Source organism: Coptis chinensis, chromosome 2 (assembly GCF_015680905.1).
Source record: "Coptis chinensis isolate HL-2020 chromosome 2, ASM1568090v1, whole genome shotgun sequence".
Taxonomy (NCBI): Eukaryota; Viridiplantae; Streptophyta; class Magnoliopsida; order Ranunculales; family Ranunculaceae; genus Coptis; species Coptis chinensis.
Genome location: NC_141457.1, coordinates 87,811,848 through 87,882,862, shown reverse-complemented (window position 1 = coordinate 87,882,862; position 71,015 = coordinate 87,811,848). Strand labels below are relative to the sequence as shown.

Sequence of the window (71,015 nt, the reverse complement as noted above, 5' to 3'; positions counted from 1 at the left end):
GCCCAATCAAGATTCCGTTTTTGTTAGTAGATTCTAAAATTGTTAAGCTTGTTGCAGCTACTTCTGTACTTCATCAGTAACACCATTTAAAATTCAGAACTAGTTCTGCAAGTTTTACTGTCACTGTCGGTTGATAACTCCCCATGCCGCATGATTAGTACCAATAATCTTGTTTCCTTGGAGAAAAAACAAAATAATAAATAAATAAATAAAATCCACCCACACCAAATTATTATTAAATTCTACAAAACCATCAATGGCAGTCCCGACTTAGGTGGGAAGAGAACAGTTACAACTTCCATAAGATAGGATCAGCACTCAGCAAAGTAAGAAGATTGATACTTGAGCTTTGGAATAAAACATGAATGGTGCTTGTCATGGTAACCCAAGAAAGGCAGTTGTAGCGTTGTAGGCGTGCAAACGCAGCAGTGTGATTGTTGCTGCTTAGAATTTGTTACTTCAAATTTGAGGAAAATTGGGCTGATGTAATCATACACCATCATTTTTTACTTATAATTTCGGTTTAAGGACACATTTTCATTAATAATTTCGGCTCAAAGGCAAATATGGATGACGTCATCATATGTAAATTCAAATTTATACAGTTTTCTTTACCTATGTAACTTTAAATTTTCTTATTACATAGTATTTTACATATACAAATTTAAATTTAACCTTGAGGGGTAGCATAACTGGTCAGGCATTGGGTTTGCTCCTCAATGGTCACTAGTTCAATTCTCCTCAAGACCACTAGCGATGCAGTATCCGCCCATGTTTTTGGACTTACGACAAAATTAAAATTCAAGTGGACTTATGGCGAAATTTTTTGAAAAATTGGGCTCTCATCCCAATTACTTGTATAGCTTAAGGCAACACCTTCTTAATTATGCTTATGATTTTCTAAAATCTGATTTATCAAGACTACTACATCACCCCTTTCAAAGTTTGAAACCTAAACATGTTAGTGTTGGCTCTGATACCAAATATTAAACAAATAACCAATATTTCTTGAAAACATAAGTTGTCAAGGAACAGAAAGTCAATTACTTAACCAAATCTTAACAATTCCTAAATTTTTACTTTCTAGATAACTTGACAAGAATCTTGAACACCTTTTTATGCATTTAATATCATATAATTAGGGGGAAAAAATGCAGTTTTGACCCTTGAATTTGTATGAGATTATTAGCAGAGATCGTGAAGCTCACTTTAAGCAATTTAAACCCTGAACTTGAAGAACACAAGCAGGTCCATTTGGGACACAAAAGTCCGGCACCTAAAAACTGATGTGGTAACTCACCTGCTTATGTGGATTGGTCTACTACGTAAGCAACTAAGCCACTTTTTTTTTTTTTTTTTGGCTAAAGGGTAATTTTAATTAGAAATGGGAAAATTACATGGAAGTAAAAAAAAAACAAAAATAGAAAAAAGAAGATACATAAAGCCCAGGTCATTAGAGTGTAACTCCAAGAGCTCAATAAGAAGTAAATCCATAATATGTGGCAGCAGGATCCTCAAGCCATGTCAGAACTTCCGATCTACTGTTCCACCATTGTTTAGTTCCTGATAAGTACCCAAAACTGTAATATTAAACCCCAAGAGACATAACATTTTGGTCGATTATGTGTTTAATAATCATGTAATAATTATATTTTCGTACTTTTGCAGATTTCCGCATTTAAAATAAATATAATGATAAAACGTGCATCGAAGTACGGAAATACTGGAATATTTGAAGTTTCCCACTCAACCCTAGTGAAGCCCAACAGAGCCTGACTAGAGTCGAAGTTTCAAAAGAAGCCCGAACCGGTCGTAAGCGGGTCCACATATAAAGAAGCGACAAACTTCGAAACTCAAATCGGATAAATCGGGTGCCGACGGCGTTGGCTAGTGAACTCGCTAGAAGCGACAGGCGACAAACTCTACGCAAAGACAGAAAGTTGTAAAAACGCCAAAATCGGCGCCACCACTGGACATACTAAGTGGACCCAATCTGCGGGCCTAGAAGGCATGACGAGTCAGTATAGGCAGGTGGCAAGTGATGGTTTTAATTTGGTGCCACCTCGCAATATAGAAGACACGTACCAATTCAAACCAGGTGGTTTGAATTGAAATTAGCTAAAGGACGAAACCTTAATAAGGTAAAAGACAAAATTAAAACGGATAAAAACAAAACTTTGATTCTCAAAGTTTTGAATGTTTCAATTAGCATAAGGCCAAAACTCAATTAAATCATTCACGGGTAGCCTTCATATATCAGCCTATATATATGAGGGGTGGCCTTCATATATTTTCCTTCAGCATTTTATGCTCTAGCTTCCGCTTAGCAGTAGTTAGTTTTAATTCAGCACTTACATTCCGTCATTTACTTTCCAGCAGCTTAAATATTGTAAGTCATTTTACCCTTAATAACAGTCATTTCTTTTCTAGTGTAATTCCTGTCCTGCATTTATTTACTTAATGTATATAACAAGTTTTATTATTCCTTCAATGACCATGAGCTAATCCCCCCCTCAGGGGAGGGTTATCTTTGCTTCGTGTGAGAATCGGATTGACTTCGTTAATATTCTAGAATCACTACTTAGGAAGTAGGCATAGATTAGACATCCGGTCCCAAAATGATCGAGACTATACAAATTTGGAGTCCGATGCTCGAAGCAGTTTGGTAGCGACCAAAATTTCTCGCACGCAACTCTATGGTGTCAGACAGCTCTCCAATTTGTCCAGCTGATGTGGAATCGAGCCAGGAGCTGAAATGATATTCCAGAGATGAAATATAAGTTCAACTCCTTATGCTAATGTGATGCGGCTCAGAGATGTGGGCATGCGCTAGGGATCAATACTCGACGTCGTCTCTGAACACGAGACAAATTAGAGATGTAGTGATGTGGTAATATAAACTGTTAAAAATGATTCTTGCATGAGTATGATTAACTCTCTCCCTGTTTCTCTATTTTTGCTTACCTACATATAATCGCTGTAGTAATTTACATTATTTGCATTACCGTTAATTTAATTAAAACCAACTAAAAAACCTAAAATCCTACTCACCAAAAGTTGTAATTCCAGTTGTGAACCTTTTCCGAGTCCTAAGGTTTGGACGATCCCTTACTCGACCTATCCTACCAAACCCACGTGAGTAAGGTAACTTGACTAAAACGTACGACTATACGGACGTTGGACTTTGGACTTTGGACTTGGGTCTTTGGACTTCGGACTTCGGACTGTGGACCTCGGACTTAAGAAAATAAGTAACTGAAAACAATAAACGTGTATTATAGACGTTTTATCAAATGGCGCCGCTGCACGCCGAAGGACTCTGGATTTAACGTAATAACTGGAATACATCAAACATAAACCCCATCCCCTACCTCTCCATTTTTTAAATTTCCATTTCTTTTACGATACTAATGTGTTACTGTTTGCCTTAACTTTTTCTACTAACAAATATCTGTGAACCAAGTTTTGTTTATTTTTATTAGCACAGTTTAAGTATTCCGTAGGAACTTGAAAATCTTGAAGCCCGACAAAAGAGTCTCGGACGAGACTAAATTAGTAGCTTGAGACTAACTGGAGTATCAACACTCCGGTTTTCAGGTACATGCCACTTTCCTTTTCAGTACTCTTTTGGATTCTCTTGTCCAGTTTAGCAAGTAAGTTCACAAGCTCGTGAGTTAGTTTGATCGTGTACGAGGAATCGCGGGACACCAGGTTTCAAATCCTTAAACTCCTCAAACTTTGTCGAGGATATTATTTGGTTGTTACTATAACCTGTTTTACCTTGCATATTTGTGTGTGGCATAAGAACTTTTTGCATATAAATGTGGTTCGTCATTACATATTCACGTTAACACGATCAATATGATTCGAATATATTTGGATGTATGTGTAGTTTCAAACCACCTGCTTAGAATATTTTTGTATGTGTATGTTACATCAATTCACGTACGCGGTATTCATTTGTATGAGTTCGTTCTCGACATTCTCCTAGCTCACATATAACTTACATATAGTTGCACGTATAAGTAATATAGATTTGCATGTGTAGACTTTCTGCGTAAACTAGTATATGTTAATTAGTTTCTATTTTGGCATCTATTGTTTTTAATTGCATATTTCGTAATCACGTCTCCATAATACATTAATTACGTAAACAAAAATAAATAAATAAATAAATATAAATAAATAAATAAATCATATTAATTAAAAATTTCATCTAAATCATTTTAATAACACCCCGCATAATACACCATCATAAATCATCATCCTATTCCATCAGTGCCTAGGAAACTTGAAAAAAATTGAGGTTGCCTAATTAAGGAACGTGCTAGCACGAACAACCTCCCTCAATTCTCTCAGGTGACCTGGCTGCTGGAATATTCATACGTTATCCTAGCTTACCTGCTCAAGTTAGCAACAGCTCAAGAAGACGTGCTTCACCTCCCTCTTTCCTTAATTCTAAAACCTCCAGTCATAACTCGTTCCTTATGAACCTTAAATTAAAATTTATATTTGTATGAGACTACGGTCTGGTAAATATAAGGAATTAGAACTTACATATCGGCGTCGGAAATACAATAAACAACTGCTTATGCTATCTCCTAGACATAGTTCTTCCTCCGTAAACCAACCTCGTCAAACATCTCCATTGCCGTCATCTCCTATAATTATGGCCCAGGAAAATCCCACAGTCGAGAAACCCCTTTTGGATTTCTATACTGCCTTACAAGAAGGACCTGCTTCTTGCATTAAACTCGATGCTATTGTAGGTGATTTTCGAATTCCGCCAAACATTTTCGGTTTGTTACACATTTTACCATGGTCTAGACCATGAAAAACCGTATAATCACCTTCGTCGGATGCAACAAGTAGTCACCACTTTCCGCCATCCGACTGTTACCAACGAACAAGTCTTGCTTAGGTTGTTTCCCTTCACCTTAGCTGATAAAGCTTCAGTTTGGCTCATAAGCGAAGCGCCGCAATCCATTGAAATGTGGGCCAAACTCGTACAAGCATTCATGATAAAGTTCTATACTCAGAAGAAAACTTCAGAAATGCTTCAAAAGATTCAATTATTTTGCCAGCACCCCTAAGAATCCTTTTCGGAAGCATGGAGTAGATTTACTGATCTGCTTCTCGAATGTCCCAATCATCAACTCGACACCACTGTATTAGTCCGTTCATTCTTTAATGGTCTCTCTGACCATCAAAAGGAAACCTTAGATATCATGAACGGCGGTTGTTTCATGGACAAGGGTGCTACTGAAGCATACATGTTTCTTGAGAAATAGGTTCCACGAAGCACCCATTGGGGAAACACTGATTCCTCTAGATCTTCTAAAGACACTCCTACCAAAGTTACGTCTATGTTCGAGGTCAAACCCGATCCGGAATTAAAAACTCTGATCGAGTCCCTAAACAAAAAGGTCGATGCTCTTTCGGTACAAGTAAAAGATCAAAAACGCAAACAGGTCATGGCTGCCAACGCTTCCCCATGTCCTCTTTGCTTAAGTCCGGAGCATGCCGATTCTTATTATCCTTTGGTATACGAGTGCCCTCCCCAACCTTCTGAAGAGGCTTGTGCTTTCAACATCCCTAATGCACCTTGGCGACAACATCCGAATTTAGGTTGGGCACCCCTTGCCCAACCACAAGCTCCTTCGGGTCTCAACAACGTTCCTGTACGACCACCCGCGAACTACAATTCCTATCGTCAAGGAAATTCTCCGCATTTCTAGCAAGGGCAAAGTAATTTTCCGAACAATGCAAATATAGGGTACCAAAACAACCGCAACCTTGTTCCCGCTAATCAAGGATATGGCTACCAAAATCAACCCGTAAATAATAACCATGAACTAGTTCCTGCTGTTCCGCTGGTACAATCCACAGCCGATAAAACAGCTAAAACTTTTCTGACCTACATGAATCAACAAAATCAAATCCTAGCTTCCATCCAGCAGTCTCTTCAGCTGTTAGCTCAGGATAAAAGTCAAAAAGGCGTGTTCCCTGGCCAAGCAGTTCCAAACCCTAAGCCTACAAACACTGCCTTTGAACTCAACAATGTACCAGGACCTAGTAATCCAAGCCAGGGTGAGGTAAATGCCATTACCACTCTTCATTCTGGCCGAACCATCGACAATAAAATACGTATGCCAGACGAGGAATCGACGAAAACCACGGCTGACGTCCTTCCAACTCCTACTTCGCAACCTATAACGGACGAAGTTGTACCTTCCAATTCTACACCCACATCCCTAGGGAAAGACGCCACTGATCCTTATGCGTGATTCCGCCCAAAAGCTCCGTTCCCTGCCCGTTTGGTAAAGAACAAACGTGACAAACATTTCGATGAGATTCGTGAAACCTTCAAAAATTTGACCATAAACTTACCTTTCCTAGATGCGCTTAAGAATTTACCCAAGCATGCCAAGTTTTTGAAGGACATGTGCACCACCAAACGACGTACGAATGTTCCTCAACAAGCGTTCCTCACTGAGCAGTTTCCCTCGATTACCACTACCAATGGTGTGGTAAAGTACAAGGACCAGTCGATTAACCTGTATGTACCATGCGTTGGGCGACAAGTATACCGCTACCGCACTTTTAGACCTAGGTGCCAGTGTTAACCTACTTCCCTACTACTTATTTAAGCATTTAGGTCTTCATGAATTAAAACCTACCAATATGACTCTGCAACTTGCGGATCGTTCCATCAAGTACCCAAAGGGCATAGTAGAAAACGTCATAGTCAAGGTCCAAAATTTTTACTACCCAGTTGATTTTGTCATTTTAGATACTGAAGTGGCTTGTGACTCCATTCCTATTATCTTGGGACGTCCTTTTCTTACAACTGCTAACGCTCTCATAAATTGTCGGGACGGTTCAATGACATTGTCTTTCGGGAACCTTTCTGTCGAACTCAACGTATTCAAATTAATGAAATAATTTCCCGATCCTATAATGGAGGGCGAGATTAGTTTGGTTGATAGACTGGAACATGATTATTTCACAAACTCTTTTTCCCCAGACGAGATACACCAATTTCTTTCTTTTGATAATCCTGAGTTTGACGATGACTCGTACATAAGGGATGTCCACGCATTATTAGAGTCGGTACCACTATTTGATCCTACTACTACGTTACAAATTGATTCAGAAGAACCGGATTCGCTCTGTTCTATTGAAGAGATGATCCCTCACGAATCCTTGATCCCCAATCCTCTAACTCCGGATTTAAAATCTCTACCCTCTAATTTGAAGTACGTGCATCTCGATCTCGATGGTAGTCACCCTATAATAATTTCTGCTCACTTGACTACCGACGAAGAGGCACATTTGATTCATGTCATTCGTGAACACCGCTCCGCTATCAGATGGTCTTTAGATGATATCAAGGGAATAGACCTTAGCATATGCACGCATTACATACATCTCGATGACGGCACAAAGACATCGCGAGAACCACAACGCCGCCTTAATCCCGCCATGAAGGAAGTGGTGAGAGAGGAAGTTTTACGTTTACTTGATGCGGGAATCATATACCCTATTTCTGATAGTGATTGGGTTAGTCCTGTTCACGTTGTTCCCAAAAAATCCGGCATTCAAGTTGTACAAAATGAAAATGGTGAGTGTATCTCCACTCGCATTCCATTAAAATGGAGAATTTGCATTGACTATCGCAAACTTAATGCCAGAACACGTAAAGATCACTTCCTTCTCCCATTCATTGACCAGATGCTAAAACGTTTAGCCGGTCATGCTTACTACTATTTTCTTAATGGCTATTCCGGATACTTCCAAATTGTCATCGATCCCGCCGATCAAGAAAAGACAACTTTCACGTGTCCCTTTGGAACCTTTGCATACTGAGACGAATGCCTTTTGGTCTTTGTAATGCCCGGGCACCTTCCAACGCTGCATGCTTCACATTTTTTGATGATATGGTGGAACGCGTTATATGGAAGTCTTCATGGACGATTTTTCCATGTACGGAAATTCTTTTGACGACTGCCTATCCAACCTTTCTAAAGTATTAACGCGTTGCGAAGAGAAAAATCTGGTACTCAATTGGGAGAAGTGTCATTTCATGGTTACCAAAGGACTTGTTCTAGGTTATATTGTTTCGAAAGATGGGATAGAGGTTGATAAAGCTAAAATTGTTAAAATTTCTTCGCTACCTTTCCCACGCATTAAGTGATATTCGTGCCTTTTTAGGCCATGGGTTTTGGGGAGATTCATTCAGATTTTTCTAAAGTTGCTCGACCTTTAACCAATCTCCTACTTAAGGATGCAGTATTCGACTTCAATTTCAATTGCAAACAAGCTTTTGATACTCCAAAAACCGCTCTGACTACCGCTCCTATCATTCAACCTCCTGATTGGTCTCAACCATTCGAACTAATGTGTGACGCTAGCGACTTTGCTATTGGCACCATACTAGTCCAACGACGTGATGACAAACCTGTTGTCATTTACTATGCTAGTAAAACTCTTAATGACGCTCAACGTAATTACACAACAACTGAGAAAAAGTTCCTAGCTGTTGTCTATGCTTTGGATAAGTTTCGCCCTTACCTAGTTGGAACATCCACCATCGTATATACTGACCATGCCGCACTTTGGTACTTACTCGCGAAAAAGGACGCAAAACAACGATTGTTACGCTGGATCCTTCTCTTGCAAGAATTCACCTTGGAAATCAAGGACAAGAAAGGAACCGAAAATGTCGTGGCCGACCATTTATCAAGGCTGGTTTGTGACATTGATAGTGATTCTGAAACCATCTGTGATTCCTTCCCAGACGAATATTTGTACTCTATTTTCTCATCTCCATGGTATGCGGATATCGTTAACTACCTTGTTACTGAGGAAGTTCCTTCCTCTTGGTCACGTCCTGATCATAAAAAGTTCTTATCCATTTGTAAAATATTATTTTGGGATGACCCTACCTCTTTAAGTATTGTTCGACCAACTCATTCGTCATTTGCATTCCTTTGGGAGCACACCGACGTATTATCTTTTGCCATGAATAATCTTGGAGGTCATTTCAAAGTGGAAAGAAAAACTGCGGTCAAGGTATTACAATGTGGTTTTCTTGGCCTACCCTTTTCGCGATGCACACGAACATTGCATAGCTTGCATTCGTTGTCAGCACCTAGGTCGAATTACCAAACGAAATATGATTCCCCTAAATCCTATCTTGATTATGGAAATTTTTAATGTTTGGGGCATGGATTTTATGGGACCTTTCCCTATTTCTCAAGGTTTTCTATACATTTTAGTCGCTGTAGACTATGTGTCCAAATGGATTGAGGCACTCGCATGTCGCTCAAATGACCATAAGACTGTCATGAAATTTGTTAAAGAAAACATTTTCTCTCATTTTGGTGTCCCCAAAGCTATCATCAGTGATGGGGGTACACATTTTTGTAATAAATTTTTTAGGTTTTTAATGAAAAAATATAGAGTTACTCACAAGGTTGCTACTCCATATCACCCACAAACGAGTGGCCAAGTGGAAGTCTCCAACAGAGAGATAAAGTCTATTATGGAGAAAACTGTCAACCCATCAAGAAAGGACTGGTCTCTCCGCTTATCGGATGCCTTGTGGGCATACCGAACAACATTTAAGACACCTATAGGGATGTCTTCTTACCGCATTATTTTTGGAAAACCTTGTCATCTGGCAGTTGAACTTGAGCATCGTGCCGCTTTGGCCCATCAAAAGCCTCAATTACAATATCATCAGGCAAGGCAGAGAAGTTTAAAACTGCAATTAAATGAGCTTGAGGAGATTCGAGTGATGCATATGATCTCGAAATCCTACAAAGCTAATATGAAAAGAGTGCCGCGACAAGCACATTTTGCATAAGGATTTTAAAATTGGCCAAAAAGTTCTCTTGCATAACTCCAGATTACACATTTTTCCGGTAAATTGAAAACACGATGGTCCGGTCCTTTCATTGTGTCGGGTTGTGAAACATTATGGGGCAATCTCTTTGCTTAATCCACAAGATAACAAATAATTTCAAGTCAATGGACAACGCCCTAAAATATTACCATTTAATTACGTTCACGGATGTTGAACAGACTCTTCTTCAGGATCCGGTCTACACAGACTAGATGTTTCGTTTGGCGTACTCAATCTTGTTACTATAGAGGGTACGCCATTTTGGTAGCCGGGCCATCTTCTATCTCATGATCTCCATAGTTCTTTGAAGTGTGTGGTTGCAAGCGTCGGAACCTTAGTCCACAAAAACTCTATTTCAGAACTGAGTATAAATGTCTTCTGCAACACGAGCAAACGTGCCTTTCGGTAAACGATGGGTACCTAAAATTTCACCTCCTTCCTTCTCTTCCCTTTTCTACTCTCTACCTCGCGAACTTCAGCTAATCATTTGGTGTAAGTCTCACTCATCACGAATAGGGAATGGTCGTAGTACTTTTGCTCGTAAACGACGTGCGCGAAGGATGGGCTGGTGTATGCATTGTCAAACACCCTTCTGTCTAGGCCCTGACTTCCTATCCGATACTAGCTAGTTTAAGGTATACTTTTGTCTGACACCAGCTGCGCAGGATAATCTTCGTCGCCGCACCGTTTCTCCCATAGGTTGGGATTCGTCTTGAGAATCTGACGTTAAAAGACCAGACTTGTCTTGAGGATCTGACGTTAAAAGACTCACCTTGTAGATATGTTTATATTGTTGCCTTTTCCCTTTACATTAAGTTTTGCACATGAGATTCGTGTCCAACCTCAGATGTTGCATACTTGGAACACAAACGGGCAATGGATTCCACCAGACCAACCCTAGAATTGGTTATTTTGAGTTCCCTTGGGGCGGTTTGAGGATAGCCGTATGTAATAAGGGCAATTTTATTAGACCAGAAGTAGCGGCGCCGCGGTCCGGGGATGGTATCGTCCTGCCCCTAACCCCATAATACATAGAGGTAAAACCACAGCCTGGCTGGATTGGGTTCGCTCCAGAGCTGACATGACAGTTGTCTATGATTTAAGATGGTGACTCTTCTAGACATCCAGTGTTTTTCACGTATATCTCCCTTGTATATAAATAAAACCCTTGTTTATAAATAAAAGACTCTCCTTCTTTTCAAAAACTCTTGTGACTTTCAAGAATGATTCATACAATTGGATAGCATTTTTCGTGTCGATCGTTTCGATATCTCATTCGTCCAATTCGGAGTCCGAACGAGTCGTGGGTAAGCATTTGAATTTTTTTAGGCTTAAATCGGGCTTTAGGCTTGATTTGGGCTTGGGAAAATTTTTTGGCCCAACCAAAATATCAAATTCTCGGTCCATTTAAACATGAAAAACCCGAAAACACGCGTCACCCTTACATTCTTCTTCTTCCCAAAAAACCGGATCTTGCCCCCTCTCACTTTAGTCTCGCAGGAGACAGGCCCACACTATATCCAGGTCTCGCGCGCGACTCTTACAGCTCCGACCACAATTCCCTTCCGTCAGCAAGTCCCATTTCTTCCCCTCATCATTAACCCATATCCAACCTCTCCCTAAGACCAGTAATGGCCGGTAACAGGCGTATTTGTGTGGAGAAAAATTTTGGAAATTTATTTGAAAACGGGATGTTTGCTCCATTCTTTGATAATGAAATTCACTCTAGAGCATGGGAGTACTTATTATATGCTAATGGAGGGCTTTATTCCAAGGATTTGGTGATGAAATTCTACGATAATGGGAGCTTTAATGGCGACCATTTTTGGGTAAACGTCGAGGGTGTGCGCCACGAAGTCACACCTGTTTTGCTCTCCGGGATCACGGGCATTCCTCTGGTCGACCACGTGCTGACTCAGCAGCAGTCCGTGTACCCATGGACTTACGACCTAATGCTTGACACGCTAATCGAGGGAGAGTACAACATAGACGGAAAATGGCGTATCGGCTTCGGTCGCGAACGGAACCGGGGCGTGGACTCAATGGTTTGGGACTGAAACGGCATCGGCACCTCGAAGCCCCTCGGACATCAACAAGACCTTCCTCCACCTTCTCACGGATCTCAGGGCGAAAGGGTAACTTCTGCATCGTTACCTTTCTTTTTGATATTATTACACATGTCACTCTTAGATCTGCCCCTATTGCTGTTCTGGTAACACAAGTTATGATTACCTTGGGTTTTCTATCCTCCACCCCGCTACTCCCTATACCACAATATGAGAATGTGCTTGACTTCAAGAAATGGATACAGGACCCTTGGGAACCCACAGCACCTAGGGCTGCCAAGCACGCTAGCGTAGGCTCCTCTCACCCACCCTACTTTGATGAGACTGCCACGAGTAAGATCACCCACCCCATAGAGGCCTTACGTGCTGTGAACAGTGGTCTGAGAGACATGTACACTCGCTAGGTATTGATGAGACGTACCTTGGGCGAGTTAAGGACAGATATGACCACTCGCCACGAGTCGATGACAGACAGCATGTGCGAATTCCACCAGGAAATGAGAGCTTCCATGACTGCATTTTAGGACAATATGCTTACTCGCCAGAACCAGTTCCAGCGAATGTTCATGGCGAGCCAGCATCAGTTTCAGGCTTAGGTGATGGATACTCTTGGTGATATCCAGGAGCAGTTAGCATCCACGGGAGCTCGTACTGCACGACGTCGCAGGACTCCTGGTTCTTCTTCTGCAGCCCCCAAGGATTCTGCTACAGCCCCTGAGGATCATCAGTAGCTAGTTTATTTTTCCAGTCTTGTATAATATTTATGTCAGATATTTGATTTACATGTTTGTATTTCCAGCTTAATAGTAGGTTATTTCCTAAAAAATTTTACCTGGATATATTAGTTATGTCTAATATTATATTATATAGGTAGGAACATATATAATAATATTAGTAATAATAATTATATATACATATATATTTTAGATGTCACACTTAACAGCAAAATTTACCGTAATCTAACGTTTTATTAAACGGTCATGAAAACGCACAAAAAACGGTCATGAAAAAGCACAAAAAAAACGGTCATGAAAACGCACAAAAAACGGTGAGAAAACGGCAAAGTTCTTTCTATAAATAAGTTCAACACTTCCTCCACATTCACTCATTTCATATTCTTCCCTCTACACTTCTTATTCTAAAAAATCGTTTTTAGTCCTCTCCAAATTTCAAGCTTCATAGATGCACTAGAAAAGTTTGAGCAGCGGCAAATTGAATATGCTAATCAAGTCTTCATGCTTGTTTGTTTCATTATAGTAATGTTGTTAATGTGGCATATAGTTCTATCTAATATTTAGGTTTGTATTTCAATTCCCGTATCATTATGTTGTGTTTCCATACCGTTGTATGTTCTTACATCTTATTGTGATAGTATATCTACATTTTCGTTGTCTTTATTCTTACGCTATATTAAAAAAAAAAAAAAATGCACTCCTTGTCACATGCCCCATTCTTCTCATCCACACTAAATCCACTTTTGCACATATCTTAGAAGATACACGTGGTCTAACTACCCTGTGACACCTCGATCCGTATCTTTTACAATTTCGGATTGGTGCCTATTTATAACAATGATAGCCACCTCAAAAATCTAACTTCCCTTTTTCCAAAAATATTTTTCTTCACCACTCCATCTTTAATGGTCCTCACTCGAAGTTTCGTGCCCGAGCAAAATTTTATGGAAAATTTCCAAAATGGTCTTTTTCATCCCTTTTTTGACATAGAAATATCACGTCGAGGATTTCCCTCTTTTACATCATAAGCAAGCATTTTATTCCAGAGAATTGGTCTTGTTGTTCTATAAAAGCGGTTATTTCCAAAACGGGCAATTCTTTGTCCGTGCTAACGGATGCGAGCGTGAATTGACTATGGAAATCATCTCTGAGGTACTTCAAATTCCTATTACAAACCAAGGAGTACACCTTCAGGATTCACCTTTCGACAATATCAGGCATCTGATGTTTGCAACTATCATTCACGGCGAATACAACCGGAAAAACCGTATTGTTTATCAGCGATCTTTGCAAAAGAACTAATTATATGTGATCCAATGGGTAGCTCATAATGTGCTCGGCACGTCTAAGACTTCCGAAATAACCAAACCCCTACTCCATCTACTCTGGGTCTTACAGAGTAACTGCAATGATTTTTGCATTATTAAATTTCTCTGGAACGCGATCGCACGTGCCAGGAAAAAGGCAGCTCCTTTACCAACCATTGTGACACTTATCATGATACGTTGGGGTTTTTCTAGTACTTCTCCTCATACACCTCTTCGAACAGCTAACATTCTTATCATTCACTCAGTATGTAGGAACGGATTATGGAATCCCGACGTTGCAAAGAACCATGTCGGTGTAGAAACCAATGAAGATTGTTCCGCTGACAACATCTTCACTGAAAATGCATTATGCAACGTATTTAATCCCATGGAAGGGCTTCGTTTAATGCAACAAGGACTGATGACATTATTCAAACGTCAGAACATTATCATCAATAGTCTTCTTGAATTTCAGGACCTGCGGACAATAAACGGAGAGGAACAAGCACAATTCTTGCACAGCCACAACTAGTTCTTGGCAAATCACACTCTCATAATGGAGAACCATGCCGAGATTTACCAGACAGAGAGGGAAATGTTGCAACGGGCAGTTGCATGGATTGACGACATAGAAAATTTTATAAATGGATCCCTCCCACAAAAGGATCCTCGCCGTTACTTGGGCCAATGAAACCATTTAAATTTAGCAATTTTATATTATTTGTCATTTTCTTTTTAGTTTTTAATGCTAATTTGTTTTTACTTAATTATTCTCGTCATACTCTAATATTTGTTTATCCTTGTCTAAACAGGTCACATTTTTTTCAAATCTTCTACAATAAAAGCTCCAAAGATGATTCCAGAACAATCTTTCCATTCGTTGCTGAATTCTCCGCCATATGGACATCTTTCCAGAGACTACATCACTCAAGTTGGTTGGAACTCTCTTATTCTACACCCGGAGCAGACATACTCCCCAGGTTTGGCAACTTATTTTTATGATCACATGGAAGATCTACCAGCTGTCCAGGGTTTCCCTTTGAATGGTTTTACACTACGTATTGGTAACACCAGACACTCTTTTTACGAGCCAACTGTTGCTATGGCCCTAGATCTTCCTCCTCTTCAGCCAAACCTCCTAATTCAATACATGATAGAGAATGACTTTAATGACTATTCTAGGGAATATTTTGCTGCCCAATATGGTGATGGCATTGCCCACGTCAGAGAACGTGTCGAAGCTGGCCGATGGCCAGACTTCACTATTCCACTAGCCAGTATGACCATGAATGTTAGAACTGCCATGTTATTTATTCTTCTGAACATCATGGGGGATTGGCATTTTCCCACTACATCAAAGTCAGCGTGTAAGACATTCCATGCATTGGCCCAGCAACATACCGCCTTTGACATTACAGACCTAGTAATTGAGAATCTTAAGAAGGCTCAGTCTTTTCGGCAGCACTATATCACCCTGCCAGTTACAGCATGCAGGATAGTGAGGACGTACTTCCCACCGTTTGCGGCCACCTTTCAGGACTGGGTAAAGGTTGACTCTATGTGTCCAACAAATAAGATAATTCGTTTTTTGCGATTTAGGACATGGCGACGCCCTGCAAGGTATCTAAAGAAAGTTCGTTCTTTCCCTGATGATGATAAAATGATAGCTCATGTAGACAATGCAAAAAAAAGAGGAAGTGGAGTGAAGTCGTGAAATAAATAAATAACCTAACAGTGTGCTACTCTAACAGTGTGCTTCTACTTTTATGATGTATAATATATAGTGTGTTACAATAAATTTCTATGGAAGATATCAGCTAGATTTTTGCTCAAAGCTTCTCAGGTATACTCTTTCTTCCTCTTAACACTTTGAGGACACAGTGTCCGACTGTTTGGGGGTGGTGAGAACCTTTTGCAAACAAATTCTCATTTCCCTTCTATGATGAAAAATATTTAGAAATCTCACCCTAGCATCATAATTAGGACTTGTTCTTAGAAACTTAATTTAATACGTATGCAATAGTTTTTACATCTTTTCATGAGCATTCATGCACTGACTATCATTAAATGTACACAGCAGTAAGTTTCTGGGACCTACGGTTAGACAACTTAGTTTCCATATCCTGTAAGAATCTAACCAAAAGCCTCAAAATGTGTGATATATGAGTAATGACACAGAGGAGTAGTTCTTCCGAATAGAGAAGTTCACACGTCTACTTACTTGATCACTACCCAAATCCTAGGCGAGAATTTAGGCCTTCTTTGGATCGATATAGCCAAAAATTCACACCTGTAAAAAAAACTTACCGCTAATCGCTCCACTGAACCTTTCATTAATCCTTTCTACTTCACCAAAAAAATCATTACCCATCTATTAACCACAAATAAATAAGCCTACCTAGATGATGAGTATGAGAAATAGGATAAAGTGCAGAAAAATAAGAGAAAAACCTTGTCACAAATCAAAATCGGTTACTGTTTTAAGAAAAAAAAAAAAAAAATAAAAATATGTTTCCAAAAATTAAAAGAAATATCAAGGTTAGAATTCCCCCCAAAAAATCAAATCAAAAGGGAATACAAAAGCTTGAAAAATCCAAGTATGGAAACCCATGTTAGAAGCAGAAAAGAAAATAAGGATTCTCTAGTATAAATATCTCGAAGACCTTATTCTCTCATACTTATCATTTTTGAATTTTCCATTCCATTTTTTTTCTACACTACCACTTAAGCCCCATAACACCTAATAAAGATCTCTAACTCAATTAGGAATAGAATAGTGTGATAATAAGTAGTAGTTGTGACTTCTCGACCTCGGCTCCTCTGACTGTCATTGAGTATGTGAGGAAACATGTGCCCATTGCACACTGGAGATAACAAAGCTTGAGTGGAAAAATAAGAGAGAAATTGTGTTTCGACACATACCTGTGAAAACCTACTTAAGGATGCTATCCAAAGGATCCAGAAACGGCCCTACTCGTACATTTCAATATTAGATCACTGCATGCATGCTCATACGTAGATGTTTCGATTATTGTATGTATATTAACTTGAATTTCGAAAGAATAAAATCCTTGTTTCCCCTGCTAGTGAGATGTCTAGATACTTGAGATTAATTAAGGAAACAAGCATTTGTTACTGAGTCGTTGTAGTATAAATGAAGTTTGTGAGTATCTTCTCTGGAAAACTCTCACGAGGCTATAACTCGTCCACTAGGGAATTCCTAGTGGTTCAAGGCCTTGTTGCATCTGGTCAATGCAACCGCACTCTGCGAAATGAGATTTAGCTTAGGACAACACATTTTTGACCACTTATCATTTTGATGTCTCTTCTTTGCTTGAGGACAAGCAAAATGTTGTTTGGGGGTGGTATGATAAGCACCCAAAACTGTAATATTAAACCCCGAGAGACATATCATTTTGGTCATTGTGTGTTTAATAATCATGTAATAATTATATTTTCGTACTTTTGGAGGTTTCCGCATTTAAAATAAATATAATGATAAAATGTGCATCGAAGTACGGGAATACTGGAATATTTGAAGTTTCTCACTCAACCCTAGTGAAGCCCAACAGAGCCTGACTAGAGCCGAAGTTTCCAAAAGAACTGAACCAGTGCAGAACGGGTCCATATATAAAGAAGCAGCAAACTTCCGAAGCTCAAATCGGATAAATCGGGGTGCCGACGTTGGCTAGTGAACTGCCAGAGCGACCAGGGCGACAAACTCTACGCAAAGACAGAAAGTTGTAAAAATGCCAAAATCGGCACCACCACTGGACATACTAAGTGGACCCACTCTGCGGTCATTTTACCCTTAATAACAGTCATTTCTTTTCTAGTATAATTCCTGTCCTTCATTTATTTACTTAATGTATACAGCAAGTTTTATTATTCCTTCAATGACCATGAGCTAATCCCCCGAGGGGAGGGTTATCTTTGCTTGTGTGAGAATCCGGATTGACTCGTTAATATTCTAGAATCACTACTTAGGAATTAGGCATAGATTAGACATCCGGTCCCAAAATGACTGAGACTGTACAAATTTGGAGTGTTGATGCTCCAGAACAGTCTCGGGCGCGACCAAAAAATGTTCGCCGCGCGACTTTATGGTGTCGAACCGACTTTCCAATTTGTCCAGCTGATGTGGAATCAAGCCAGGAGTTGGAATGATATTCCAGAGATGAAATATTAGTTCAACTCCTTATGCTAGTGTGATGCGGCTCAAAGATGTGGGCATGCGCTAGGGATCAATACTCGACGTCGTCTCCGAACACGAGACGAATTAGAGATGTAGTGATGTGGTAATATAAACTGTTAAAAATGATTCTTACATGAGTATGATTAACTCTCTCCCTGTTTCTCTATTTTTGTTTACCTACATATAATCGCCATAGTAATTTACATTATTTACATTACCGTTAATTTAATTAAAACCAACTAAAAAACCTAAAATCCTACTCACCAAAAGTTGTAATTCCAGTTGTGAACCTTTTCCGAGTCCTAAGGTTTGGACGATCCCTTACTCGACCTATCCTACCAAACCCACGCGAGTAAGGCAATTTGACTAAAACGTACGACTATACGGACGTTGGACTTTGGACTTTGGACTTGGGTCTTTGGACTTCGGACTTTGGACTGTGGACCTCGGACTTAAGAAAATAAGTAACTGAAAACAATAAACGTTTGGATAAAAAGCGTGTTTATCAGTTCCTAAAGCTAGTGCACAACCTTGTCGAGCACATGTGTCTGCGGAGAAGTTTACCTCTCTCCATGATGAGGTGATATTCAGCCATGAGACTTTACTCTTCAGCTTGTTCCAGTGGCTTCTAAATCTCCAATGAACATTGCCTGATTGAAATGCATGAACTGTGGCTTGAGAGTCAAACTCCACCCATATGTTCTTCTAACCCATTTGAATTGCTGTAGCGCCCCAATTTTCTAGACAATTGAATATTCGGGTAAAAGAGCCCAATCTGAATATTCAACAATCTAATAAACCAAGACGTGAGCAGGTTTGACTCACACGAGTCCAAGCTAAAACTAAAATATAAAACCCCCCATGAACATCGCGTTCTAACAAAAATTCGACAGAGTTTCCTCTGTATTTCTAACATTCCATAAATTTACAACCTGTTCTAACCTGAAAATCAAATAATATTTAATATATTAAAACCTCAACCATAAACCCAACTACTAAAAGATATTGATTCGTGGCACTGGCTACTTAACCATCTCGACAAATGCCAGTTAAATCAAGTAGCTGCAGCGCCCCGAAACCAATCTCTTACTCTAGCTCGGTCTTCCGCACTTGGAACGCTCATCAACGTCATAATTCCTACCTAATGGATGCATTCTAATATGGATTCATTATTAAGACAATAAAGAAATACTAAATTATTACAAAACAACTTAAATGAATAAATTTAGGAATAAGAACAGCTACAAGAACCGTCTTAGCCGATCAGAGTATGCTTCACATTAAAGGTGTCTTAACAAGCACGTATGCCTTCTCTGTCTTATAAAGAGCCTGTTTGTTCCTGTCATTTAACACTTTCTAACACGCAACGTTAGATGGTTAGCCAGTATATAATAATCAACGTGAATTAAATTTATTAACAGCTGACAAGATTTACTTAATGGCTTACCTTTTAGCTACATCGCAATGCTTGGCTTACCGTTTTCTTATAAAAGTCTCCGCGTGCTTAATTAATAAACAAATATTTAAGAAAATACTTAAACGATCAACGTCAATAACTATTGTTCGATACTACATATTATGAGAGTAAGTTCATGTTTAACACGTAGAATCATATGTTAAAACCAACTTAAACATTAATAACCTATACAGAATAACCGATTAAGGGGTTGGGGTTTTCCTATGGAAGCGGCTGAGCCGGGTGGCTGCCTATGTACCCATTTAGGGATCGAGCCAATCGTAGTTCTCCTATTGGGGTAAGGATCTATGGGAATGGATTAAGTCATTCCGATGAGGAAGGCGACATGGGCTCCTCACTCCTGTTCTAATCCTGTAACGTCTACTGACCGATTCTCAACCTTGAATCAGTATTCTACATGTACGTCATTTCACTTTATTCTTTCGAGGTTTCCCCGAATACTCAATCAAACAACCAACTCTCGACACCAATAAAAGAATATTAACTTCTTTGTATTTGAACTAGCCAACTTATAATTATGCGAGAAAATTAAACAATAAATTACGTGTGGCCTAGCATTGTCCCTAGCAAATGGCATATGAGTGACTTGATGTGGCCTGGAAGAGGACTAGTGCGGCCTGGCAGAGGCCAAATGGTGGCCTATAGCTACCTGGCTAGCATGTGCTTAACTACTAGGTTCGGTTAACACATATGAACTGTTTTTCCAGCCAACCCACTCCTCCATACAATTTCTCTCAGTAACAATAATCCATAATCTCCTAAGTAACCACTAAAACAAAACTTGCTGTATAATAGGAACCCATGAATAATACACAAACAAGTCTACTAAAACAATTAGAAAAGAACAAGAGAAAATTATAAGCAAAGCATAACAAACATGGTATTTGAAAGTGGAGGGAAACACATAATACAATAGCTATCCACTGAATCTTTGATGGCTGCTTCTCGCTGATCTAACCCCTTTGTATATACCTTGCCCATGTGTTCAGCAAGCCAATCAACAACTAAGTAAGACCGAACTAATCTATGGGTGATTAGTCAACCAGCTTATATAAACCCACTCCCTAGCTTCATCAGATAAAGTGGTACGGTGTCCATCTCATTTCCAATTTCGAACCCCCTTTCCGATTCGGCTTTTTGGTATGGTTAGAGACGAAGAGTCTGTTCCTCACCTCTTTTCTTCCTTTTTCATCCTTATCCTCTCTCCCTCATAAGCCATGCGTAGCTCTCATAAAAAGGGCCCAAAACATATATAGCCCACTCCATAGGTCCACTATAATAGCAAGTCTAATACTTAACAGGCCTACTAACATAAAAGGTTGCCCAATAATATAGAGCAAGCCCAATAATTATATAACGGCCCAACAGAATAACAAGCCCAATACAATAACTAGGCCCAATATAAAAATAACCATCAATGAAAAGCCCATAATCATCAAAGTCCGCCAATAATATACGTTACCACCCCGCCAATGATAAACGTTAAACCCCGCTATATATCTAGTAACTATATATCTAGTAATTGACCGGTTCCATTTTAATAGAATATGCACAGATATTTCTACCCAAGCCCACACAAAAGCCCAATACAAACAACTATCCAAATCCATATCAAAACTTATATCCAAATATATAAATGTTAAACCTCGACCTATATTACGTAATTACCTAGAGTGGCACTGAACTAACACGAAAAATGATCGGTTTACCCGTAGGTAAAATTCCGGGTCATTACAATTGCTCTCTCCACTCCTTCAAGAATGGCTTGGCATTCCACTACATAACATATTTCAATGCCCATTCTACCAATCCTAGCACCATACACAAGTCCATTATGATCCCTAAGTACTACCCCCCAACCGGCAAGTCCTAGGTTACCTCTTGAGGACCTATCTATGTTTGCCTATATAACACCAGACAGAGGCAACAACCAATAGCATTCTAGGGCTTTAGGCGCATGTCTGATTTTGGGCTATGATAAGCACCCAAAACTGTAATACTAAACCCCGTAGAGATATAGTGTTTTGATTAATTATGTGTTTAATAATCACGAAATAATAATATTTTCGTACTTTTGTAGGTTTCCGCAGTTAACGTGAATATGATATTAAAATATGCATCAAAGTACGGGAATACTGTGCATATTTGAAGTCTTCACACTCAGCCCAGTGAAGCCCAACAAAGCCTGACTAGAGCCGAAGTTTCTAAAGGGACAAAACCAGTGCAGAACGGGTCCACATGTAAAAAGTAGCAAACTTCCGAAGCTCACATCTTTCAAACCTGGACGCCAAATTCGGCTAGTGAACTGCCAAAGCAACAAGGGTGACGAACTCTACGCAAAGACAGAAAGTTGTAAAACGCCAAAATCGGTGCCGCCACTGGACACACCAAGTGGACCCACTCTGCAGGCCAAAAAGCCATGACGAGTCAGCATAGGCAGGTGGCAAGTGATGGTCACAATTTTGTGCCACCTTGCAAAAAGAAAAGACGGATCAATGCAATATTTGAATTGATTTGGCAAAAGGACAAAACAAAATTAAAACATATCAAGACAAACTTTTACAAAGTTTAGAACTTATTAAGTAAGTAAAAAACAAAACTACTAAAGGAGTTTAGGGTTTCACGTGAAGGGGCTGGAGGCTATATATATGAGAAGGGGTCTTTAGCTTATTAGTTTTAGTTTTAGCCTATAGTTTTAGCCTTTCATTTTTTCTATTTCATTCCAGTAGCTTTCCCTTCCAGTAGCTTCCATACCAGCATCAGTACTGTAAGTCCTTTTACTTAATAAAAGTAATTTTTTTTCAAGTTTAATTTATGTTCTTCATTTACTTATTTATTGTATACAGCAACTTCAATTAATCATCCAATGACCATGAGCTAAACCCCCCTCTAGGGGGAGGGTTAATGACGCTCATGTTTCGATCCGGATTGACACTTTAATGTTCCAGAATCACTACTTAGGAATTAGGTGTAGATTATACATCCGGTCCCAAAATGATTGAGATTGTCCAAGTTTGGAATGCTGATGCTCCAGAACAGTCTCGCGAGAGACCCAAAATGTCTCGTGCGCGCGATTCTATGGTGTCAGACAGCTCTCTGATTTTCCAACTGATGTAGAATCGAACCAGGAGATGAAATGATATTCCAGAGATGGAATATTAGTTCAACTCCTTATGCTAGTAAGAGATGAGCTCAGAGATGCGTGCATCTCACTAGGGATCGATACTCGACGTCGTCTCGGGTTTGTCTATGAACTCGACACATATTAGAGTTGTAGTGATATGGTACTCAAACTGTTGAAACTAATTTTAGCATGAGTACGGTTAACCCTTTTACCTATTTCTCTATCTCATCTGTTTATTTACGTAGAAATCAATCGTTATTATTTTACGTTACTTGCATTACCAATAATTTACGTAAACCAACTAAATAACCTAAAATCCTACTCACCAAAAGTTGTAAATCCAGTTGTAAACCTTGCTGAGCCCTAAGGTATGGACGATCCCTTACTCGACCTATCCTGTAAACCCACGTGAGTAAGGTAACTTGACTAAACGGACGACTAACGGACTTTGAACTTCGGACTTCGGACGTAAGTAAACCAAAACAAAAATTAACGCTTATTAAATGGCGTCGCTGCACGTGTAAGGACTCTAGATATTAAACGTAATAACTGGAATACATCAAACAAAACCCCCCTCTATTACCCCCTCATCTTTTCAATTTTCATTTGTTTTGCGATACTAACGTGTTACGTACCTATTTGCTCCAACTTTTTCTACTAACATATATCTATGAACCAGATCTTGTTTATCATTATTAGCATACTCTAAGTATTCTGTAGGAAGTTGAAGTACTGAACTGATATTACAGTCTCGGACGAGACTATAATAGTAGCGCTCGAGACTAGCCTGGAGTATCAACACTCTGGTTTTTAGTTACAAGCCACTTCCTTTCTCAGTACTATTTTGGACTATCTAGACCTGTTTACCCAACTTCTAGTAAGTTGATGAGCTCAGGATTAATTCGATCGTTAAGTTATATGATGAATCGCGGGACGCCAGGTTTTGAATTCTTAAACTCCTCAAACTTTGTCGATGATATTATTTGGTTGATTGCTATAACCTGTTTTACCTCGCATATTTGTGTGTTGGTATGAGAACTCTTTGCATGTATAGAATTTTTTCATAGTAAATGTGGTTCGTCATTACATATTCACGTTAATACGATTAAAATGATTCGAATATATCTGGATGTCTGCGTAATTTCAAACCAACTGCTTAGATTATTTTTGTATGTGTATGTTACATCAATTCACGTACGCGGTATTCATTTGCATGAGTTCGTTCCTCTAGCTCGCATATAGTTGCACGTATCGGTAGCTATAGATTATTGCATGCGTAGGACGTATTTCTATTCACATATAAGTCATATAGAGTTGCATGTGTAGACTTCCTGTGTCAAACTAGCATGTGTTAATTGTATGCTTAATCATCTATTTTGGCATCTATCGCCTTTAATTGCATGTTTCGTAATCACGTCTAAATAATACATTAATTACGTAAACTTAAAATAATAATAATAATAATAATAATAATAATAATAATAATCAATAAATAATAATAATAATAATAATAATAATAATACTAATAAAAATTTCATTATAATCATCTTAATAATACCACGCATAATACACCATCATAAATCATCATCCAATTCCATCAGTGTCTAACAAACGTGAAAGATTAAGGTTACCTGATTAAGGAACGTGCTAGCACAGACAACCTCCCTCAATTCTCTCAGGTGACCTGGATGCTGGAATATTCACACGTTATCCTAGCTTACCTGCTCAAGTTAGCAACAGCTCAGGAAGACGTACTTCACCTCCCTTCTTCCTTAATAACTAATCATTTTATCATAATTCGTTCCTTATGAGCCTTGAATTAAAATTTGTGTTTGTATGAGACTACGGTCTGGTAAACATAAGGAATTAGAACTAATTACATGTCATCGTCAGAAATACAATAAACAACTGCATAAATTATCCCCTAGACATAGTTCTTCCTCCGTAAACCAACCTCGTCAAGTATCTCCGTTGCCATTATCTCCCATAGTTATGTCCCAGGAAAATCCCACAGTCGAGAAACCCCTTTTGGACTTCTATATTGCCTTACAGGAAGGATATGCTTCCTGCATTAAACTCAATGAGATTGCAGGTGATTTTTGCATTCTGCCAAATGTTTTCAATTTGTTACCTGTTTACCATGGTCTAGACCATGAAAAACCGTACAATCACCTTCGTCGGATACAACAACTAGCCACCACTTTCCACCATCTGACCGTTACAAACAAACAAGTCTTGCTTAGGTTGTTTCCCTTCACCTTAGCTGATAAAGCTTCAGTTATCCCTTGACAAATGGGCCAAGCTCGTACAAGCATTCATGATAAAGTTTTATACTCAGAAGAAAACTACATAAATGCTTCAGAAGATTCAATTCTTTCGCCAGCATCCCCAGAAATCCTTTACGGAAGCATAGAGTAGATTTACTGATCTGCTTCTTCGAATGTCCGCATCATCAACTCGACACCGCTATCTTAGTCCGGTCATTCTTTAATGGCCTCTCTGACCATCAAAAGGAAACATTAGATATTATGAACGGCGGTTGTTTCATGGACAAAGGCGCTACTAAAGCATACACTTTTCTCGAGAAACAGGCTTCACGAAACACCCATTAGGGTAACATTGATTCTTCCAGATCTTTTAAAGGCACTCCTACCAAAGTTACATCTATGTTTGAGGTCAAACCCGATCTGGAATTAAAAACTCTGATCGAGTCCCTAACCAAAAAGGTTGATGCTCTTTCGGTTCAAGTAAATTATCAAAAACCCAAAGAAATCATGGCTGCTAACGCTTCCCCATGTCTTCTTTGCTTAAGTCCTGAGCACTCCAATTTTTATTGTCCTTTGGCATACGAGTGTCCTCCCCAACCATCTGAAAAGGCTTGTGCTTTCAACATCCCTAATGCACCTTGGTGACAACATCCGAATTTGGCTTGGCGTCCCCTTGCCCAACAACAAGCTCCTCCGGGTTTTAACAACCCTCCTGTACGACCACCCACGAACTATAATTCCTACCGTCAAGGAAATCCTCCACAATTCCAGCAAGGGCAAAGTCAGTTTCCCAACAACGCAAATATAGGGTACCAAAATAATCGCAGCCATGTTCCCGCTAATCAAGGTAATGGCTACCAAAATCAACCCGTAAACAATAACCGTGAACTTGCTCCTAATGCTCCACTGGGATAATCCACTGCCAATAGAACAGTTGAAACTTTTCTGACTTACATGAATCACCAATCTCAAATCATAGCATCTATCCAACAGTCTTTTCAGCTGTTAGCACAAGATAAAAGTTAAAAGAGCGTGTTTCCTGGCCAAGCAGTTCCGAACCCTAAGTCCACAAACACTGCCTCTAAACTCAATAATGCACCAGGATCTAGTAATCCCAGCCAAGGTGAGGTAAATGCCGTCACCACTCTTCGTTCTAGCCAAACTGTCAACAATCACATACGTATGTCAGACATCAAATCGACGAAAGCCACGGCTGACGTCCTTCCAACTCTTACCTCGCAACTTATAGCGAATGAAGTTGTTCCTTCCAGATCTACATCCACGTCCCTAGGGAAAGACGTCTCTGATCCATATGCGAAATTCAGCCCAAAAGCTCCATTCCCTGCCCGTTTGGCAAAGAACAAACCTGACGAACATTTCGATGAGATCCGCAAAACCTTCAAAAATTTGACCATAAACCTACCTTTTCTAGATGCAATTAAGCATTTGCCCAAGCATGCCAAGTTTTTAAATGACATGTGCACCAACAAACGAAGAACGAATGTTCCTCAACAAGCATTCCTCACTGAGTAGTTTCCCTCTATTACTACTACCAATACTGTGGTTAAATACAAAGACCCAGGTCAACCAACTGTACCATGCACGTTGGGTGACAAGTATACCGCTACAGCACTTTTAGACCTAGGTGCCAGTGTTAACCTACTTCCCTACTATTTATTTAAGCAGTTAGATCTTCATGAATTAAAACCTACTAATATGACCCTACAACTCGCGGATCGCTCCATCAAGTACCCAAAGGGCATAGTAGAAAATGTCTTAGTAAAGGTCCAAGACTTCTACTACCCGTTGATTTTGTCATTCTAGATACCGAAGTTGCCTGTAACTCAATTCTTATCATTTTAGGACGTCCATTTCTTGCAACTGCTAACACTCTCATCAATTGTCGAGATGGTTAAATGACAATGTCTTTCGAGAACCTTTTTGTAGAAGTCAATGTATTCAACTTAATGAAACAACTTCCGGATCCTGATATTGAAGGTGAGATTAGCCTGGTTGATAGTCTGGCATAGGAATATTTCGCAAACTCTTTTCCCCAGACGAGGTACACCAATTTCTTTCTTTTGATAATCCTGAGTTTGACGATGACTCATACATTAAGGATGTCCACGCATTATTAGAGTCAGTACCACTATTTAACCATACTGCTGCATTGCCAACTGATTCAGTAGAACCAGACTCGCTCTTTTCCATTGAAGAGACGACCCCTCACGAATCCTTGATCCCCACTCCTCCAGCTCCGGATTTAAAACCTCTGCCCTTTGATTTAAAGTACATGCATCTTGATCCCGATTGTAGTCACCCTATAATCATTTCTTCTCACTTGACTACTGACGAAGAAGCACATTTGATTCGTGTCATTCGTGAACACCGCTCCGCTATCGGATGGTTCTTAGATGATATCAAAGGAATAGACCCTAGTGTATGCATGCTTCATATACATCTGGATGATGGCACAAAGACATCGCAAGAACTGCAATGTCGCCTTAACCTTTCCATGAAATAGGTGGTGAGAGAGGAAGTTTTACGTTTACTTGATGCGGGTATAATATACCCTATCTCTGATACTGACTGGGTTAGTCCTGTCCACGTTGTTCCCAAAAAGTTCGGCATTCAAGTTGTACAAAATAAAAATGGTGAATGCATCTCCACTCGCATTCTATTGAAATGGAGAATTTGCATTGACTATCGTAAACTTAATGCCAGAACACGTAAAAATCACTTTCCTCTTCCATTCATTGACCAGATGCTAGAACATTTAGCCGGTCATACTTATTACTGTTTTCTCGATGGCTATTCCGACTATTTCCAAATTGTAATCGATCCCGCCGATCAAGAAAACACAACTTTCACATGTCCCTTTGGAACCTTCGCATACAAACGAATGTCTTTTGGTCTTTGCAATGCCCCAGACACTTTTCAACGCTGCATGCTTCACATTTTCAGTGATATGGTGGAACATTATATGGAAGTCTTCATGGACGACTTTTCCTTTTATGGAAACTCCTTTGACGACTACCTATCCAACTTTTCTAAAGTGTTAACGCGTTGTGAAGAGAAAAACCTGGTACTTACTTGGGAGAAGTGTCATTTCATGGTAACCAAAGGAATTATTCTAGGTCATATTGTTTCGAAAGACGGGATAGAGGTTGATAAAGTTAAAATTGTTAAAATTGCTTCGCTACCTATCCCCCGAATAGTTCGCGATATCCTTGCCTTTTTAGGCCACGTTGGGTTTTACAGGCGATTCATTCTGGATTTTTCTAAAGTTGCTCGACCCTTAACCAATCTCCTGCTTAAGGATGCGGTCTTCAACTTCAATTTCAATTGCAAAAAAGCTTTTGAAACTCTAAAAACCCCGCTGATTACCGCTCCTATCATTCAACCCCCTGATTGGTCTCAACCATTCGAACTGATGTGTGACGCTAGCGACTTTGTTATTGGCGCCGTACTAGGCTAACGAGGTGATGACAAACCAATTGTCATTTACTCTGGTAGTAAAACTCTTAATGACGCTCAATGTAATTACACGACAACTGAGAAAGAGTTCCTAGCTATTGTCTATGCTTTGGAAAAATTTCGCCCTTACCTGGTTGGATCATCCACCATCGTATATACTGACCATGCCGCACTTCGATATCTACTCGCGAAAAAGGATGCGAAACAGCGATTGTTTCGCTGGGTCCTTCTCTTGCAAGAATTCACCATGAAAATCAAAGACAAGAAAGGATCCGAAAATATGGTGGCTGACCATTTATCAAGGCTAGTTGGTGACGTTGATAGTGATTCTGAAGCCATCTATAATTCCTTCCCAGACGAATATTTGTACTCTATTTCTCCTCTTCATGATACGCGGATATCGTTAACTACCTAGTTACTAAGGAAGTTCTTTCCTCATAGTCACGTCCTGATCGTAAAAAGTTATTATCCACTGTAAAATATTATTTATGAGATGACCCCTACCTCTTTAAGTATTATTTCGACCAACTCATTCGCCGGTGTATTCCCGACTGGGAACACACTGACGTGTGATCTTTTTGCCACGAACAATCTTGCGGTGGTAATTTCAGTGGGAAGAAAACTGCGGCCAAGGTTTTACATTGTGGTTTTTACTGGCCTACCCTTTTTTGCGATGCACACGAACATTGCAAAGCTTGCATTTGTTGTCAGCACCTAGGTCGAATTACCCAACACAATATGATGCCCCTAAGTCCTATTTTAATTGTGGAAATTTTTTATGTTTGGGGCATTGATTTTATGGGACCCTTCCCTATTTCTCAAGGTTTTCTCTACATTCTAGTCGTTGTAGACTGTGTCTAAATGGATTGAGGCACTCGCATGTCGCTCAAATGACCATAAGACTTTCGTGAAATTTGTAAAAAAAAACATTTTCACTCGTTTTGGTGTCCCCAAAGCTATCATCAGTGATGGGGGTACACATTTTAGTAATAAATTTTTTGGGTTTTTAATGAAGAAATATGGAGTTACTCACAAAATTGCTACTCCATATCACCCACAAACGAGTGGCCAAGTGGAAGTCTCCAACAGAGAGATAAAGTCCATTCTGGAGAAAACTGTCAATCCATCAAGAAAAGATTAGTCTCTCCGCTTATCGGATGCCTTGTGGGCATACCGAACGGCATTTAAGACACCTATGGGGATGTCTCCTTACCGGATTGTTTTTGGAAAACCTTGTCATCTGCCAATTGAACTTGAGCATTGTGCCCTATGGACCATCAAAAGCCTTAATTACAATATCAACACGGCAGGCGAGAAGCGAAAACTACAATTAAATGAGCTTGAGGAGATTCGGAGTGATGCTTATGATCTCTTGAAATCATACAAAACTAATATAGAAAGAGTGCATGACAAGCACATTTTGCGTAAAGATTTCAAAATTGGCCAAAAAGTTTTACTTTATAACTTTAGATTACACATTTTACCTAGTAAATTGAAAACACGATGGTTTGGTCATTTCATTGTGTCAACTGTGACCCATTATAGGGCGATCTCCTTGCTTAATCCACAAGATAACAGCGAATTTGAAGTAAATGGTCAACGCCTCAAACATTACCACGAGTTACGCTCTCCAACTGTTGAACAGACTCTTCTCCAAGATCCAGTCTACATAGACTAGATGTTTCGTTTGGCGTACTCAATCTTGTTTCTGTAAAGGTTATACCATTTTGGTAGCCAGGCCACCTTCTATTTTATGATCTCAAAAGTTCTTTGAAGTATGTGGTTGCAAGCACCGGAACCGTAGTCCACAAAAACTCTATTTCAGAATTGAGTTTAAATGTTTTCTGCAACACGAGCAAACGTTCATGCTGGTAAACGATGGGTACCAAAAATTTTACCTCCTTCCTTCTCTTCCTTTTTCTACTTTCTGCCTCACAAACTTCAGCTAATCATTTGGTGTAAGTCTCACCCATCACGAATAGGTAATGGTTGTAGTACTTTTTCTCGTAAACGACGTGCGCAAAGGATGGGGTGGCGTATGCATTGTCAAACACCTTTCTATCCAGGTCTTGACTTCCTATCTGATACTAGATACTTTTGGCTGACACCAAGCTGCGTAGGATAAACTTCATCGCCGCGCCGTTTCTCCCACAGGTTGGGAATCATCTTGAGGATCTGACGTTAAACGACTCGCAAACGTCTTGAGGATCTAACGTTAAAAGACTCACCTTGTAGATATGTATATATTGTTGTATTTTAAAATTCCCCTTGCATTAAGTTGTGCACACAGAGATTCGTGTTCAACCTCGAATGTTGCATACTTGGAACACGTACGGGCATTGGATTCCACCAGACTAACCCCTAGAATTGGTTATTTTGATTTCTCTTTGGGGCGGTTTGAGGATAGTCGTATGTAATAAGATCAATATTATTAGACCGTAACGCGCACAGTCTAGGATGGTACCGTCCTGCCCCTAGACCCATAATACATAAAGGTAAAGCCACAGTCTGGCTGGATTGGGTTCGCTCTAGAGCCGACATGACAGTTGCCTTTGAATTTAGATGGTGACTCTTCTAGACATCTAGTGTTGTTCACATTAATCTCCTTTGTATAAAAATAAAAACTTTGTTTATAAATAAAACATCCCTCTTTCTTTTCAAAAACTCTTGTGACCTTTGAAAATGACTCATATAATTGGATAAAAATTTTTGTGCCGATCATTTCGGTAGCTCATTTATCCAATTCGGAGTCCGAACGAGTCGTGTGTGAGAGTTTACATTTTTAGGCTTAAAATTGGGCTTTCGACTTGATTTGGGCTTTGGAAAAAATTTGGGCCTGATCAAATCTCGTTATTCTCGGCCCATACTGGGTGTCTATATTAATCTAGGCATGGATTTATGAGTACTTCCCGGTGTTCAGGCCATTCCCAAACGAGGACTATCAGTTGAGCATGTCGCGTGCTCATAGGTACTTAGTTACCCAGTCTTTTTATGCTGGCATAACAGCTGCATTGAAGCATACCCGAGCTACCATTGATAATATGACTTGTACCGATATAAGCATTTTTGTATGTAAATAGTTTTATTTATTAATTGATATTATTAGTATGTGGTTAATGATTAATTTCCTCGATCATATGTTATTTGACAGGTTGAATGATATCCCTATGTTGAAGTCCGAGCTACACGGCCGGTGGATGAAATAGCATTTTTTGAGGGATTTATATGCTTTCTTGATAATGTCGAGCAGTACAATGTTTCGAGGGTTGTGTGTCAGTTGGGTTATATGCAGTTTGTACCCTCAGATCCCCCAAGACCAAAGACCTTGACGCGAACTACTTCCGAACACGGGTACGATGTGAAATTTAATATTGTGTTTTCTTACTGGAGTAAATGGCAGAATCACTTGATATAACTTGAACATCGAGGACCCATTCCGTCTTATCCATGGGAGTGTGTTAGTAGATACATGAGTTGGTACGAAAACAATAGTCATATTCGAATAATAAACCTTGATCATCTTAATCACTACTCCCTACAGAGTCTTCCATATCATAATCTGGTGAGTTAATACCATACAACGTTAGTTTTTGTTTTTTTTTTGTTTTTTTTGTTTTGGTATTTTATAAATGTAAATGTATATACTAATGTAGTTTTTCGTTTTAATTTTGACAGCACCCCGTCGTCGATGAAATTTCTCGCTTGCTCAATCAAGGCCTACAATTGGGTGGGACTGCAATTCCAGACGATGCATGGAACGAGTTCATGGAGGCATACAATTTGACCCGGTGCAAGTTCATTGGCGGACGATATCGTTAAGGAGCATTGGATTTAGCAATGTTGAGTTTGGTTAGTTTAGGGTTTAGTGTGTTGAGCATTGGCAGTCTTGTTGGAAGTGTGTTATAGAGGTAGTCTTTTGATGAATGTTTATTTACATCCTTGGTCTGTCTTGTATTAGTGTTTATGTAGAACCTTCCGGGATATTGTAATGAATTAAATTCTAATTTGGTTGGCAAGTCTTTCTGGGGCAGTGTCTTGAAATTTAGTGTGTTTTCTGCTTGGTTTTTTTCCCTTTGAAACAAAATTTCATTTGCTAGGTTTATTTGTATTGCAACAGATGTGAAATTTGTGCCATGGTGCTCTTTCAGATTCTCTTTTAGTGCTCAAGTGATTAGTCTGGAAGGTTTAATGGAAAGACAGTATGGTTCGATAGAGTTATTAGCTACAACTGGAGAAATTGTCGCGGAAAAAGCGAGAGAAGAAGAGGAAGTGTTGAAAGAAGGTGGAGAAGTTGAAGAGAGATTGATAACTGAGCTGTTTAGAGTATTGAGATTAATGGAAATGGATTTAGCTATGGTTAAAGCTGCTGTTAAAGAAGAAACTTTGAGAGAAAGGCTTGAACAAGCCAAAGCTAAGTGCAGGCAGGCTATACATGTTGCTAATTCATTTTGATGTGCTTAAATTTTGTAATACAGAACAATAATATTTGGGATTGCATAAAGCATTTTGATGTGCTTATTATAAATGTTATTGTTGTTACACAAGCGCGCCCACTTGCAATTTTGTTCCGTAATGCCAACGTTTGTCAACAACAAATTTAGCTCAACTCATATGATCATCAATCAAATAAAAAATTATTCTGGCCTCATTCACACTAAGAGGTGTCGGTTGAGAAGGCAGGAATCGAAGCCAAGGAATTCTTGTGGTGTTGGCTATCCACTTCACCAGGAAGAATTGAAGAAGATTGCAGTTCAACTAGGGACTTGATTCTTGATTGGGAGCAAACATCTCTATGTGCTGATTCAACATTTGTTTTTTTCCTCTTGACCGGTGTGGCCACACCGGTCAAGAGGCAAAAAAACAGACAAGCCATTTTTATCCAAGTTCAAATCCCAAACGACATGGCCACACCGTTTGGACTAGGTCCCAAACGGTGTGGCCATGCCGTTTTGGGACTAATCCAAGCGGTGTGGCCACACCGGCTAAGAACAAAAAAAAGCGCAGGTCATTTTTATCCTAAACCCTAAACCCTAAACTTATCCAAGTTCAAATCCCAAACGACATGGCCACACTGTTTAGACCTAGTCCAAACAGTGTGGCCATGTCGTTTGAGACTAAGTCCAAACGGTGTGGCCACACCGTTCCAGGGGAAAATTAAAAAAAAGACAATTCATTTTTATCCAAGCTCAAATCCCAAATGACATGGCCACACCATTTGGGACCTAGTCCAACCGGTGTGGCGGCAAAAAAACAGACAAGTCATTTTTATCCAAGCTCAAATCCCAAAAGATATTTACGACCAAAGAACATGGCATTGAGCATCCAAACCATCCAAATCAAACAAACATACATCTATACAATTAATTCGACCAAAAAATACCATTAAATTTAAGAAAATTGTATCAAAAACCAAATTACAATTCCAACTACATGAACATTAATTACATAGACTTATTCCTAGTGAACATCTATTATTGGTATTTCGGACCCATCATTAGTGTGCTCGTCTTCCAATACTAAATTGGGAATGTTCAATGCCGTAAATTGCGCTTGTCTTGCTTGTAATATAGTATCCCAACTATCTGCAATTAAGTGTCGAGCTCTACGCCATCTTCACATCGGTTTTGGAACCGGACAATCATCAACAAGTTCAACATGGACAAAATGACATCTCTGTACGTAAGCGGTACCCAACACTTTCTTTACTCTCTCAGGATTTGCTTGGGTTCTCAGTGGCAAGATAAGATGGCAGTACATACTTCCTAAATGTACGAGGATGACATTAAATCTCGAAGCAAATAGATATCCAACAAAGGGCATGGCCACTTATTATAGGGTGCCCAACCACATGCATGAGAAATTGTAGGTTTCACAAAACTAACCTCACTGTGAGTGTACAATGTACAGTATAGGGGGAGGTTGTTATTAAGTTCTTGTAACAACTCATTTCTCATCCATGGCCACTCTTCCTGACCTCTTCCCAGTGCAATGCACATTGCTCTATACCCGCAATTGTCATCACCCACAGGGTCATCCACTTTAACAATATATTTGTGCAGTTCTTCTGGAATATCCAAACCGTAATGTTTTGGCCCCCTCAGGATGCCAATGTCTAACTTTTGAGATGATTTTTTAGAAGAGTTATTCCGTGGTGTGGTTGTTTTAGGTGGTAAAGGTGATTTTTTAGAAGAGTTATTCCGTGGTGTGGTTGTTTTAGGTGGTAAAGGTGATTTTTTAGAAGAGTTCTTCCATGGTGTGGTTTTTTTTGTGTGGCAAAGGTGGTTTCAGAGAAGACTTCTCTACAGGTGGGTTTGGAGTAGCGTATTTCGATGGTGTTGGTGTTTTATGAGAAGGCTTGGAATTTGGCGTACATTCCGATTGTTGTGACAAGACCCACTCTTCATGCTCACGTTGGGAATGTTCAAAACCAGATGAATCTCACTTTGAAGAGTTCTCATCCTCAGTTGGAAGCTTTCTCTTGCAGCTACCCTTAGGGCGACCTTTGGTTTTCGCCTCCTCATGAGGTGGTTCTAGTCATGTACTTTATGGCACAGCAATCTCCATAAGTTTCCTAATTATAACCCTCTTCTCTTCTTCAGAAGCCATTTTATACCTTTTCATAAACATATCCATCGAAGGTCTACAATCGGGACCAACACCCACCAACACACTTGGAAAAACAAACAGAGTTTTCCAAAAGGGATCGATAGCACTCAAAGATATGGAACGTTCTTGCTTTTGAAGTTCAATGATTTCGTGAGCACATGGCAATCCATGACTGGTACACAAATAACACCCACAAATGAGCTCAAAGTCCTTAGCAGCACGACTTACACGGGTATCTAGTTCTTCATAAAGCAAGTCCAAACATTTTCTTGAGACCAAGTTTCTGAGTTCACGAAATAAAGGAATCCGGTGGTGGTGCTAGGTTACAATCAAACTTTTCTCAAACGTACCTCTAATCTCAGACAGCTGGATCTCTAAAATCGGGTGGATCAAGTAAAACATACTTAAAAAATCATGTATGTTTGTGTTTTCTAAAACACGTTTCACCTGAGCATGAGACCCTTCGACTATATTGGTCGTTGTACTCCCAAAGTGAATGTGTTGATCTGTCCAACAACATACGAATCGATCCTTGTAAAAAGCAACTAAGTCTCTCATGAGATAACTAACAAAATTGGAGTACTTTCCCTATATACTATTTTTCCAAAGCAGCAATTCTACGGTTGAAGATATCCTCAGTCCTCGATTTCACTACAGTGTTCCACGAGAACTGACCTTTATTTACAAGTTCTGTGGTGGGAAAAAAATCATTGCATTTCTGAATGACGCACATAGAGATATGCCATCTACAGAGATGCTTGTGCGCGTCAGGAAACACAATATCAGCGGCAGTCATCAAGGCCAAGTCCCTGTCAGACACGATCACAGATGGCCTTTCTTCACCCAGCAAGCGTTAAATTGACGCAAAGGCCACTCATAGTCTATCGTTGTTTCGGACTGAAGCAACACTTGATAGACCGTGAAAGACTTCCAGGTTGAAGTCACCCCCACAAACTGTACAAAAGGCCACCGATACTTATTGGTTTTGTAGGTGGCGTCTATGATGAAAACTTTTGGAAAAGTCCGAGCCATTTTAACACCGTCTGGAAGGGCCCATAACAATCCAGTTATCTCATCCGTATTCGGATCCTCTCTCACCTCCTCGAAATAATGGTTTTCTGCTAACAACTCACGCAATCTCTGCATTTGCGAGCGATCATTCATATACAATGTCCTCACCTTGTGCCTGGCATTGTAGACTTGACATATGCTAGATAGGTTATCAGGAAACCTATGTCTGATGGACTTCAAAACTTCTTTAGGCTTAACTCCATTTTGAGTCATCTCTAACAAGAACTCGAATTGTGGAACGGTCAGTCGAGTAGCAAATGTATGTCCTTCAAGGGTCTTCGCCAATGGATGGTTGTGAACACCATTAAGAACGGTAATTTTTCAACTATCGACAGTGCCGCGTTGGAAAATACATCTTAACTTAAATGGACATCCACGTTTCTTGGTTCCCGTATTCCTCTTATTAGCCTTCTCTACCTTTTTGTGTGAACGATACACGCCCGAACTCTCACAAGCTAAATCCAGTCTTGGTACTCGGTTCCTGTTACCATTCTGCGACTTCCAAATTACCACAACCACATTACATTGTTTTCCCCGAGCAGTTGCCCAACCAATTATGTTATTACGTGTATGAAATACCTAAAGATATGAAAGAAAACAACAATTAATAAACTAATATAATTTCATTTAGAAAATAAAAACAAGTGAAAACAATGCCTACTATGTACCTCTTCCGTAGTAAATATTTTTGTTGTATCCATTGAAAGCGGTTGAACATCATCCACGTCATTCGAGTTTCCAAAGTTCTCGAAACACACCGAAGGATCCTAAATGAAGAACAGTTGTTAATTGATGTTTGGCTTAAGTACCAAATGCCACAAACACACCGTTTACCACTATTTGTGTTTTTCTATGTTCAAATCCTAAAACGACATGGCCACACCGTTAGAGATTCCAAAAAACAACTTCATATTTTTTCAAATTTCTAATCCCAAACGACTTGGCTACACCGGTCAAGAGGCCAAAAAACAGACAAGTCATTTTTATCCAAGCTCAAATCCCAAACGACATGGCCACACCGTTTGGGACCTAGTCCAAATGGTATGACCACACCGATAAGTTTTTTTAAAGTCCATATCCCAAACGACATGGCCACATCGTTTGGGACTCAGTCCAAACGGTGTGGCCAGACCGTTTGGTGTGCAATACAAACGACCTGGCCGAGTCGTTTAGGCCTCGAATTTTCTCTTTCAGTCACATCACTGTACACATGAATAATTACTACATGCATAATTACTACATGTATAATTACTACATGCATAATTACGTTTAATTTAGATTTACTTTATTCTTATTAAATACATCATTATCCATTCCTCTATTTTCTTCACTTTGAACTTGTTCTACATTTTCTTTTTAAATAGGGTCATGATGCATTACATTTTCTTCTTCATCTTTATGTTCTAAAATGGGGTTGAGCTCTTCCATTAGTGTTTAGTGTTAGTGTTAGTGTTAGTGTTAGTGTTAGGGTTTAAGGGTTTAAGATTTTTGATGGTAGAAGAGAAAAGAAAGACTGAAAAGGTTGCAACAAATCAAATTCACTTTGGTTTGGGAGGTGCCCAACACAAAACAACTTTTATAACCAATAACACATATGTATTAAGTGTTTTAGTTTTTGGAGTCTGCACAACACAGTATAGGGTCCTTTTGAGATTTGTAATCCCGCATTCTTAGACCTAGTACAAAAATATCCTGATGGAGTGTGTAGGACATCGACAACTGGTCCACACTCCACACAAGTTCCTTTCTACGTGTCTCAAGTCTCAACTATCAAGTGAAACCAATCTCAATCTCATTTCCATTTATGACCAACCGCACTTGATCCTCAAGTGCCAACCATCACTGACAACCTAATCCCCTCCTTCAACTTTCTTTCCACATGGAGATAACCAAAACAGAACCAAAATGGGAAGCAATACTAGGAAGCAATCAATGGGAAGGTCTACTTAACCCATTACACATAGACCTCCGTAAACTTATCCTTGTATGTGGTGACTTCTGCCAAGTTACTTATGATTCTTTCAACAATGACCAACATTCCAAGTATTGTGGCAGTAGTCTATATGGAAAGAAGTCACTCTTCAACAGAGTTGCACTTCAAAATGCTTCGAATTACTATGTTGCTTCGTTCCTTTATGCTACTTCCAGGGTCGAGGTACCCAGTGATTTCATCATCCATTCCTTCTCCACGGAAGCTTGGGATCGTGAATCCAATTGGATGGGATACATTGCTGTAACATCTGATGAATTTAGAAAAGCTTCTGGGAGACGTGAAATATATGTTGCATGGCGTGGAACCATTAGACCTCTTGAATGGGTTGATGTTTTGCAGCCAAAACTTGTATCAGTGGAATCATTGCTGAAGATCAATGATCAGAGTGCACAACAAAGGTATAATGTTTTTCTCAGTACAATTATATTTGTTGGAATATGACTGAAGTTTTGATAAATTGATCTAGAATTAGCAAAGTTGTAGGTAAACTATATACATCAAATCTAAAAATGAGTGATAGTGGGCGAACTTGTACCTGAACCTTCTACACAAAATTATTCAGAGTTCTAAATAGCAACTCATCAAAGTTTTCTTTGTTCTGGACTAATTATTCTCCGAGTTACCGAGAAGAGTACGGTTCTTGAAACTATGAAAACAGAACACCACCCTTGAAAAATCTGATATTTCTAGTATCAATTATGTTGAGAAATTGGTATTTTTGTTTTCATGAATGGTGCTAGATCTTCAAGAAGAATCGTGAGAACTGTAATTGTGTCACTTTAAGTGTTAAGAGTGTGGTGCTATTTTTTTGTTCACCAATGCCCCGTGAGTTGGTCTGTAATATCCTGTTTCAGACCAACATCATACACCCGCATAGATATCGGAGTAATGCTCTTTAGGCTCCAACTTTCACCAAAATGTTGTAACCATGGTCTAGAATAGCAGGCACGGAGAGTTTATCAGTCCACAATCCGTAGAACCACAAATAGCCTACAACAGATCCAAATCTGCTCATTGGAGGGGGGTCAAATTTTGTTGTATACAATCTGCATTTGTTTCCGAATACGACATTCACACCATTCAGTTCGTACTGAGTTCACACAACACTAGGGGTGGTGATGTGTCGAAATTTCTGGTCTTAACTCTTAAACACTATATTATTCCCATGGCCCAAAATATCGCCGAGATATCCGATATCTTGCTGATATATCTTGGTAAATTGGTACACCGATATCGATATTTCCGACATATATCCACCGAATATTGAATCCCTTTTTTTCCGAGATATATCAGAATTTCCGATATGAAAGTTTATATCGCCGATATAATCGATATTTCCGAGATAATCGATATATATCAGTTGACTTTTTAACCAATTGTTAATAACTTAATATTGAAATTTCCGAAATATCCGATATATCCGAGATATATCAGCGAGATATCCGAGATATATCGGTGAGATATCCGATATTTTAGAAATTTTGGACTGGTCACCAAAAAAACCGAGATATCCGATATATATCGGTTTTTGGGTACACCGATATATTAACCGATATCGAAATTTTGGGCTTTGATTATTCCTAACCTTAGCAAAAACCGCCACTTGTGCAGCAACAGAGGAAACAAGGATAAAAGCAGCAGCAGTGATACTGATGATGATGATACTACAATGAAGGTCATGAAAGGATGGCTTACTGTCTATACTTCAAATAATGCCAATTCTCCTTTCACCAAACTCAGTGCAAGAACACAACTCCTCACCAAAATCAAAGAACTGGTAAACCTGTACAAAGACGAAAACATAAGCATAGTCTTCACAGGACACAGCCTCGGTGCAAGTTTATCAATACTAAGCGCATTTGATGTTGCTGAAAATGTATCATCAACAATCCCTGTAAGTGCTATCGTATTCGGTTGTCCAGAAGTAGGGAACAAGGTCTTCAAAGACAAGCTCAAGACATACCCAAACCTTAAAATTTTGCACATAAAAAATGTGATCGATCCCATACCACATTACCCAAGCAAGGTCTTGGGGTATGTTCATACTGGAACCGAGCTTGATATTGATACTAGGAAGTCACCATACTTGAAAAACTCACCGAATCCAAGTGACTGGCACAACTTGCAAGCAATGCTACACATCATAGCTGGTTGGAATGGAAATGATGGAAAGTTCGAGTTGAAGGTAAAGAGGAGTGTTGCTTTAGTTAACAAGTCGTGTGATTTTCTTAAGGACGAGTATTTAGTCCTCGCAGCATGGTGGATCGAGAAGAACAGAGGAATGGTCCTTGATAAAGATGGAGAGTGGGGTTTAGGTCCACCTATTGATGAAGACATTCCTGTCCCAGAGTTCTGAAACTTTCGTCAGTTTTGTGAATTGCAATTGAATCGTTGTTTGTGGTTTGTTGTTATTTTTGTAAATATATTGTGATATCTAATTTGTAAAATGTAATTCTAAAATTCCTACTCCTTTGAGTGACTACTAATTGGATACACTTGATTTGCAATTGCATTGCAATATACTCGTTCATCACGGAACATCATTCGGGACGACGAGATTAGTCAGAATGTCAGATTACACAATGTCCGTCATCGTAGTACTGATTGCAGAAGGTACGCAATTCAAAAATGAGTTGCCTGCTAGCATTCCACGTTACAACATTATCCATTATTTTGGTGACCATTCTAAATTATTTAAAATATCGGAAATATCGAATATATCGAACATATAATATCAGAAATATCGAAAATATATTGGAAATATCGGATTTATATTAAAAAATATCAAAAAGTCAATTGATATATATCGTAAATATCGGATATATCAATTATATCGGCGATATAAAGTTTTATATCGGAAATTTTAATATATATCGAAAAAAAGGTTCTATATTCGGTGGATATATGTCGGAAATATCGATATCGGTGTACCAAAATACCAATATATATCGGCGATATTTTGGTCCATGGTTGAAACCAAATTGTGCTGATACATTTTATTGTGTGTTGCATTATTATCAATATATATCGTTGATGTTGCATTCTTCAAAGTTCAAAACACTACTGTACTTGAAATTATGAGTAGCAGAGTTCAGTGAGGTTTATGAGTATTGCAAGTTACAAATTACAGGAAACATTCAGAAAGACGCCAGAAACTATGCATCAAATCTCCCATAACGAAGAAAGCTTACCATAAGAAAACTGCCCAAATTAAGCTTTGAAGAATGGAAAACCGTTGTTGGCTTGTACTACAGTTTTGATTTCATTTGTGCCCAGAAAAATACTGGTGAAAAGGATCGTTAATTCAGTGTTACAAAATGCTGAAGTTGTGTTATCATTTATCAATGCTCCAGAGAGTCCATCCTCAAAGTAACAATATGGGCAGTGCAAAGCTTGAAGTAGACTGGCAGTCCAAAATTGAAGTATGCAAATATTTACAAGACAAATAAAAAGAACGAATTTACAGCAAATATATGAATAGTTAATGTCGAAATAATAGTAGAACAAGACAGGTTCCAATATTTTGTTCTATTTTACATCCCAGACTGAGCTCACATTAAAGTTACGTATATAAGTTGGTGGAAAACATCCGTGTGTGACTTGTTTCACACTTTTATTCCGGCAACCAGGGAAGGATTGGAAAAGAATCAAATGAAGAATCATCATTACGGTTTCGAGAAATGGAAGACGGGTACAGAGAATTACGATACAATATATGCGGGGGAACATTTATGTATACATTGCTATTATTTTGCACATAAGAGAGAGAGGTAATAGTTTTGACTCACTAGGCAGGGAAGAAATTCAGACACCTTAAGATGCCTCCACAGAGAGAATCTCAAGTTCGGCCCACCAGAGTGGTGATAATCTTGGGGTCGCCGCTTCAGGTGAGATAGAGATGACTTCCCGTAATTTGGAAATATTTTCTCTCATTGTTGGTCTTTGCCTTGCATCCTGATGGATGCATTCCATTATTACCTCGCAGATGATTTCAAGCTCAGTATTCCTGAATGACTTAAGTGTTGGATCGATCAGGTAGCTAAAGTTCCGCTTATCATTCAAGTATTCAGAAGCCTGAAACACGAACAATAATCTTGTTGTAAATATATGTAAGAAACAGAGATAAATAGGCTAGATCACCACTGGACTAGAAACAAAAAAAGAAAACTAGGATATTTCAGGATATATAACAATGCGACTCACCCAGTTCACAAGTGACCCTTTTTTATCAGAATATGGGAGTTTTCCAGAAATGATTTCTAGCAACAATAGCCCAAAACTGTAGACATTTGTTTCAGGATCCGCCAGAGGCGGCAGTTCAGAATGTTCTAAATTATCATTCCGGGAGAGCTTTGATTTGGCCGCAACATCTGCCCAGAAGTTTATATCTGAAATCTGAAATAATAGAAAAGTAAAAGAAATAACCATAATTAAGGATTAAATAGATTGGTCGGGGGACTATAAAAACAAAGATGCCATAGAAAACTGTAACCCTGGGTAAATACTGTCTACCTTAGCAGCATTGTCGTCTGTCAGATAGACAGACTTTGACTCGAGACTGGGAAGTGATACTGGTGGATTCAGCTCATGCATGTATTGCAGACAATAAGCAATTCCCATAATGATTCTCGTCCTAGCATTCCATTCAAGATGCTCAACTTCTTTAACTGCAAAACTCCGCAGAAAGTGTTTCTCCTTTCAACTCAAAAACTCTTACATATGTAATTTTGTGGGTAAACAGCACACAAAACAAGAGGGAAATTCCTACCATGCAGATGCTCAAAGAGGTTGCCACTGGGAGCATACTCAAATACCATCATCCTCAGGAATGGTTCATCCTCTTCGCAGTATCCCAGAAGATTGACAAAGTTCTTATGGTTCACCCTTGACATAGTGTCAATCTAAAGAGATTCTCCAAAGAACAAGAGAAAAAGAAATGAGGGGATTAGCAAAATAGTGTACAAAGAACACAACCAATTCATGGCATACTATAGACTGTTTATATATATATAGAAATCTACTTGGGGGAAAATCTGAAACCTCTCTTTTGAAGGCCGTCTCTGAACGTTTCGACCAGTCTTTGTATGCTTTAATAGAAGTTGAGACAACTGCAATCTCAACTCCACTCGACAGTGTGCCCTTGTAGACTGTGCAGTACTCATGAGTCTCAATAATATTACTAAAATCCTCACAGGCACTTTCCAGCTCCGGACGGTTCAGCTTGGGCACACCTACATTTCAAATTAAAACATAGAATCACTTCATTCTTCTTCCTGATTTCAATGTAAAACATACATTTCAATTTTAACGCACAAAATTATATAATAATGTTAATAATAATATCAGTAAGATACAAATAATAACCTGCTACAAATGCCTTCTGCAACTGGCCACTGATTCCAGTTTTCCAGGGAGCAATAGTTGTCACTCCTCGACTCCGACATGTATAGAAAAGGATCCCAGCCACAGCAAGAAGGAAAACCCCACCTAACCCAGCGCCTATATATATCCATTTTGTTTTACCACTTTTCGATTGCTGATCAGTAGGGTTTGAAACATTTGGAGTTTGGGAAGATGAATTAGAAGATTGTGCAGGAGGATCTGATACAGCTGTTTTAGGTTTGGGCTTGGGTATTGCAGGGAAAGATCCACTGCTTCGAGTAGGAGGGGTAGAACTTGTTGCTTCAAGAGGGAGAACGCCACTCACTGGCACCGCAGGAAGGTTACTTGAGTCTTCCAGCAGTCTACGACGTACAAAATTTACCAGGTGTTCTGCATTTTGTATTAGATATGGTTCAGCTGAACCTGCCACCATATAAGAAATTACTTTTGTTGCTCAGGCAATAAACCTCTGATATTTAAAATAAATAAAAAAAACATCCATGAACAATAACTCACTCGGTAAGTTCTCACAATAATGTTCTCCACACACATTCATAGAGCTCTTTCTGAAGAACCTTGAAAGAAAGTGGTCATTGTCCTTAGTTGAATATTAGTAAGTACATTGAAAACCATTAAACAAACAAAGAAAAATGTAAACAGGGGACTTGAGTTTTTGATCCACACCACGGAATTACATCAACATAATGCTGAAACTTGTTCTTAATCTGGACCACTAAAGAATCTTCCTTCAACTGTTTCAAACCTTTTTGCCAGATGCTGCTCAAAACATGTTTTAGTCACAAAATTGTTTAAGACGCGTCATACTATACTATTCTGAAAATATAGAAGACATGAAAACAGTTAAAAGGTCAATAGAAATGAAACCTAGATAAACAAAGTTCGAAAATAGTTAGATGCACGCATATATGTAGTTCAGTGATATAGTTCAGCTCATAATTAGCGTGGTCCAAGTTAATTAACAGAAAAAAAAAATAACATTTCCATTATGTGAAAAAACAATTGAGAGGTGTTGATCGGAACCCTACTCAATAAGTGTTCTGACAACCTTGAAATGATAGATAAGAATCGTAAATTCTCCTAGCTGAACTAAAAGAAACCTAACCAACTCACTGATCATACCAATCTACTCAGAAAATATGAAAACCTGGTTACCCCATGACAGTTGTCCAGTTTCTACTTCTCCTTCCCTCACATCTCTATCTACTAGTTTCAGTGACTGCCTTGCTTTGTATAGGTACTTACAACCAACATAGACGAAAAGTAAATGATACAAAAATCCTCAAAAGTAAAACAATATGTGAAACAGAGAAAGTACGTGTTGCAAAACTGTCTAACCACATCCTGAGCAAAATACGTTGTCAGGTCGAAGGTTACGAATTTCTGTTGAAGCAACCTCTACATTATCATATCCTAATTCTCTCAAATATAAGCATGGCAATTTATGTTCTGATTTTTGCATAGGAATAAATTAAAATTCTAACTTACCAGTGTCCAAATTTCCTATGTAGACAGCGAATTCCAGTATCCACAGAAAATGTAAGATTTTGATCAAATTGTATTTCAGAAAGCATATTAAGATTCCCAAGCTCTAGAGGAATGCTTCCATGGAACTTGTTATTGCAAAGCAGCCTGGAAGAAGAGATAGAACCTGAGCCACGTAAGTTGACATTTGGAATGAAGAAAAGAGTGGATTCGAACTGCAAAAGATAGACTCACAGGCGCTTCAACGACAGAATCTGACCAATTTCTGCTGGAATCATTCCGCTTAAGTTATTGGAGCTCAAGTCCAATATCTCCAGCATAGTAAGATTTCCAAACTCTTTAGGGATGACACCTGTGAAGTGGTTCTTGTAGAGGATACTGGCAGTCAAAACAAAAGCAAAGCCAACTCAAGCATATTCATAGAAAGATATTAATAAGTACATGCAGGGAATACAATGAATACTAATACAAGTTAAACAAGAGGGATCGACTACTTAGAGAGGCATAAATGCTACTATATTACTTACAGAGATTTCAAGTGACTAAGCTTCCCAAGCTCAGGCGATAGTGTTCCTCCCAAAGACAGCCCACTTAGATCCCTATAGAACACAAGATTGAAGCACCTAAGTGTAATATAACACTAAACACACATATTGTTCGATAGAAATCCTAATACGGACTATATTATCTAAAAGAATAAATTTTCCTACTGAAAGTAGTGAACTACAATTAGCATTTCTAATGAACTTACAGCATTATCACTTTCCCATCTTCACAATGAACGCCTGACCACATACAAGGATCACTATCATCAGGGTTCCAGTTTGAAAAAACACCATATGGATCACTATCCACATGTTCCTGAAAATCCAACAATGCTGATCCTGCAATTCCATTGAATTGTGAATTGTATTCAACAAAACAAAGTCATAAGGTTCTAATACTAGTAAAAGTATAAAAACATAACAAAGACTCATACCTTCAAGATTGAGGGACCAACACTCATGGATTTTGAAGAGAAAAATCAAAACAACGAAACAAAACATCTTGTGGAGCTGGAATCCGAATGGCTTCCATTGGCTCCTCATTGTTTGATATTACAAATGCCGTAGTAACAATTAGTACCAAGAACAGCAATACTCACAAAAATCGCCAGGGTTATTATTACACAAAACACTCCTTCGATCTTCTCTTACCCGTAAAAACATCAAGGACCTCGTTTGTATTACCCAAAAATAAAAAATAAAAAATCTTAAGTCTATAATCTCAAAAAGTCCACAACTCACTATCAAATATGTATATTATCAAAACTTTGCAAAAATGATAGCAGAGATCACAGACAATCTGAATCCCTCATGTTTACGGGTTTTATAATCAATGCTACGAGGCGGTTTTCATTAACAACTCCTTGGCAATTCCAAATGCACTCACAGCTGAAAACTAAAAACACAGAAAAAATAAATAACAATCAAAACTCATATATCAATAGGTGGGGTATCTTAGAATTGCCTTGTAATGCAAGCATTATGACAAAAAGTAGAAAAAAGCAGAAAGTGAGAGGCAGAAGCATAAACGTACCTTAAGGGAGGGGTAAAATGGTAAGAAAAATGAAAAGTTGGTATTATGGGGAGAAGACAAGGGAGGCAGTTAAGAAAAAAATATTAGGATTTTTTTTTTCTCTCACTGCCCTTTTCGGGCTTTATCTTCAGAGCTTCTTCTCAGACATTAGCATTATTGTCTGCGAATTCTCTATAGCCTCTTTTCTTCTTCCTCTTTTTTCCTGTTTTTTTTTTGTTCTTCCTTGGGTTTTTTTTTTTTTTTTTTTTGCCTTCGTTTCTCACCAACGGTCCAACCCCCGCCACCCTCCTAACTGTTTTTTTCTGTTATTTGCTATTTTCGTCAATAAACTTTTTTTATTTATTTTTTATTTTTTAATGGTTAGTATTGGTGGGACCCATGTTCGGTTGCTGGGGTAGTGAAGTTTGCTGTTTAGTCTTAACGGCGGGTTGGGTTGGTTTGTGGTTGAAAGTGGGTCCCTGTTCCTACGAATTAGGACGCGCTATTTTTAATGCTCCTCCACTCATACGGTCCCAACCCCCCCCCACACACTTTGACGAGGCCCCAATTTTTGAAGTTGCAGTACCTTGTAGAAAATGATTTGAAAATTGAAGGTAGAAGATGAAGTGATGAGGGGCACTTCGATAATTTTACCATTTATGTGATCATGGATAGTTATGGGGGATTGGGGATGCTAATCATGGATAGTGATGACCTTCGTTTTGGCCAATTTCATACATGATAGAAGTTTAGTACTAAACACTTTGCAAAGCTAGCATAAGATGACCAAAAACCATCACCAAATGATTATATTATTTTTGCTTCTTTTGTTTGGTTGATTTTTAAGGTCACCACGATTTGATCCCATGACCAACTAGTCGATAGTCAATCACACTACCAACGGATCAATGGGGACGTGGTTATTACATATTTATATGAAATGGCGAATTGACCCACGGCTGGTGTATCAGTTGTTGGAAAACGGTTTTTCATCTAACGAAGAAAATAAATCATTTTCACAAACATCAGATAATAAATAAGATAGGGTGTTTTTTTTCGCTACAGGACAAAACTATAATAAAAGACGGTCCAGATCGAATCTAGAACCATCAAACGGCTACTGTGCACTTATTTTCCCCGAGATACGTGTTGGCAGCTATTAACTAAATGTGTCGCAAAGTTGATCCATGAGCCGGCTGTAACGCCAACAGGTCAACAGTTCGAGTCGCTCTAACATCATTTTCTGCTTTGTTTTGTTTATTGCAACAACATAAAGTTGATTAAAACAAATATGTTGGGGTGAATCGAACTCGGGAACCAGTTCCCAAAGGCTAGCAGTCAAACCAGTGTGTTAAATACTCACTGATGCAACCATCTTGGAGTAAAGTCATCCTATTCGTTGTCTTAGAATTTACTCATGGAGGTATTGTATGCATGCCCAAGCATGATTGCAACCAGTGCCGAAGGCCTTTAATGCATAGGTGAAACGTGCCGAAGGCATGCCGGTGAGTGTCTTTAAGACACGGGGCATATTCTAGTCAGATAATATGATAGGGAACAATATAAAAATTATATTTTTACATTTATGGATCACCACATAAACACAATCATATTAACAGGAACTAGTAATAGATCTAAACATCATTCCCACTTGTTAATAGAAATGGAAACAAAGAAATGATGAATGGGCACTCCTAATTTAAGATAATAATCTAGGTATCTCTGTCTCCCTTCCCAGAGTCTCCAACATCACCTTGATCAGCATTTTTGACATTATCTACATCGAAATCCACCTGCTCTACATAGTCTCAAGTCATGAAGCAGACATGATACCAAAAAGATGAGAGATTATAGTTTCACAATAATCTTACATTGCAGCTCATATCTATCAGCTATCCCATCGATTACTCCAATTGGATCGAGATCTTTATAAAGTTCATTACTATCAACCTCGTTCTGACCTACCTGCTAGCTCAAAGCAATTAGGGGGGAGTGTATCACTGTAGCAACTATAACAAACATTAAACTCATCTCACCATGTTATCCATCTCAACCCCGGAATCAGTTCCCAGGGTATCTAAAACTTCCTTCTCATAAATTCTGCTTTGGTGACTGACATTCTCTTTCTTTAAACCCACCTGAGATGTATGACAATTGAGAAATGAACAACAACTAATAATATTAACAATTTGAACCATAATGTGTAACCTCGCATTCATTCTGACCACCTTTTCCAGGGTCCAATGAATCAGCAACTTTTTTGTGACTGTTCCCATGTTGATCACTTCCACCATCCTCCTTTGTCAAAATAAAGTCTTCAACTTTGCCATTATTCAGCTGCATAGCTAAAAAAAATCAGATAAATTGTTCTTCAGTCTAGCTACGGTTGAAATATAAGCGAAGAAAAAACAAATGCGATGTCGGTCTCTGTCTTAAATAATAGCTTACAGAATACAGATGGACTTGACATCTTGACTACTTGAGTAATGTTTAAGGAAAACTTAAATATAGTAACATTCAGCTGATCTTCTGAGCAAAATAAATCACATGTTAAATTGGATATTTGTGGATTTGGTACAAGCTACTCTGGCCGCACAGATTAAATACAACAGTGTCGATGTATCCAAGTTCTTTCAGGATGCCGTGTCGGACACCAAACACATAAACATGTCCATGTCCCTTAGACTGTTAGACATTAACAAAACAAAGGCCTAACGTCTACTAGTGGTATATGAAAAGCAGATTATTGCCAATACTTCAAGAACACTGGATAACATTGAAAAGAAGAGTATATGAATTATCCAGAAGTCTTGGGTGTTTAGTCCTAACCTCACATTCCGTTTGATCACCCTTTTCAGGGTTTAACAAGCCAGCAGTGTGACCGTTCCCACTCTGATCACTGGCAATACTATCCGTTGGAAAAATAGAGTCTTCAACTTTGCTGTTATTCTTCTGCATAGTTAGAAAAGTAAGTTCAGTTATTTTAATTATAAAAACTAACAAAATCAAGAAAACTTATTTTAGGCCTAACCTCGCACTCAGTTTGATCACCCTTTTCAGGGTCTAACGAGCCAGCAATTTGACTGTTCCCATTCTGATCACTGCCAACATTATCTGTTGGCAAAATAGAGTCTTCAACTTTGCTGTTATTCTCCTGCATAGTTAGAAAATAAAGATAAGTTTTTTACGTCAAACAAGAACTATATAACAACTTTAAAAGTTACACAACTTAAGTAGCTCAGCTGCTGCAGACTTTGATTTTCCAACAGGTTTCGTGAAATTTTCTTTAGTGTGCCTTACTTGAGATTCCTGCTGTGACTTTGATGTGTACAGTTACCATTTGTACAAGCAAGAGATTATAATCTATGAGAGTTGTCAACTGATCCTATTTATATGGAGTTCCAAGTTTCCTATTCACCTATTACTATTTGCTTCTAGTTCGTACTTTTTATTTTTTAATTTATTTTCTGTGTCTAATTTTTTAAAGATGTGTATTGATTGAAGATGTATGTAAAGAAATTGGTAAAATATTTTAGCCGACTACTTCTTTCGGTTGTTGATATATTAAAATTTTTCCATGTTCTTAACTCACATAGCATTCACAGCACGGTCGCTCACTCAGAGGCTCAGAGCTTAACCAGATTTTGCCCCTTCTAATTTCCAAAGAAGGTAAACAACTCAAATATCTTCTTCTCACTCTATTCCTGAATATCGGGCCAAAGAGGGCCAAAGAACTACAAAATTTTGTGATACACACAAAAGAGCACAGTAGAATATCGAGATATAGCAGCATCTAAACCATGTGACTCGTATATGACCCATACAATCCTAATTTCTAGTACCCTGTGAAGAGCCAAGCTAAACATTCTTCATCAGCACATCATGCTTCACCCTTTGATGGGGCAGCTCCCCTCCCTTACGGTCATATACCTAGGTGCCGACTTGAATCAAAGTACTTCAGATACTTCAAAGAAAAAACTGTGTATGCCCTAGTGACTCCTTTAGGCCCGCTAAAGTGAGTGTAAAGAAGAAACCCATATGATTTCCAACCAGGGAGCACGCAGATTCCAAAAACACAAGTTTCTCCTCTAGAAATGACCACACCTACTCCGGGATTTCCGGGTCTATGCTTATTCTTAACTCCCAGAAGAATTTTCACGCTTGTTACACCCTTCCTCATCTCTGGATGCCTAAGTACCCCACCTAAGTTGGATCCACCCTTGTGCCTAATGTTACCGATATATAGTGTTTAGTGTCGAACTTCAGGAGAAATATATATAATGGAATAAAAACATGTCAATCACTCACAAGTCTTGTATGCTCATTCCCAAAAACCTGATTAACCGTATATTTTGCTAGCATTACATTACAAAATTCAAAACAATCAGCTCAGATACAGAAACAATTTCCTATACAGTTCAAGTAAGTGAATTACCTCGGACCCTTCTTTCCCCAAGTTTTTCCTGAGTGGCTCATCCATAGACAGAACAATACCAGGAAGCCGATTAATATTCCAACCAAGAACTTTACAAACTGCATTCCCAAACGCCCGATGAGCACTTTTCCTTCTCGTCTTAGCTATCGCAACTGAATGCTGAACAAGGGCAACACAATTCTTAAACCTCTTCCAAACTTTCTCCCCACTTCCTCCACAAACCAAACAACAAAATTCCCCACTCTCATATTTCCTCTCATAATAGTCCATCAACTCATTATCTTCCTTAAAAACCCTTAAAAAAAATTCCTCCTCACCTCCCTCTTCTTCCATCAAATCTTCCTCCTCCTCCTCCTCCTCCTCGTTATCGTTATCATTATCATCTCGCGAAAAAAATTCTTGTACAGCCTTATAACTCTTTTGTTGCAACTGTACAGCAGCTAATTTCTCTTGGTCTTCAACAGAAACCGGGGCTGGGGAAATGAGTTTGTAAAGCGGTTCAGGCCAACCGGTTTTGGTCCGTTGAACCGTAACCGGTTCGGATGGCCATTCGACAACATCTGGTAATAAAACTGGAGGAGGGGTAGAATTTTCTTCTTCTTCTTTTTCCTCTTCTTCGTTCTCTGTTTTGTCTCTTTTCCTTTTATTCTTTGTTTCTTGGTTTTGTTTCTTGAATGAAGTGGAACTAGATGGGCCAAGATTATTGTTGGGTTTGGGTTTGGGTATATTATTAGGGTTAGGGTTTGAAGAAGAAGAAGAAGGAGGGCCTTGATGCCAAAGGGAATGCAGATAGTGGACTTCATCACTCCATTGTTGTTCTTGAGAGAGACTAGGTACTCTGTTGTTGTACATTTTTTTTATTTTTTTTTTACTTTTAGAGTTTTAGGTTCTGGTATGCAGATGAGAAGAAGGTGGAGACTGGAGAGTACCAATATACCATTGAAGTGACAGATTCTGAAATTTTACTATTTTGTGTTACTGGTTACTAGTCATTTATGTGATGTCATCGAGGTGTTTCCCATGAAATGGATGTGGGTGGGTACTTTTGGGTTTCGGCCTAGACTGGACAGCGTTCAATTTATGATATGGATTTTGGAAAGCCCAAACAAAAAAATTTGGAAAGCTTCCTCAGACAAAAACTAGTAAGGACTAAGGAGTAAGGACATTGGCGGTGGCCGGAGCCACCTTTCTAGCTCTTCTTAAATTAATTCCTGTTCTTTTACCGATTCTACTTTGGGAAGTTTCATAGTAAACAAAAGCACTGCCACATTGCACACGCACATTCACGAAACTTTATTATGATTTGAAAAAAACAAAAAAACTCTCTCACCGAGCTTTATCGATTGAGAAAGTTATGATATTTGCATGCATTAGGTTCTTTCCAAAAGGGACCACATGCCGCCCAAAAAGCATAAATAACTTACTGCTTTCAAGCTTCACAGGTTGACCGCCTTGACCCACGGGCGAAAGAAGACTAACACAAAACTCACCAATCCAGTATGGAATTATGGATAAACTCGTAAACCAAACAAAATTACAGTGGAGAATGTTATATAGGCATGCATTGAAAAACACAGTTGACAATGAGTATTTAAGAATCAATCAGCATCAAAATGGCTTGTGTCAAAACCTTTCCTTAAACATGTTCACGTACGTCATTACAAAAGGCTGATCAATTAGCCACAAGCCCACAACATTACAGAAGGCAGTGGATAAGAATACACGCAAACCTAGCTGTTATTATATTAACAACCTCGATAATCTGCTCAGGGATCGATCTAGATTCCAGGCTCCCTCCCCAAAAAAAGAAAAGACACGCAATTTTTAAACCATTTTGGAGCATTTACTTACTTTTAATTTTGAATTTAATGATACGAACCGAATAGCTTCTTGTCATATTTATTTAGTAAGTAAATACTAAATAGTTTAGGAGAAGTACGTTCTGGAGTGGAGAAGGATTTCTTGCAGACTAGCCGCCTTGGAATAACGACCATGGTATGCAAATATGCAACTATGCATTGGATCTCTAAATCTCTTGTATGATTCGTAGCTCTAAATGTTACAATCGATCAGTATGGTGGGTGAGTGTCTGAGTGACGTTCCAAGAACCAAAAGACTCACGTGATACAAGTATACAATAGCATCAACCAAATAATATCCTAGAAGACAAAATGTAAGATAATATCTCAGTGCAAGTGTGCAACATGTGACAATGTTGTGCCATTCATTTGAAAAAGTTTGTTTATAAATCCCATACCTCCGTAAATATTCCAACGTAATGGAATATACCCCAAAATGTATTGATGCACGCGTATAGTACAGCACTGTGCATTGATGGCATACAATTCAAGGATTTGCAATGCACGATTGCAAAACCAGAAAAAGATTTTTAGCACTTGCACTGAATAATGTAATAGATTCCAATTCCCCCACAAAATCTTACAGAAAAAGTTCTTTCTAGGCAATGACTTAAAAATTCTCATTTCCCTATAATTATTATATTTTCTCTAAAATGAAATAGCCTAAGGTTAGTCACGTAAATTCGAGTTATAAATTAGCCAGACTAGCATAATTGATGAATGAACAGACAATCTCTTCAGGGGCTCTGCCACTGCCGAAAAAGGCCAAAGGCTTTATGGCCTTTCTGTAGAAGATCCTCTTCTCTCTCTGCCCAATTTTTTTTTCACCCGTTCCCCCCTCTCCTTATTCCTTATCCTACAAATAACCGGTACGTTACTTTACTCCCTCTCTCTTTACTTCTTGTATCCATTTCTGTTTTTATTTTTCTATTCCAAATTATAATTGTTCAATTATATATGTCTTGATTACTAATTCCAAGTAATTAACGTTAGTGGAATTTTAATTGTAGGACATTTGTAGATCGTAATCAGTTAGTGTTAGTTGGTTGTTGGTGAATTAATTACACTATGCCAGCTATACAAAGACTATATGAAGCATGCAGAGTATCCTTCTCTGGGAATGGACCATTGTCTGATGAATCTCTTGATAAAGTTCGCACAGTATTAGGTACGGTAAACGAACTTATTCTTGTCTCTAAAGTAGTTACCGAATTGCATGTCGTTGTTTTAGTTTATCAGTTGTTCTTTAAGATGTCGAATGATTATATTTTCTGTGTGTATCTGGAAATACATTTAGTTAAGCATTTATATATTGTGTTTTGTTTTGTTTTTTCAAACGAATTATCTAATTAAGTTAGTGTTTGATTTAACTGAAATAACTCTAGATCAATCAGTTTTTTTCCTTCACAGTCACAAATGTTTATCTTATTCTGGTGGATTTCATTACGTTGTGATGGTGATTTTTTGTTATGTGTCATAGGGTCATGGCCTGGTAGTCTGGTACTCAAACCTTTTTTCTTTTTCCCATTTTTTTGGGGGGGATGGGGGAGTTCTTGGAACCAATTCCCATCTTTACATTGAGAAGATGTTGAGGTGTTTCATGTCTGGGCCCTTTCTCCATTTGTGTAGTGTTACACTTGGGATGGACTTAATAAATGAACAAATACCTGGGTCATGGCTGCAATAGAATGGAGTATAGGGGCCTAGGGGGTTTCAACATAGTTATGAGAGTTTGTTTTAACAAATTTATTGTCATTGGAGTGTAAATGTTGATAGGTACAAAGCGAAACGGATTCCGTCTTAAAAACACAAGTGATTTGGAGGTTGCTTGCTTTCGTTATCATGGACAGGCATCCACTATTACTGGACGAATTGGTGGTATCTCTGTTGATTTTGTGAATTTGATGTGAAGATGTTGAGGTGTTTCATGTCTGGGCCCTTTCTCCATTTGTGTAGTGTTACACTTGGGATGGACTTAATAAATGAACAAATACCTGGGTCATGGCTGCAATAGAATGGAGTATAGGGGCCTAGGGGGTTTCAACATAGTTATGAGAGTTTGTTTTAACAAATTTATTGTCATTGGAGTGTAAATGTTGATAGGTACAAAGCGAAACGGATCCCATCTTACAAACACAAGTGATTTGGAGGTTGCTTGCTTTCGTTATCATGGAGACAGGCATCCACTATTACTGGACGAATTGGTGGTATCTCTGTTGATTTTGTGAATTTGATGCGTGAAACCAGTTCACACATTTAACATGTTGTTCATGAGTAGATTATGTGCAATATCTGTTGCATGTCTTCACACGTTTAACATCTAAATGAAATTCATTCTGGTTTTAGTTTTTATTTATTTTGTCGAGTCGAACTAGGTCTCTAAAAAGCTTTATATGATTTAGCAAGTTGTTTAAGATTCATTATTGTTATAGATACAGTTGGTCGAGTTCAACTAGAGCATCTAATATAGATTCCTTAATTTGCAAGTTTGTAGTACTAATAAAAGGATGAGTCATTTTTGTGTAATGGGCATCAAGGTGATTATTATTATTTATTCAACCATATTGTTTAATTCTCTAACTCAATTTAGATTACTCTCTTCTTCTTTCAAGGATCTTTGGATCCATTTTTCAAATCTATTCTTCCGCGCCATTAGAATTCCTTGTTATGGGAATACTTTGTCGCGATTGCTATTAAACCACATTTTGACAATACACTGTATGTATGACAGATAAAATCAAACCATCTGACGTGGGTTTGGATCAGGAGGCACAGTTGGTACGTGGATGGAGAGGTTCCAGCCAAGCTATTAATGGAAGGAGACGCAATGGGAACCTCCAGTATCTGCCAACAATCAAATATCTTCACTTGCACGAGTGTGATAGCTTCTCTGTAAGCATTCAAGTTCAGATCAGAGTTGCTAATTTAGTGTTCTGACTTGATTGTACTTTAATTCCAGTTTGTTTTTGAGTTGTTAGGATATTATGTAGGACGTATGGATTAATGAAGTGTTGGTATATGTTTGGGTTCTGCCCTCTTTTTCAGATAGGAATATTTTGTATGCCACCTTCATCGGTCATTCCACTTCACAATCATCCAGGAATGACTGTATTGAGCAAGCTCCTCTATGGTTCATTACATGTAAAATCATACGACTGGCTTGATTTGCCTGGGCCTGCTGATCCGTCGGAAGGTATGTTTCTCTTTATACATATTGTTAAAAACAAATGGAACGTAGCAATGGAACCTAGAGCAACAATAGTGTACTTGAGTGAGGATAGAATAGATGCTGTAGTACATTTCGGAGGCATAAACTCAAATTAAGCATTTATAAAAAGTGAAAAATGCTTATTGTTTATTTGTTGCCACTCTGTGAGGTGTGTCTTTATAAAGTTTCAGGCCCAAAGTGAAGACCTGAAATGAGGTCCTTAATTTAATTAATGACATATATGTATTGATGTTTAATATAGTCTTTTGAGATGTATATATTCAATCAATAGATGAAAACTGCAACCTGCTTCGAACAGAAACACAGAATGACGAGCATATGTTCCATAGCGAGGAAGAGAGAGGTACTGAGGGGGCAATATTACTATGATACTATTAACCTGACATATAATTTGGTATGTGTATAATGTGATTCTTTTCAATTTTATATGCCTCGAGTAATGATATTACTAAGCCAAAATTGACAAGTGCAACAGAATATTCTACTTAATGCTGATGGCGTAATTGTGACTTCAAAATTTTCTTATGTAGATTGTAAAATTTCCTGAATCATCAAAGTGGAATAAATGTCGTGTTATAAACTAATACCGGTATTTTATTACCTCTTGTTTTTTGTTTTGTTTTGTTTTTCCTTTTCTTTTCCCTATCTTATTTGTAGTTTCTTAGTTGGTTTTAATCTGGTTGAAAATTCACTGAAGATGCCTTTCAATCAAGGATATAATTTATGCTTGACTTGTTTATCTCATTGATATATTCTGATCTGTTAATTGGTGATGAGTTGCAGCACGACCTGCAAAGCTTGTAAAAAATGAGGAGATGTTGGCACCCTGTGGTACAACTGTTCTTTATCCTACGAGTGGAGGAAACATTCATTATTTCAAAGCCATAACTCCTTGCGCTCTCTTCGACATCCTCTCACCTCCTTATTCCTCAGAAGATGGACGCCACTGCTCTTATTTCCGCGAATCACCTAGAAAAGATCTACCGAGTAACTTTTAGTCTTCCAATTCCTTCAGTCTAATAATTATTAATGTGTTATTTGGTTATCCATTCTTTTCAACTGAATCATGGTCTGATAATTTTATTGAAGGTATTGATGACTCAAGTGGAGTAGACGCCTCTGAAGTAGCTTGGTTAGAAGAGTTTCAGCCGCCCGATAACTTTGTGGTTCGCAGAGGGCTATACAAGGGCCCAATCATTAGAGTTTGATGTTATCTTTTTTGGGCTGGGTGTACCATACCATTAATTGGACAGGCTCAGGTGGATACCGGTGTAAGGGTTGTGGATAACCACGACAAATAATAGCTCCTATCATGCAAGGCATTGGTTTGTACATAAATATATAATGGTGCATTTCTACGATTGAATTACCCACTCTCGACTGGTAGGACCAAAGTACTCCTGTCCCTTCGGTAGGTAATTAGGTCAGAATGAACTTTTTGTATCTCTGTGTGACTCAAGAGTTTCTTTACACTTTGCTATTCTTTCGATAAGAATGTTTAATCGTTTCAGTTCTATATAAATTCACTGTTCAGAATCGCTTGGTAAAGACAAGGCTGTTTGCAGGTATGTGTAATTGACTAGACTGGCAAAAGTTTCTTAAGATTGCCTTTAGCCAAGTTACTTGTAAGTCCTTAAATTTTCCAGGGTAGTCGTTGAATAAACAGCTAACTGAAGTTGGTCTTGTAAATTCTGTTAATCTTGTAACTGAAGTGTATTATAATACTGTAATTGAACTTTCAAGCTGCGTGAATGGGCAACAAACAAAGTCACGTGTCAATAACAAGTTCTACGGTCCGAAAGCGAAGTGCCGAAGTGAGTGTTAAATACTTAAATAGTTAAATGTACCAACGAAAGTTTGACATGATAAATGCCTTCGAAATATCACGACATTTTGAAGTTCTTTTCCCTACGCACCTTCACATATGATCTCTCTCTTTCCAAAAAGACGTCCCAGCACATTCTTCTCTCTCAAATCAATTTCTCTCTAAGCCAATGGACTAATAAAACTTCGATGGCAAGAAAAACCCATTTAACAGAAATAGGAAACATAACATGTGCAGAACTAACAGAATTCGGTGCTGGTAAAAAAGAAAATTGGTTATTAGAAAACCCAAATCTACTTACATCTCTCACCACTCATTCATTCGCTCTAGCTAACCGTTCTCTCATTCTAATCATAAACTATCACGAAAATCACGTGATCAAAAAAATTAAACCACTACTCACATCAATCGAAGGAGAGATCACAGCTATTGAATGGATTGTATTTGATGATGCACGTGTCATTTTAATTGGTACTTCAAATGGATATCTTTTGTTTTATTCATTAGATGGAGATCTCATTCATAAACAGGTATTGTATTATTATTGATTTAATTTACTTTTATTATTATTATTATTATTATTACAATTTTTTTTTTATGCCACGTCATTGAATAATATGTAGATTGTACATCCGGGGAATATACGAAGGTTAAGAGTCCGTGGAAATAAGTTGAACGGAAGTAGACATGATGATTTATCCACAACGGAGGAAGTTTGTGTTGTTATGCCAGGTGTAATTGCACGTTTTGATGGATCAGATATTAAGGTATATATTCATTTTAGAGTCATTGATGTACATTTATTTTACTGGTATTGGTCTGATATGCATTTTGGGTGTAGAGTTTGATTCAAAGGTGGTTTCGAGAAAGTCATTTGGACTTGAGACTGAAAAAGAGAGAAGATTATGGAAGATTACCACATCAGTTATGGAATGTTAGTAAGTATGGGTCTTGTTCTGATGCAGCAATTACTGGGATAATGCCTCCTCCATTGTTGGAAATTCAGGTGACATTTTTTGGTGAATTTGCATTTGCTTGTGGTTGTGTTACTTGTATATGATCTGGCATTAACTTGGAACCGTGTGCATTAGTGTGCATTAATGTAGTTATATGCTAAAAAGTAAAAATAAATTGCTTATAATGTAGTTGTATGTAAGTCTAGAGCTGTAGCGTGATGAATGAAAAAGTGTCCGGGTCCTATTGATAAAAATAAGGAATCGCTATTTTGAAATGTTGTATTTTCGTCCTGGGTCTTAAATAAATTTATGGAACTTCTTTCTTGTGCTGCGTTGCTTCCCCGTTTTTGACGCTATATGGTAGTTTGGATGGGTATAATGGAAACTTTCTGAAAGTTATTCTCGTATTTGAATTCAGCTGCTTTTATTGTTGGACAGTCAAGTGAACATTACTATTGTGCAGTTACCATTGGAGAGGATGCTGTTATTTCAGCATATAGGTAATAATATATACCGTCACTGATTTTATTTTTTACATCTGTCTCCCCTCATATGATAATTGATGTAGGACTTGATACCTATTTACATATTTCTAGCTTGATATTGTTCATCATTTGAGTTGCATTTATTACAGGCTTTCAGAAAACAGAAATAGGTCTATAGTTGGAGCTATTCTTTCAAAAGTTGTCCCTGCCGCATTTTCTACATTATCTTCTGTTTCGAAAATGATCTGGCGAAGTGAGAAAGACTCAAGCAACAAGGAAGTGAAACCACAGACTTTTGCTAAAGGTAATATCTTTTTTTTATCATCATTTTCCTTATTGTATTATATCTTGGTGGTACACCAATTGATATTTTCACTGTTAGGCATAATTTCATAGTAATTAATCTGTGTATATTTAATGTTACTATTCTGTGTTTACTGATATGAAAAGCAATATCAAGCAAAAGCAAAAAGAAAAAGAAAAAAAGGCATAACGTAATTAGAGCTCTATTTTGGTTGTTAAGGAGTAGGTCTCAGGAATTGATTTCCTTATATTTGTAGACTTTTATCTTACCTAATTACATTGTCATATAGCTGTTGTTCCACTTTTCTTTAACTCATAATAACCATGCATGTTTCTAACTTCTAACCATTTCCAGGTTTCATTCCATACAACCATGAACCATTATAGGTTAGAAGTAATATTATGATGTGAGCCATTGCTTTATATTCATGCTTAACTCCTACACTCAATGGAGCAACTAGATGAAAATGAATGAAGCACGGAGATGAAAATGATGCATGCTCAAACTTTTGATGTGCATGCTGCATCAAGTCATCAGAATATAAGAATTGTTCAGTTAAATCTATGACATAAATATTGTTGACTGATTTCTAGGCGGTGTAATTTCTGGCAGCGTCTTCCTTGACTTGTTTGAAAGATTACCCAAGAAAGGGAGAGAAGCTTACCCTCTCACCGGGTGGTACATTGGCTGCTATAACAGATTCACTTGGGCGTATTTTGTTATTAGACACTGAAGCACTCGTTGTTCAACGGATATGGAAGGTTATCTCACAAAACCAATAACAATAAACACAGACTACCGTTTTTCTTTTTTCTTTTTTCTTTTTTCTTTTTTTGCTTTGTTTTTGTTTTTTAAATTTAAATTGGACTTGGCTTGGCTTTTGAAATGGTGCAGGGATATCGTGATGCTCGCTGTCTTTTCATGGAGATGATAGTTGGAAGAGATACAGTATCATCAAGTACTACTTATCGCGAACAATCAAAAAGTGGTTATTATTTGTGTCTAGCTATTCTTGCACCTCGTAAAGGAATAGTGGAGGTATAATACTCTTACCCTTGCAGATTTAATGTTGCTTTTGCCATATACTACTGTTTGATGTCATTATTTGTTTTTTAAAAACGGAGTAGTGGCAATGCATAATTTTCTAACAGTGGCACCTTTCCGTTGATTTTTATATAACTTATCTTCATAAGACGATATGAGCTTCATAAGAGGTCTTAAAAATTGTGTACTTTCTGTTATGCTAATATCTTGATTGTTGTGAATGCAGGTGTGGCAGATGCGAATTGGTCCTCGTCTTCTAGTCATTCAGTGTGCTACAGGAAGCATGATTTTGCAACCTACCCCGAGGTTTGGATCCCTAATCGCTGAATCATCTTATGTGCCTCTGGAAGTTTTCTTGTTGAATGGAGACTCTGGTCAAATATCAGTTATAAACCGATCTCTGATTTGAGAATGTGCTTATTAATTTTTATAGGCAATTTATATTGGCTTATTTTACTGGTACCTTTTCCTTGATCACTTGGATTTTTCTCTTATACAACTGATAAATGGAGTTCATAACTCCTAATCCATCTGCCAGATGTCCAGATGTGCAGTTTTTCTAGTTGTTAATTCAACTAGCTATAGGAGGTATATGCTTCACGTGTCATATTGCTTGATAATGAATGTCATGAAAAACCTATAATAGTGCTCAGTACCTATTTTCGTGAATTATTAACTGGTTTTATTTCTGAGTGTTGTGTTGTGGTCTGGTGTGTGGTATTGTGTTGTATTGGAAGTCTCTATCCATGCCTGTAAAATGGTTATTGAACTTAGTTCTAGTCCAGATAATCAAATACAGTAGTTTTCTGAAAATGTTTTGGTAAAACAAAGTATATGATATAAATGCACCAGATCTGGAAGCAGCCTAATCCTTTTGGTCAGGCTTTGGCCATAGATGTGTTAAAGTTTACTTTGATTTATGTCAAACCTAAAGTAGAAAATCGAATCATTTCACCCATGGCCTTGTATTAGAATCTATTTGCCCTAGTGAGTCAAAGAATGTCTCATCCTTGCTAAGTGAATCCTCATAGTAGGGTGCCACTCCACGTAGTTTCCAATTTTGTAGGTACTTGAAATAATGAATATTTAAAACTTTTCAAGTTAAGCGTTCTGGTTCTCTCTCGCCTCGCCTCCCTCTCCATGCTATTGGTTATTGGGTCTCTAAGATATTATGTTTTTCCTTGTTTGCTACAATTAAGTTCTTGTGAGCTGAAATATCCGTGTGAAGCGAGTCTTGATGAATCAGATTCTTTGGTTTCGTTTCAATTGTACGATTGTACAATTCTTTGGTTTCTTAATGAATTAGTACAATTGTATCCTGGTGATTGAAGATCATGTCTAAAATAAATAATAGAAGATTGAAATAGAACAACACCACTTTGAATTGGGTTGTCTTCACTCTTCTACCCAACCAAGTTGAAGTGTTTCCCTAGAGATTCTAGGTTCTGACGATTCTTTGTTAGCATTTCCTTTCAAGCTTAGGAACTCCAGAGGTACCAAGGTGCTCAAACATTTGTGAAACAAGGGGTGTGTCTAGGCACGTTAGCCCTGGTTCAGTAGATCTCTCTCTCTCCCTGGTGATTGGCTTCCCTGTGCCTAGGGAATTTCAATGAGCCAAGTCACCATACTGTAGTAATGCACATTCCACAGATGGTCATAGAGAGATCTTGACTCGAGTGAAATATTTGGGTATGCAAGATAATGGTGGCGAAAACACAAGAAGCGAGAGTTTTCTGGCGTATGATATAGTCCTCATGTAGGTACGTCTTCCAATTGGGATGGAGGATAATAGAGGAATGAGATTTTGCTATTTGTCCGGAAAGATTCTTTCACAATTGGACTACAAGAACTTTTGAAATGACCCTGCGTGGGCATTGAGAAAGGTTATTTAGATCCTCAATTGTGCAAATGAGTAATTGGCTTAAGAGTTGTGTACCCCTTCCCGCATGAGGGGTGTTGGCGGATTATGTCAAATTTTCACAATTTAAATTTATTCCCCAACTGTAATATCACAAGATATGATAAATGGTTACGGATTCCATAATAAACTAATTGATTTTCCTTTATATATATCTTTGAATATTTCTCAACGGCTCAAAAATTTTGATTTTGCAATAATCTTTTGATATAGTTAAATATTATCAAATAAGTTGAAATTTTATAAAGGTGATTTTCATGGTTAGTTGAACACATCCACAAAAATCTAGGTTATAATTCACGTTGTAGGTAAAGTTGTAGGATATGGTATAAACTATAGTATAAAAAGTGTGGTAAACGAAACTTGCTCATATATATATATATAATCACAATGAGAAATATAAATGAAGAGGTTCAATAATAACTTACTCTCCTCTCTTTTTTAGCATATATATATATATATATAATCACAATGAGAAATACTTGCCATCTATGGCAGGAAAGTATAAATGAAGAGGTTCAATAATAACTTACCTTCCTTTTTTTTTTAGCAATTCTGTTTTAAATGAGATCAGTAACTCTTTATAATAATAATTATTCGGCATTCGCCATCATCATAACAAGAAAGGAGTTAGTGTTTGGCAATGACGCAACTTTGAGATAGCTCAAACAACTAGTTCTACACATAACTAGATCTACACGTGGTTGGTGGTGGTCGGAAGGTAGATAGGTGGAATATGGAAATGAAGGTATGTGAAGCTATAGGGGTTGCATTGAGGTACTAGGACTCGCTGTGGAGTGGTAAGGGTTTATGGGCTTTTGGATAGTAAGCAACGTTGCATGAAAGATACCCCTGATCGAGCATACATCATTGATTAATATGATCACAAATTAGAACATTCCCAATGCAGGTGACTTTGAAGGGAAATAGCGACTTGTCATTTTTATGAGCTAAAAACAATGGCCCAATGCAAGGGTGACTATGGAGGTGGTTCTTCACTAGGTAACAATGAGGGTAGCACTTGCTACTGAGATTACCACTGAGTTGTGAACTTCGGATGGAATCTTTTATTCCATTTCACATGTTTTTTCGATTTGTTTTTTTGGACAGGATCTTTCATTATGTGTCCCGCGTGTTTTTTAGATTTTTTTTTTCCAGACAAGTTGTTTCATTTTGTCCGACGTGTAATTTTTCGATATTGTTTTGTTTTTTACTTTTAGACGGAATAAAATATTTCGTCCAAATTTTTAAGTCATATTTGTATTGGACAACTCCTAGTAACTTCTGACTAAGAAGGTAACTATGAGAGGAAATAGTCCTATGTAGCACCTATGTGCAGGTAACAAGTTGTTGCTTACATTGAAATTGCTTTTAGAAGTACTCTTTCTAACCGAATCAACATTTTTCTTGAGTCCTATTACTGCCGGACCCCATATTGTGTTGGGCAGACCCAAAAAAAAAATGATTAAAAGTGTGATATTGGTCTTAAAAATTCTTTAAAAAAACAATTATTACAAGTGTGCCATTGGTCCCAAAAAGTTGAATTCGAAAACCGCAGTCCCCAAGCTTAAACAACTCGGCTACACCATTTGGACTTAGTCCCAAACAACTTGGCCACACCGTTTGGGACTTAGTCCAAACGATATGCCCACACCGGTCAAGAGGCCAAAAAACAGAACTTTATTTTTTTCAAAGTTCAAATCCCAAACGACATGGCCACACCGTTTGGGACTTAGTATAAACAGTGTGGCCATATCGTTGGAGATTTTTCAAAGTTCAAATCCCAAACGACATGGCCACACCGTTTGGAACTTAGTCCAAACGGTGTGGCCATATCGTTGGAGATTTTTCAAAGTTCAAATCCCAAACGACATGGCCACACCGTTTGGAACTTAGTCCAAACGGTGTGGCCATATCGTTGGAGACTTAGTCCAAACGGTGTTGTCATATCATTGGGGATTTTTCTAAGTCCAAATCTCAAACGACATGGCCACATCGTTTTGGACTCAGTCCAGACGGTGTGACCAGACTGTTTGGTGTGCACAACGAACGACCTAGCCGGGTCGTTTAAGTCTTACCCTGGTCGTTTAAGTTTGGGGTTTTCGAATTTCTAATTCAGTCACTGTATACATGCATATTCAGCCCTAGTCACGTGCATATTCAGCCGTAATGTTTAATGTTAGTGTTAGGATATAGTTTTCATAGTTTAAGATTTAGGATGGTGGAAGAGAAGAGAAGGGCTGAAAAAGAAAAATTCATGTTGATTTGGGAGATTGTCCAACACAAAACAATTTTTTTAGACCAATGGCACACTTGTAATAATTGTTTTTTTTAGACTTTTTGGGACTAATAGCACACTTATAATATTACTTATTTTTTTGTGGTCTGCCCAACACAATATGGGGTCCTGCAATAACAAATACTTTTTTCATTTGTAATACTTAGAAGATGAAACACAAGAGAAGAACACCTAAAGCATGTGACAATATACAGATTGTACTGAAGAAAAACGTTGCAACTTCAACTTGGCTACACTTTACTAGCCAGAAATTCAACTCCACCAAATTGGGGCTTTACATATTTTTCATTCCAGTTGGGTGGACTTTGAGCCTAAGAATTTAGTTTCTTCATTTTGAATCAAACGTTCAGGTGGTTACTAAAATTTTCTCCATATTTAACTCTAGTATGTTTTTCCAGTAAAACAAACCAAAGAAAAAGGTTCACTAAATTTGTTTGGTTTAGTTGCTGATCATAAAATTGGATGCAGAAGCGCAATTTTGAATATCATGATTCATGAATCACGGTCCCTCTTTTAACCTACTGGACAAGCCCATGAACCCAACATAGCCCATTTATATTGACTTAGTGAAGTTCGGCTGAGCATAAAAAAAAACATGGAATGGCCATAAGATCTTGGACGCTTAGAGTGAGCTAGTTGAAGATATGAAGTTCTCAACCCAAATATCTCGTTTCATTGGGTCGCTTCAAGTGATTCCTGAGGAATCATATTTATTGGACAATAGGGGATTTGGGCCTTGCTTTTTAGTTTTGGGTGATAACATTCTCACCCCCTCAACTCGATAACCTCTCCGCCTAAAAATCAAAATACATGATATATCCCTCATCTCTTCCAACCAACTTCTTCTTCCTTAGACATGAACATCATCTCTGAATTTGAAATTCAATTAAATGGTGACTTTGCCCACGTCACAATCCAAGCATGTTAATCAGCATAACACACACTTGTGCTAATCGGTTGTGACATTAGATATTGATGAAACCATGATTCAACTAAAATGTTTTTTTACTTGTTTAAGTAACACCAATTCCCTAAAAGTTGGCTAGCTAAATATATATTAATAGGTTTTCCTATAGTGCATCAATAGTACATAAATTCATTGTACAATAAAACACATATACTAAGATTATATGGAGTAGTTTTGAAGCAGTAGGGGGAAAATTGATAGATGAGTTGCTATTTTTGTCAAGTTCTTCGAGAATTTACACCAAGCAACAAAAAAAAAATCACAATTCAGATTTCAGACTCTATATAGTGCTGCAATTAATAAAAATTGATAGCAAAAATATATATAGAGAGAATGAGAAATTGGTTGTGATATGGTTATTGATGGAGGGGTATATAGGACATTTTGGTTTTGGGGCGGGATAATTATCAAGTTGAGGGGGTGAGAATATTAGCACTCTTGAGTTTTTACATCTCTGCATAGGCCAAAATGTGAAAGTCGCTTCCTAGTGTGACATTCTTCAACAGTGTAAGCATTTCAGCTCACTAATTTTGGATACGTAGAAAGTTTGCTCCTTAACTTGCCTAGTAAGTATTTGGAACAGGAACAAAGGTCTTGTATGATAACAAAGCATCGAATTTCTCCCAAATATGTTTTCTGATACGTAGAGCTGAAGCTAGAGAAGACTGCAAATCTAATGGCAGCATGCACAACTCTGTGGTTGAGGTTCAAATATTGGGTACTTTGAGGCTGCAACACAAGCTACGAAGAGCACCACAGATTCTTGAATGTTATTGGGCAATACCACTTTCGTGGGCAGATATCGTCAACCCGATATTCCAGCCCGTATATCGTGACTAATAAGAGATATCGATGTAATAATTGATATTTCGCAAATATAGTTTGTGTATTGCAGGTTTAAGGCGGGAAAAGGAGAAAGAAGAAGAGGATGGACATACGGCAGTTGATGATTGGACAAAACTAGCCTTACGACACTATATAAATACTGGAAGTGGGAGAAGTAGATTCATTCCAATTCATTATACAAAATCTGTAAACTTAGAACAAGAGAGAGAGAGAGAGAATGTTGTAGCCGATACTTTTATTCAAGGGTTAACTAGTATTACCCCCTTACTAGATGAGCCAATTAGGATTTCCCCCGACTAGATGGAGAAATTAGGGTCTCCCCCCTGAGTACACACCAAAAAAAACACGGTCAACCTAAGTTGACTTTTTTTTGTGTGTATTCAGGGGGGAGACCCTAATTTCCCCATCTAGTTGGGGTAAATCCTAATTGGCTCATCTAGTAGGGGGGTAATACTAAAAGATCCTTTATTCAATAACAAATTTCACTCGATTCAATCTTTATCATTTACCTTTAGCAATTCAATCTTATTGATCGTAGTTAGTTTCTCTGATCACTACATTGGCGCCGTCTGTGGTTCAAAGACAAAGATTGATTGTTTTGTCTTTCGTTTCTTTTTTTCTTTGATCGAATCCATTGATTGAAATCTTGATGATAAAGAGAAATTGTTGGTAAGGTTAGTGAAGGATTAAGGATCAAGAAAGAACATTCTTTTCTTGGTTTCTTTGAAGTTTTCAAATCTATTGTGAAGGAGTTGGAAAGAATTTGATAGGATCAGTGGAGAGTAGGAATTTGATTAAAGAGTTTTATCAAGATGCCTCCTAAATGAGCGACAGCAAGTAAAGCATTAATGGTTGAAGAAGCAAATACGTCTCAGGCAGTATCAAAGAATGCAGATCGAAGAACTAGACGGTTAGCAAGTAGACTGGTGGAAGAGGTGGATGAGATACGAGAGGAAGAAGTATCTTTGAGAGACTTGTTGAGAAGGATGAATGAGTTAGAAAAGCAAAATCAGATGTTAATGGCTGAGAATAAAACAATAAGGGAAGAGAAGGAGAAGCGTGCTGAAGACGCTATGTATGAGAAGGATGTCAAGGAGTCGAGTTCTGGAACTCCAGTAGTACGCAAGAGTCATCTCGAGTAGAGGAGAAAGAGTCATCTGGAAGAAATACAATCTGTAGCGAGACCGACACCGAAAATGGTGCAAGAAGAAGAAGGTAAAGCATTAGTCACAAAGGAGATGGTTCAGGAAATGATGTAGAAGCAATTAGGAGACCAACTGTTGGAAAAGGTCTCGGCATCGATAAGAAAGATGGCAGATGATGTCGGTAGAAATCCATTAAAAAGGGAGATAGAAAGAGCCTCGTTACCTCCGAAGTTCAAAAATCCAAAATTGAGCCAATATGAAGGAGCTACTGACCCCATGGACCATCTTTTTAGTTATCGACATCAGTTCTCGATATATCAGGGCACCGAATATTGGGATACTAAACTATGTCGATCATTTTCGTCAAGCTTGAAAAGGAAAGCATTAAAGTGGTTTTGCACAATTCTAGAGGGATCCATTTCATGCTTCAGAGAGATTGAAGAAAGGTTCCTCACTAATTACGGTCACCAGATGGTGAAGCCAAAGCAAGTGTCAACTTTATTCCAATTGAAGCAAGCGAAGAAGGAGTCATTAAAAGATTTCTTAACAAGGTTCAAGGCTGAAACGCAGGTAGTAGAAAGATTGGATGAATCAGAAATGACAGCTGTCATAGCTTTTCAAGCTGGGGTAATACCAGGATCTTATATGCATAAGTATTTGTTGAGGAAAGAGGTGAAAACATTGCAAGAGTTGTATGATAAGGTGGATAGAGATATCATAGTAGAGGAGGGGTTGAGAGCCGCCACTGTGCAAACAGTATTACAAGTCACCGATGCGGGGAAGAAAGATAAGGATAATAATGATCGATATGAAAGTCGAGACTCCTTGAGGTCAGATAACAAAAGACCTCAGGAGCATTATACAAATCGAGAAAATCAGCCACAACAGCGAAGAAAGTATGACAGAATATTGAAAGAGGAGCTCAATCCTAGCAATTTCATAGCTCTCAATTCCACACCAGAAGATATTTTGTGGAGGATAGCAAATGAAGAATTTGTGATGTGGCCAAAATATACTCTTAGGGAAATGAAAGGAAAGCCTTATTGTCAATTTCACAAGATCGAGAACCATGAGACTAATAGGTGTCTCTAATTATTTAAAGAGATAGACAGGCTAATGAAAGATGGGAAGCTGAGAGAGTTTTGTACTGATGTTAGACTTGCAGAGACAGCGACCATAAGGGAGAAGCCATTAGGCGTAATAAATATGATTTACAAGGGGGAAATTTCTCAGAAAAAGATTTTTCGAGATAAGATAAGGAAGATCTCGACAGTCAAAGAAGTGCTCGAGGTCAATATCGAACCAGTACCAGTGAGTTAGCAACTAATATTAGCTAGCATTCCTGGGGCAATCATGTTCGTACCGGAGGACTTGTCTAAGGTAATGTTACCACATGATAATGCATTACTAATCATTTTGCGTATTTCGGGCTATGATGTATAGAAGATATTAGTGGACTGTGGTAGTTCAGTTAATATTTTATTTTGGAAAGCTTTCAAAGGAATTGGTCTTGATGAGTCACATTTAAAACCACCAAAGTTCTATTTATATGGTTTTAATGGAACTTCTACCAAACCTGATGGAGAGATAAAAGTTGGCCCGAAAGGGCCTCAAACGGTGATGACGAAATTCGTGGTCATCAAGCACCAATCTGATCACAATGCCATATTGGGAAGGAAATGGATACACAAAATACGTGTTGTGCTTAGTACATTTTATCAAATTCTCAGATTTCCAACTGTATATGGATTGCACGAGATTAGGGGAGATCAGTCCAAATCAGAAAAGTGTAATTTCGTCACAGTAAAAGGAATGATGAAGGGGAAAATTCAAGACGCTGGGGGCGTCTTGGAGAACTCCGCTTAGCAGTTACAGCAAGCTTTACCTGCCGATACCAACATACAGATACAGGAGCAGGTAAAGTTCACTTAAGAGATGAACAAACATGAAAAACCGCCATGGGAAAGAAAAACCATAGAGGCGGTGGAGAAGATTAATATCGGTACAGGGGAAAGTGAGCGTCATACGTTCATTGGTATAGAAATGGCTGTAAGTATAAGAAAGGAGTTAGTGATATTCTTGAAAGAGAATCAAGATGTTTTTGCATGGTCGATGTCGGATCTCACTGGTATCGATCCAGATGTATGTTCGCATCAACTGTATATGGAAGAAAACGCAACTCCAGTGCATCAAAAGCATAGAAAAGTGAGACCAATGTATGAAGAAGTTGTGCAAGTGGAGATACAAAAGATGTTAGATAATGGCATCATCAGAGAAGGTGAGCATTCTGAATGGGTAGCAAACATAGTGGTTGTAACCAAAAAAGATGGTAGAGTTTGAATTTGTGTTGACTTTACTGATGTGAATAAAAAGTGTCCAAAGGACCACTATCCCATGCCTAGAATTGATGAGTTGGTCGACCGAACGGCTGGTTACGAGTTGATCAGTTTTTGCGATGGTTATTCAGGATATTTTCATATTCTAATAGCTATGATAGACCAGTTAAAAACGGTATTCTTGGTCAATGGAGGAATATACTGCTTCATCAGAATGTCATTTGGATTGAAAAATGTGAGAGCCACTTACCAAAGGCTAGTGGAGAAGATGTTCAAGAAACTCATCAAATGTATTGTCGAGGTCTATATCAATGATATGGTCATCAAATCTATGAAAGCTGGAGATCACATAAAGGACCTCGACACTGTATTCAAAATATTGAGAGAGTTTAATATGAAGTTTAATCCTGAAAAATGTACTTTCGGGGTGAGTTCTGGCAAGTTTTTGGGGTACATAGTTACGAAGAGAGGTATCGATGCTAATCCTGATCAAATACGATCGCTTCAACAAATGCCATCACCTACAACTCAAAAGCAAATACAAAGGTTGACAGGGAGAATAGCGGCGCTCAATAGATTCATATCCAGAACTTCTGATCGTTGTAAGCCACTTTTTAATTAAGTTGCTTAAAAAGAATGTCAAATTCTGTTGGAATGAGAAATGTGAAGAAGCATTTTTTGAATTAAAGAAATATCTG

General features: G+C 38.3%; 5 protein-coding genes across 10 annotated transcripts; 3 read left to right on the top strand and 2 right to left on the bottom strand.

Annotated features, from left to right (window-relative positions):
- The first annotated feature begins 37,992 nt into the window (after positions 1 to 37,992).
- LOC147518649 (alpha/beta-Hydrolases superfamily protein) lies at positions 37,993 to 40,745 on the top strand. The gene is made up of 2 exons (XM_086590450.1): positions 37,993 to 38,625; positions 39,839 to 40,745. The coding sequence occupies exons 1-2, from the start codon at positions 38,114 to 38,116 to the stop codon at positions 40,581 to 40,583; spliced, it is 1,257 nt and encodes a 418-aa protein (XP_086446576.1). The 5' UTR covers positions 37,993 to 38,113; the 3' UTR covers positions 40,584 to 40,745.
- A 941-nt stretch (positions 40,746 to 41,686) lies between these two features.
- On the bottom strand, positions 41,687 to 47,057 carry LOC147518648 (protein MALE DISCOVERER 2-like). 2 transcript variants are annotated; one of them, XM_086590445.1, is made up of 14 exons: positions 46,691 to 47,057; positions 46,092 to 46,552; positions 45,864 to 45,996; positions 45,640 to 45,711; positions 45,347 to 45,490; positions 45,116 to 45,259; positions 44,294 to 44,386; positions 44,126 to 44,184; positions 43,592 to 44,032; positions 43,268 to 43,458; positions 42,996 to 43,128; positions 42,737 to 42,894; positions 42,431 to 42,622; positions 41,687 to 42,301 (listed from the first exon to the last, which is right to left on the bottom strand). In XM_086590445.1, the coding sequence occupies exons 2-14, from the start codon at positions 46,198 to 46,200 to the stop codon at positions 42,041 to 42,043; spliced, it is 2,130 nt and encodes a 709-aa protein (XP_086446571.1). In that variant the 5' UTR covers positions 46,201 to 46,552; positions 46,691 to 47,057; the 3' UTR covers positions 41,687 to 42,040. The 2 variants fall into 2 exon arrangements, with proteins under 2 accessions (XP_086446571.1, XP_086446572.1); XM_086590446.1 differs by having other exon boundaries at positions 42,740 to 42,894.
- Positions 47,058 to 48,232: 1,175 nt separating this feature from the next.
- Positions 48,233 to 52,072, bottom strand: LOC147518647 (uncharacterized). 4 transcript variants are annotated; one of them, XR_015211851.1, is made up of 7 exons: positions 51,105 to 52,071; positions 49,701 to 49,823; positions 49,499 to 49,621; positions 48,898 to 49,006; positions 48,706 to 48,807; positions 48,541 to 48,634; positions 48,233 to 48,462 (listed from the first exon to the last, which is right to left on the bottom strand). XR_015211851.1 is itself a non-coding variant. In XM_086590448.1 (7 exons), the coding sequence occupies exons 1-7, from the start codon at positions 51,954 to 51,956 to the stop codon at positions 48,443 to 48,445; spliced, it is 1,443 nt and encodes a 480-aa protein (XP_086446574.1). In that variant the 5' UTR covers positions 51,957 to 52,072; the 3' UTR covers positions 48,233 to 48,442. The 4 variants fall into 4 exon arrangements, 3 of the variants coding, with proteins under 3 accessions (XP_086446574.1, XP_086446573.1, XP_086446575.1); XM_086590448.1 differs by having other exon boundaries at positions 48,878 to 49,006; positions 51,105 to 52,072; XM_086590447.1 differs by having other exon boundaries at positions 48,419 to 48,634; positions 48,878 to 49,006; positions 51,105 to 52,072.
- A 1,556-nt stretch (positions 52,073 to 53,628) lies between these two features.
- On the top strand, positions 53,629 to 57,728 carry LOC147518646 (plant cysteine oxidase 5-like). Of its 2 annotated transcripts, none has more exons than XM_086590443.1 (6): positions 53,629 to 53,832; positions 53,974 to 54,131; positions 55,695 to 55,855; positions 56,009 to 56,156; positions 56,976 to 57,179; positions 57,282 to 57,728. In XM_086590443.1, exons 2-6 carry the CDS (start codon positions 54,032 to 54,034, stop codon positions 57,398 to 57,400), a joined length of 732 nt encoding a protein of 243 aa, XP_086446569.1. In that variant the 5' UTR covers positions 53,629 to 53,832; positions 53,974 to 54,031; the 3' UTR covers positions 57,401 to 57,728. The 2 variants fall into 2 exon arrangements, with proteins under 2 accessions (XP_086446569.1, XP_086446570.1); XM_086590444.1 differs by having other exon boundaries at positions 53,686 to 53,832; positions 53,985 to 54,131.
- A 280-nt stretch (positions 57,729 to 58,008) lies between these two features.
- LOC147518645 (Rab3 GTPase-activating protein non-catalytic subunit) lies at positions 58,009 to 61,496 on the top strand. Its single transcript, XM_086590442.1, has 8 exons — positions 58,009 to 58,547; positions 58,641 to 58,784; positions 58,859 to 59,023; positions 59,412 to 59,473; positions 59,608 to 59,762; positions 60,375 to 60,523; positions 60,657 to 60,800; positions 61,033 to 61,496. Exons 1-8 carry the CDS (start codon positions 58,062 to 58,064, stop codon positions 61,213 to 61,215), a joined length of 1,488 nt encoding a protein of 495 aa, XP_086446568.1. The 5' UTR covers positions 58,009 to 58,061; the 3' UTR covers positions 61,216 to 61,496.
- The last annotated feature ends 9,519 nt before the right edge of the window (positions 61,497 to 71,015 follow it).

Excerpts from the sequence above, each read along its gene's own strand:
- LOC147518649 (XM_086590450.1), top strand. The coding sequence starts at position 38,114 with ATGGAGATAACCAAAACAGAACCAAAATGGGAAGCAATACTAGGAAGC. Across the intron at positions 38,626-39,838 it reads GATCAGAGTGCACAACAAAG|CAACAGAGGAAACAAGGATA; the intron begins GTATAATGTTTT and ends CCACTTGTGCAG.
- LOC147518648 (XM_086590445.1), bottom strand. The coding sequence starts at position 46,200 with ATGAGGAGCCAATGGAAGCCATTCGGATTCCAGCTCCACAAGATGTTT. Across the intron at positions 45,997-46,091 it reads TTGGTCCCTCAATCTTGAAG|GATCAGCATTGTTGGATTTT; the intron begins GTATGAGTCTTT and ends ATGGAATTGCAG. Across the intron at positions 43,459-43,591 it reads GCAGAAGGCATTTGTAGCAG|GTGTGCCCAAGCTGAACCGT; the intron begins GTTATTATTTGT and ends TTTGAAATGTAG.
- LOC147518647 (XM_086590447.1), bottom strand. The coding sequence starts at position 51,956 with ATGTACAACAACAGAGTACCTAGTCTCTCTCAAGAACAACAATGGAGT. Across the intron at positions 49,824-51,104 it reads TGGGGAAAGAAGGGTCCGAG|GAGAATAACAGCAAAGTTGA; the intron begins GTAATTCACTTA and ends CTAACTATGCAG. Across the intron at positions 48,635-48,705 it reads GGGTTGAGATGGATAACATG|GTAGGTCAGAACGAGGTTGA; the intron begins GTGAGATGAGTT and ends TTGAGCTAGCAG.
- LOC147518646 (XM_086590443.1), top strand. The coding sequence starts at position 54,032 with ATGCCAGCTATACAAAGACTATATGAAGCATGCAGAGTATCCTTCTCT. Across the intron at positions 55,856-56,008 it reads ACGAGTGTGATAGCTTCTCT|ATAGGAATATTTTGTATGCC; the intron begins GTAAGCATTCAA and ends CCTCTTTTTCAG. Across the intron at positions 56,157-56,975 it reads GCCTGCTGATCCGTCGGAAG|CACGACCTGCAAAGCTTGTA; the intron begins GTATGTTTCTCT and ends GATGAGTTGCAG.
- LOC147518645 (XM_086590442.1), top strand. The coding sequence starts at position 58,062 with ATGCCTTCGAAATATCACGACATTTTGAAGTTCTTTTCCCTACGCACC. Across the intron at positions 58,548-58,640 it reads GAGATCTCATTCATAAACAG|ATTGTACATCCGGGGAATAT; the intron begins GTATTGTATTAT and ends AATAATATGTAG. Across the intron at positions 60,801-61,032 it reads CTCGTAAAGGAATAGTGGAG|GTGTGGCAGATGCGAATTGG; the intron begins GTATAATACTCT and ends TTGTGAATGCAG.